Source organism: Eulemur rufifrons, chromosome 8, assembly GCF_041146395.1.
Source record: "Eulemur rufifrons isolate Redbay chromosome 8, OSU_ERuf_1, whole genome shotgun sequence".
Classification (NCBI taxonomy): Eukaryota; Metazoa; Chordata; class Mammalia; order Primates; family Lemuridae; genus Eulemur; species Eulemur rufifrons.
The window spans coordinates 59394268-59455215 of NC_090990.1; the positions used below are offsets into that span (position 1 = coordinate 59394268).

The 60948-nt window shown below is 39.7% G+C and overlaps 1 long non-coding RNA gene across 1 annotated transcript; it reads right to left on the reverse strand.

Moving 5' to 3' along the window:
• Positions 1-16742: 16742 nt before the first annotated feature.
• Positions 16743-39125, reverse strand: LOC138390226 (uncharacterized). The gene is made up of 3 exons (XR_011234536.1): positions 38840-39125; positions 16880-17009; positions 16743-16786 (listed from the first exon to the last, which is right to left on the reverse strand). It is a non-coding gene; the product is annotated as an uncharacterized lncRNA (long non-coding RNA).
• Between the last annotated feature and the right edge of the window lie 21823 nt (positions 39126-60948).

Below are 60948 nucleotides of genomic sequence, written 5' to 3' on the forward strand. Positions count from 1 at the left end.
GCCTAACACCCTCGCTGCATCATTAAACTGTCAGGTCAGAGGACCCAAAGGAAAATGCTCTTGCTCCTGCCTTGTGAAATTCCCCATTGAATGATCAGATCATCCCCATCAGGTAATTCCCATTAAAGAAAAATGTCATAAAACAGAACAGAAGATTTTCCTGGCATGCTCTCCCCACTCCCATGGGAGGGGAGGTACCACTCTCCTTGCTCCCTTAGCACCTGGGTACACCTTTGTCAAGGACCTGCCTGCCACATTTATGGAGCTTAAGTAATTAAAACTTTGTCTAACTCACTTAAGCCTCAAGGCCAGACACTCATTTCATCATCAATTTATCCCTGGTACATAGGGATGTAATGCCTAAGACATGATGAGAGCATAGAAAAGAACCTGATATGTAATAAGTATGCGATAGCTCTTTGGTTAATCAATTCGCTAATTATTGCATGATTAGTTAATCAGATTGTTCATGGGACAGGAGGAGATAACCTTAGGAAATTAAAACCTACTTTTTGGATACATAGATGTGGCATCCAGAGTTCCAAACAGAATTAGAGCATCCAATAATCTCAGTGCTACATTGTGGAAGAAAAACATTAATATTTTTAAAAGCTCATTTTTATGTATCAGGAAATATATGCTGCCTAAAGTAGGGTCTCAATTCTCTGCATTTGCTCTATGCTTCTTCAGAGCTCAGTGAATGGTTCTTTATGATTGATTCAAACCAAGGGGCTTTAAAAATCCAAGGTTCTTTAATGAATCAGGAGAAGACTCTATAGTCTCTCCTCTTCCACCCATTGCTCTTTTCTGAAGGCACATTTATTCACACATATTTATTATTTTACTTTATAACTGAATGTCATTTTTATTTTGAGCATTCTTTTTATTAGGAAGTATAATAGAAACTCAGTATCAATTAAGTCAGTTTCCTCTGGCAATTTATTTTATTTTATTTTTTTATTGTGGTAAGAACATTTAACATGAGATCTAACTTTTCAATATATTTTCAAGTGTCCAATACAATACTGTTGACTACAGGTATAGGCACAATATTGTGCAGCAGATCTCGAGTTCAGTCATTTTTCTTGACTGAAACTTTATGCCCATCTGTTAGTAACTTTCCATTTCCTTCTCCTCTCATCCCCTGGTAACCACTATTTCACTCTGATTCTAGGAATTTGACTATATTAGATATCTCACATAAGTGGCATCATGCAGCATTGGTCTTTCTGTGCCTGGCTTATTAACTTACCATAATGTCTTCAAAGTTCATCCATGGTGTTGCATAGTACAGAATTTCCTTCTTTTTTAAGGCTGAATAGTATTCCATTTTTTATATATATATGACATTTTCTTTATTCATCCATCTGTAGACATTTAGGTTGTTTTCTGATCTTGGCAATTATAAGTGGTGCTACAATGAACATAGAAGAGCTAATATCTCTTTGATATTTTGATTCTAATTCTTTTGGGTAAAACCCAGAAGTGGGATTACTGGATGATATGGTAGTTCTATTTTCAACTATTTGAGGACCCTCCATACTATTTTGCACAGTAGCTACACCATTTTGCATTCCCACCAACAGTGTGAAAGTGTTATAATTTTGTCCATATCCTCACCAACATGTCTTCTGATATTTTTTTCATAATAATCATCCTGATACATGTGAGGTGATATCTCATTGTGGTTTGATTTGCATTTCCCTGATTAGTGATGTTGAAAATTTTTCGTATACCTGTTGTCCGCTTGTATGCTTTCTCTGGAGAAATGTATATTTGAGTCTTTAGCCCATTTTTAAAGAGGGTCTTTTATATCAGTTTTTATTTCATTCGGTTTTGCTTCCTTTTTTTTTTTTTTACTACTGTGTTACAGGAGTTCCTTATGTATTTTAGAGATTAACTCCCCTTATCAGATATATGGTTTGCAAACATTTTCTCCTATTCTTGGGTTACCTTTTTACTTGGCTTATTGTTTCCTTTGCTATGCAGAAGCTTTTTAGTTTGATGTAGTCCTACTTGTTTTATTTTTGTTTTTGTTGCCTGTGCTTTTGGTGTCATATCCATGAAATCATTGCCAAGCCCAATGTCATGAAGGTTTTCTCCTATGTTTTCAGTTAACTGTATATATATGTGCATTTATTTCTGGGCTTTCTATTCTGTTCCATTGGTCTATATGTCTGTCTTTATGCCCATATTATACTGTGTTGATTACTGTAGCTTTGTAATATATTTTGAAATCACAAAATATAATGCCTCCAGTTTTGTTTTTCTTTCTCAAGACTGGTTTGGCTATTTGTGCTTTTTGTGATTCTATAAGAATTTTAGAATTGTTTTTTTCTATTTCTGTAAAAAAAAAATTGGGATTTTGATAAGAATTGCATTGAATCTATAAATTGCTCTGGGTAGTATCTATTTGAGCTGCTATAACTAAATACCATAGACTGGATAGTTTATAAACAACATAAATTTATTTCTCATAGTTCTGTAAGCTGGAAAATCTAAAAACAAGGTGCCAGTAGGGTCTGTGTCTGCAGAGTGCCTGATTCCCCACAGACGGCCATCTTCTCACTGTGACCTCATGTGGCAGAAAGGGTGAGCAATCTCTCTAGGGACTGTATAATAAAGCACTAATCTCATTCACTAGGGCTCCATTCTCATGACCTAATCCCTTCACAAAGGTCGCATCTCCTAACACTATCACCTTGGGGTTAGGATTTCAACATAATTTGGGGGACATATGAACATTCAGGCCAAGGTAGGTAGTATGGAAATTTTAACAATATTAAGTCTTCCAATTCATGAACACAGGATTGTTCGTGTGTCTTAGTTAATTTTTTTTCATCTATGTTTTACAGTTTTCAGTATACAAATCCTTAACTTCCTTATATAAGATTATTGCTAGGTATTTTATTCTTTTGGTGCTATTGTAAATAGGAATATTTTCCTCTTTTTCTTTTCAGATAGTTCATAGCCACTGTGTAGACTCATTTTGTATACTGCAACTTTACAGAATGGGTTATTAGCTCTAACAGGGTTTTTTTGGTGATTTTTTAGGGTTTTCTACATATATAATTGTGTCATGTACAAACAAAGACAGTTTTGCTTATTATTTTCTGATTTGAATGCCTTTTTTTCTCTCTCTCTCTCTTCTTTTTGCTTATCTTCTCTGGCTGGGACTTCCAGTAATATGTTGAATAGAAGTGGTAAGAGTGGGGATCCTTGCCCTATTCCTGATCTTATAGGAAAACCTTTCAGTTTTTAACCATTTAGTATGATGTTAGCTGTGGGCTTTTCATATATGGCCTTTATTATGTTGAGGTAATTTCCTTCTATTCCTAGTTTATGAAGAATTTTTATCACAAAATGATGTTGAATTTTTTCAAATGCTTTTTCTGTGTCTATTGAGATGATCATTTGATTGTATCCTTTATTCTATTAATGTGTTATAATGCATTTAATGATTTTCATATGTTAAGCCACCCTTGCTTCCCATTTTATCCTGGTTTATGATCTTTTAATGTGCTATAAAATTCATTTGCTAGTATTTTATTGGGAATTTTTGCATCTATGCTAATCAGTAATATTGGCCTATAGTTGCGGGGATGTGTTGTCTTTTTCTGGCTTTGGTGTCAGGATAATGCTAGCCTCCTAAAATGAGTTCCCTACTCTCCAATTTTTTGGAAGAGTTTGAAAAGAATTTATGTTGATTCTTTATGATTGGTAGAATTCACCAACAAAGACATCTGGTCCTGGGTGTTTCTTTTTTGGGAGAGTTTTTAAAAATTATTACTCATTCAATCTTCATACTAGTTATAGGGTTTTCAGACTTTCGATTTCTTCCTGATTTAGTCTTGGTAGGTTGTATGTTTCTAAGAATGTATCCATTTCTTCTACTTTATGCCATTTGTTGGCATATAATTAAACTGTTTAGAGTAGTCTCTTACGATCCTTTTTATTTCTGTGGCATCTGTTATAATGTCTCCTCTTTCATTTCTGATTTTATTTGAATCTTCTTTTTTCTAAGTTTTTCCAGCTAAATTTGTTAATTTTGTTTATTTTTCTAAAACACCAACTCTTATTTTATTGACATTTTCTGTTATTGTCATATTTTTTACTTCATTTATTTCTGCTCTAGACTTTGTTATTTCCTTTCTTCTCATAACTTGGGCTCAGCTTGTTCTTCTTTTCTTAGTGCTTCGAGGTGTAAAATTGAGTTGTTTATTTGAGATCTTCTTTTTTAAGGTAGGCATTTATCACTATGAATTTCCCTCTTAATACTATTTTTACTGCATCCCATAAGTTTTGGTATGGTATGTTTTTAGTTTCAGTTGTCTTGAGGTATTTTCTAATTTTGTTTGTGTTCTTCAGCCCCATAATTTTTTTTTTTTGGACTTTTTAATATTTTGTCTCTCTTTGTTGAAATTCTCACTTTGTTCATGCATCATTCTCTTAACCTCAGTGAGCATTCTTATGAGAATTATTTTTTATTCTCTATCAGGTAAATTTTATAACTCTACTTAAGATCATTTTTCTGGAGATTTACCTTTTTCCTTTGTTTAGAACATATTTTCCTGCTTCCTCATATTCTTTAACACTCTGTGTTGGTGTCTGCACATTACACAAAGTGGGCACCACTTCCAGTCTTTACAGACTGGCCTTGTAGAGAAGAATACCCCCACCAATCAACATATTCAGATTCTGGGGGCCTCCACCAACTCTTTTTCTCCCCAGGGAGAAGCAGGCAGCTGTGGTTTTGTCTACTTTCTCTTTGATGAGCCAAAGGGAAGAACTATGCTATCTACCAAGCCCAAGCTGCTGTCTCCATTTTACCCCAAGTGGCTAGAATGTGCTAGAATGTGCCAGACCTATTGTAGCTTCAGGGATAGAGAGAGAGAGATAGATGCTAATTCTTTGGGCAGCCCCAGAGAAGTTGGGAAACTGAGAGCTGGGATTTTTTAACCACTCTGTGCTCAACACGAAGGAGGATCAATGGCATTCACCAGCCCAAGCTACTGCCTCTGTTCTCCCCAGGTGGCCAGATTGTTCTGGACCCATCAGAGATCCGCAACTGGCAAGACACAAGCCAATCCTCTGGTGAGCCTCCTCACAAAAGTTGGAGTGCTGTATGTGTGAACTAACCCCTGCCTCCCTTGGGTGACAGGGTCTTTTATTAATCATATGGTGCTACACTGCAATCAGGGTTTGGGCAAGAGCATGTCCCAAATCTCCCTACTGGCTTCAGTGAGTTGGTTTTACTTTCTCCTGTGGTGCAGGAGGCTTCCAATTATTTTCTGAGTTCTCACAAAGGGAATTTGTCTGTGAATTATTGCTGAATTGGTGTGTTTGTGGGGGGAAGGAGGGTCCAGGTCTTCCTACTTCACCATGTTACTGACATCACTTTCAGAGATATTTATAATGAGCATATGCTGCACACCAGGCTCTGTAGTCATCCTTTTAGATGCACCATAGCACTTAATCATCACAACATTCCAACAAGGTTGATTTTATCATGCAGATTTTTACAAACGAAGAAGTTGAGGTTTAGGAAAGTTGAATAATTTGTCACAAAGCTAGTCAGTGCAGAGCAGGAATTCTAAACCAGGTCTGTCTAACTCTAAGCTATATCTTAAGCATGATGATATTCTGCCTCTACACAGAAGATGAAGGGAAATATGAAAAAGAGAAGAGACAAGCCAGCACTTCCCCACAGGGAAGCAACGCCTTTGGTTAGTGACAACATCATCAGTCAAACTAGGGTCTACTTCCATGTTACCTACAGAAGAATAGTGTGAACCCCTACACTGAGTTGGTCAGTAGTGAGTCATATATATGCCACTTATATATGCCTTGAACTTTGCTATGTGCTGCAGGGAACAAAATCAGTAAGACTTGGGACCTGCTCTGGAGAGTACCTTAATGTGAAGATAAGATAAAGATAGGTTTAGAATCCTTGGGTAATACTGGGAACAGTCATTTGTCCAGTCTGGAATTTAATAAGGCTTCCTGAAGAAGCTCATGCCTAGGAGTGAAATATCAGAAGAAAAGTAAGAAAGGGTTTCTAGACTAAAAAACAGGAAGTGCAAAATCTCAAAGGCTTGAAATCATAAGATAGGTAGAAAAACAGAAAAATACTTGCATATTGCTCAAGCGCTTTAAGTGGAAATTAGGAAGTGGGCAGATAAACATGGTGACCATATGACCAGGTTTTCTTGGGATGGTACAGTTCTATACATTTTTTTCCAGCTTTGTTATTGATACCACCCCTGCTTCACACTCAAAGGTATTCTGGTTTGGGTAATAAATTATTTGGCCACCCTATAATCATCCTATAGATAAGGCTACCCAGCAAAATACAGGCCAAATCACAGTCATTTATATCATGCTAAGAAATTTCCAAAAGTATACAAATGCTTGACTTCTAATGGGTTTATCTGGACATAGCCCCATTGTAAGTTGAGGAGTATACTAAATGTGTATAATTTTCATACCACTGTAAAGTAAAAAAATCGTAAGTCAAATCGTCATAAGTTGGGGACCGTCTGTACTAGATTTACCACTGCTACAGGGGAGGCAATTTTAGGTAATACACAAACTTATTTTACATTAATAGTTATGTATATATTTTAATGTGTATTAGGGAGAAACATATCTAGCACATTCAACTCATGATTTCATGAATATTAATGCCTTGGATAGACTAAAATAGTTATTGCTCTGGTGAGACATCCTACCGAGACCCATGAATTTCAGGTTCAGTGCTCTGGCAGGAATGTTTCAAACCTTGAACAACTGAAACTTTTCTCACAACCCTTTGGAAGGTTGGAAAAAGCACGTGGTATGGATATTCATATGGATTCTGCTATGATGAATATCTATGGGTGTCATATTCTTTTCAGCAGTACACTGAATACCTTCAGTGGTATAAGACTATGACAACAATATGAAAGGACTGTGGAAACGGCTGAAATCTAAGAAGCACATAATGGGAGACAGAAGCTGCTGAGGGACTCTAGGTCAGGGGTTTCCATGGCAATCTGACCACTTTACTTTCCTGGTTAAGCTTTTCACTCTGGTCCCAGGGTGGAGTTAAGGAAGCAATGTTGAAAGAAGAAGAAAATCTAGGAAGGAAATTATTTTAATAATTTAGATAAAAGGTGGTAAAGACTTTAAACTGAAAAAGTGGTGGACTGGCAAGAAGGGGAATTTTTGAGTTGAATTTAAAAGCTAAAAACAGCAGGTCTTGATGATTGAGCAGATGTGGGAGAGAAAAGGAGTAAATAGTCTAGTTTGAATCATAGGTCTCATACTCAAGCAGCTGGATAGATAGTGGTTCCACCAACCAAGGTCAGGAATATAGGCCTTGGACTATATTCCAAGTACAGTGTAGTCTAGGACTATAGGAGCAGTGTGTTTGAAGTGGAACACAATGAATTCACCAGCCCTCCAGACACAGCATGACCACATAGAAATGGGAGGTACATGAATAGTCCAGAAAAGAGCATCAGATTTAGATTCAGAAGAACTTGGTTCAAATTTTAGTTTTGTTAGTTGCTTCTTCTGGGAGAGTGTACATAATATATTAGAAGCGTGTTGTGAGAATTAAATGAGAGGCTATGTGTGAAAGCACTTTGTAAATTGTATAGTGTCAGTTGTTATTTTGAAGTAAATAAGCAGAAGTGATAATGAATTCTAAGAGTTTAGAGATTATAAGGCTCAAAGGCACACTTACAGAGACAGACCACATGGTCTATTTTTAGTGTGCTGTACTTAAACTACCTCCCACAGATGAGAATTTATCTTGTTTCTTAAAACCCCTAGAAATCTTATTAACCCATTTTTGAGTTTTAAAACCCTCACTATTTAATAACACTTAGCCTAATTTTGTTGTGCTTCAACTTCTTTGGTTCTGTATTTTTGGGTCCTTTATATTCTTGAAAACCCTTCATGAGGGCTTTCAACCTTTTTTTCAATAGGCTAAATAATATTTTATCTTTTAAACTATCTATAAGCTATTGCATGTATGTGTTTCTCAGAGTAGACAGATTAAAGTAATAATAATTCTTTACCTCTGTAAATCTTTTTTGGAAAAAAGCAAGATATAAATAACAAAGGCTTATTGCATATTACTTTTTTTCAAACCTAAACGTCAAGATTTGCCACTTATAATTTACATGAGCTTAGATCAGCTACAAGCCATCCAAGCTTTAGTTTCTTAATTGATCAGAAGTGGGGTTCGGTGGTGCCTGCTCTCCACCACAGGTGAGGGTGGGGCTGGGGTGATTGAGAGAACAAAAGAGGGGTTGTGAGGACTAGAAAGAGGAACAGTGGAACTGAACACACTTTGCCAGTTGTAAATATCTACACCATGCAAAAAATGTTTACCATGCGTTCTCTCATTTGACCTTCTCTACAGCCTCATGGGGCACATTTGCATGTAATGTCACCATTTCAGAGATGAGAAAAAGCAGACACGAAAAGGTCAAGTCACATGCTCAAGATGTTATAGCCAATCAGTGATGGTGCCAAATCCCAGATCTACTGACTCTTATTCATGCATTAACTCATCATTAAATGTGTTCTTTTGAGCTCTTACTATGTGTGATGCACTAGATGCTTGGAAAATGAAAAACAGTGGAGGAAAAAATACAGACCCTGCCCATCCCCACTGACTTTCCTGCCTTTCACCAGAGCTCACAGTCTCCTACCGAAGAAATTAAGAAAGGCCCTTAAGATCTAGGTCTAATTTCTACACCATCTCTGCACCACCTAAAGTCTGTTCAAATCTGCTTATCTGTTTGCTTTATATATCAGAAGCCTGAAATAATCTCTATGATAAATAATTTGGAGTATCAAAAAATTTTAATGAATTTGGAAAAAAATCATTCCAACATGTTATAGCCTGAGAAAAACACAAGAGGCCTAACCAATATCCTTGCCAATAAAATACTCCCCATATTGCTTACCAATAGAGCCCTGACTGTGTTTGGAATAGCAAAAATATTCTCAACTTTCCCACCTTTTGCTGCTAGGGTGACCATTTGCTCCCGTTCCTACCAAAGACGTGGAAGTGGAAATCCACCCAGTTAAGATTTTAGGAAAATCATTGCTTTGCTGATAAAAAGGTATGGACTCCACCAGTATATCTCTTCTGCCCTTTACCTTACCTCCATTTTCCCTACACCATCCGCTGTTTTTTCTTGGAATTGGATATAATGCCCAGAGGAGAAAAAACTATTTTGTGAACACAAGGGGGAGTGTCCAGCAGCACGGATGTCAAAGCAGAAAGGGAGGCAAAGCCTGGGTCCTGGGTGAAAACGTGGAGCCACCCTGTAGCACTAGAATCTCTACCTCCAAACTTCAGTGCATTAGAAAAATAAAACTCTATTCTGGTAAACCACTGAGGTCAAATTTCTGTTACATGTAGCCTAACACAATTACCAATATAAATGCAGCCCTTGTTTTACTACCAACGAGGAACACCATCCAGCATTCTCTGACATCTGAGAACATTGACAAATGTCATAGAGCTACCTGGACTTTAGTTTTCTTTCTCTACTACATTAGCAATTTGGAAGTAATAAATGAGAATAATCTGTAACAATGAATGTTCTAAATTGAGATCTTTAAAATCTCTGTTAATATGGCTGCTAGATCACAATTTTAGAAGTAGTGTAGATATCCTTAGGGTAATTTGATGGTGTGTGGTCAGAAGTGTTCCCTGTGTGCCTTTACCCTATGTATGTGATACTCTACTGATGTGCCACATAAAGTGTCTGTACTTACTTATAGGTGTATATGAGATATTTGAGACACAGTGTCTTGAAACAGATGCTTATGTAGTCTGATGATGGTGATGCAAAACAGATTCTCTCCAAGATTAGCCTGTTTACATGGAGTTACAGATTCACACCATCTGGATACAAACACAAGCAAGCTTTAATATCTTGATTCTGCTTGGACTAGTGGAAAATAGAAAGGAGGATCCTTGGCAAAGAAGGGATTAATCTTCAAGTCTCACAGTACTCCAGGTAGTGTGTGATGCAATTGTTCTGTAGCCATAGATCCTCTAAGATCTAGATCACTTCATGGGTGGGTCTCAGCTGGTACGAAAGCATCAGCATGGGCTGGCTGAGTGTCCCACTGCCTCAGGCTGTTGTGGAGAGTTGACCATAGCACTGTCCTCTCTCTAAGAGGGACAACTGAGAGTAGCCCTGATCCTTGTCCAAAGTAGCAGGGCAAACAGAGATGGGGCTTCTCACTTCATCAGTAGTAACTAAGTGTACCCATGTTGCTCTGACACTCAAGAGCAGGAGACCCCAGACTATAGTAACTCATTCTTCAATCTTTTAAAAACATACACCTAAGAGCCAATTACATATTACTTTTCAACAGCAACAACAACAACAACAACAGACCCAAAACTGATATATTAAGTAAGCTCAGTTGCAACAGATGGTTTTATACCCAAGGCTCAAAAACTTTTTTTAACTATTAATATTTTAGGATATGTCTGATGAGGAGAAGGTAAAAAACAAAGGGGGGGGGGAAGAGGATCTCTATGCCTTCTCACCAAGACAGCACCCAATAAAAAATTAACTGCTGAATAAATCTGCAGATTTCTAATAAAATAAGGAGTCCTTACTTCAAATGCAGGGAAAAAAATCTTTTTATTCATCTGCCAAATATTTATCAAATACTGATTCCATTGGGCTTCTTGCTTGTAATTATATCAGTTGATTATATAGTTCATTCTTCATAGTACACGGAGAGTTTTGCACCACACAGATGCAAAGTTTTGTGTGTCGAGTTTTTACCCTGGCCTGAAATTTCCAGCCAGCCCACATGCTCCTGAAGGAGTTCGTCTCTCCCTCTGTGCCTTTTCTTTCCTTTTCTCCTACTCTCCTTTCATTCAATCCACCTGCTGCCAAATAGCTCTCAAATGCAGTGGGACTACAAACTAATTTTACTATTAGCTTAAGCAAAGCAAATAAGATGTAAATCCTCTGCCAAGGAAGTCTCACATTGCATCCCAAAGCCCAGTTTTTATATGCAATTTTAAAATGATCTACTGTGTGGTATGATTCATGACACTGTTCTCCTTCCATTAAATCAGAGTTAATTATGTGACCTTTCCTTTTCACCACCTGAGATTCTAGAATTGAACTCAGTGTCCTAAGAGACCCTGTTACTCTTTGCTGCAGTTAACAGCCACCATCATTGTATTGAAATACACACAAAGTCAGCTCAGATCATCAGCGCCCCACCCACAATCCCACTAGCAGTTTGCTTGGTGCTTATATTTGACCTTGGAGAGTTCCCAGATTCAGACAAATTTCTGGACCACTAAGTTCATGCATCAGTACAAAATTTCATGAAAATCATGGGTGAAAACATGGTGGAGCAGTTCTGAAAATAACATTGTCAGGGCCCAAATTCATCTCCAGAGACACAGCGTCTCATAACCCAAAGGTGCACCAGGGTACTCTTCTAGTCCATTTAAGCTTCGCTGCCTCTCCAAGTCTCTCCCTCTCACCGAGATGTTTCTGTTTGGTTGTCTGAAGTTAATTTTCTTAGGTCTTTGTTTTCACAAACCTTTCATTTTATCTTTTCTTTTTTTCCTCTTCTCCTTCTCTTTCTCTTCTTTCTTCTCTTCCTTATTTCTTTTTTTTCTTCTTTTATTTTTCTAATCTCCAATTTCTTCAAATCCCATGACTTTCTTTCCACCAGATGACTTTTTCTAGCATTCTCAATTTCAGTCCAAAAGTAAATTTAATTTCCTCATTGCTAATGGAGATGGTATGCTCACAATGCTGCCAGAGTGTCTTTCTAATATGTAAATCTGATCATGTTACTCCACTGCACAAAAGTCTTCAACTGCTCTTATTATGCTCTCAAAATAAAATCAAAGTTCTTTAGCAAGGCCTTCATGTGTTCATTCAATCAAACGAATGTGTTTTTACCGAGAGACTGCTATGTGCCAGGCGTGATCCTAACACATAGAGATAAAATAATAAACAAAATATCCTATACTCTCATGGAATTTACATTTTAGTATGAGAGAGAATAAAAAATAAATGAAGAATATAATTTCTGATATAAAATATGAAACAAAATTAAAAAGTTATAAGGGGAGAAAGGGACTAGAAGAGGAGCTCTTTAGCTAGGATGGTTAGGGAAAGCCTCTCTGAGGAAGTGACATTTGACCGGAGCACTGAATGACAAGAATAATAAAAAATTATTAATTACCTGTGAAATTCAGTTATACAATTGAATTTATTCCCTTACAATATGAATTTTCCTTGTAAAAATTATTTTGAATGACAATCTAACTTTGTCTATTTCTACATGCTGCTTCCTTGTAGACTAAATTTTTGTACTCATGTGTGTCCTCTAAATTAGTAGGATCTTACAGTTCGAGAGAACAAACTCACTTCCTTCCAGTTATTCCTACTGCTACTCAAAATATGGGCCTTACTGGACTTGAAACCCCTAAGTATTGTGAGACATTGGGCAACTGGGTTTCCTTTTCAGATAGAAAATAAGAACAACTAATATCTAAGACCCTTTCCAAGTCTAAAATGTCTAAAATGCAATGATTCTATTTTGAATCATACATTTATGGTTTACAGAAAACTAGCACCTAAGTTGACAAAATCTATTAGTCTATGAAATAACGTTTTAATGGCATAAAAGGTAATTAATAATAATTGATGAATTTACTAAGTTTTAAAAATTAATTTATACTAAAAGGCTGAATGCTTTGATGTTAGAGTTTCAACACCTTTTATATTCCAATGGTTATGGTTTTGGAAAATCTAAGGAATGGCCTTATCTGTACAATTGTAAATGAAATAAATAAAAGAAAAGCTGACAATAATAGCTAACACTGAGGTCTTATTAAGAACAATGCTCTAAGCCTCTACATGTCAAAATTAACTTATTCCTCTCAACAATACTGAGGGAGGTCATTATACTTTTTACAGATGAGGAAATTAAGGTATGATTACTTTAATAGTCCAAGCTATTCAATGAGAAAGCTGGGATTTGATCCCAGTAGTCTGATACCAGAGGTTATAATTTTAATTGTCACACTATACTATACTTTTAAGCACTGTACTGAAGACCCTCGCTAGATGAAGGCAAGTTCACACTTAACAACATGGCTATTCAAGAAACAGGAACTGGAAAAGTTCTTACAGTTTTTTATGATAAATGTATCTCTCGGCCAAAAGAAACTATATTCACTTTATAGTATAGGGCAAGTATATAATGTATTTTTGTAAGTCATAATATACAGATGAGAAGTAGAAATGGAATTCACATACCTCTTTAAGACCATAGTGTAGGGAAGGGATCAAGACCACAAGTGAAACTGCAAAGGAAGTACATGATAATACCAACACTTAACTTCAAAGATAGCAGGTAAAAAGGAGAAAAAGTTCATGTTCATGCTCCAGTTAGCTAGATCTATGGTGAATTTCAGGGTTGATGGGCATAACTTAGTAAAGGTGTGATCATTAGACTCATGCCAAATTGTAGGGAAATATGACTGTAGGTACCATATTATACACATGTCCAAAAAGCATTATGAAAAATTAGGGTGGTGGGCATGCATGTATAAGAACTGAATGAAAACTTCATATAGGGTTTTCTTTAATATCCTTAAAAGGAAAGTGAGATCCTCGGAAATAAAGACTATGCTATGGACAACATGTTTCTGGTTCTAGGGACTATATTTTTTTTCTTTAATAGGGAAAAAAGCTTGTATCCACCCTGCTGAAAAGAGGAATTTCATAGGGTCCACTACAGTAACACCAGAAGGCACAGTAGGTGTTGAGATGCAAACTATTAGATGCTCAGTGAATAGACTGTGATGGAGGATTCTCAGATGAGGGATGACCACTATCACTCTGGCTGTTACGGACCAGTGCCCTGGACCTAACAGGTAAAGCTTCACAGGGAGCATCTCACTGCCTAAGCCTTATGAGAGGTTACCTTTTGTCTGTTCTCCCCCCAATGTTTATCAGAGTTCCACATTCCAATATCAGGGATCGGCTGAGCCCGTGTTGTTTCCATGCAGCTATAAAAGTCTATTAATATATCCTGCTCAAGTCAATTTTGTAAATAATCTTTACTATGTGCAAGGCATTTGGAATGGGGCATTGGCAGAAGGATACAAAGATGAATAAGATATAGTCTTTGCTATCAAAACTCTGATTTAAAAAAAAATGTGTAACTAATACAAGGCAAAGTGAAACTCATTCTAATGGCATTCCTAGAAAGAAGCTATAGAAGGACAGAGTGTTGAGATACTTAACATTTAGTATATCACGTGGAATTGGGATGCATTGCTCAGTCGCAAGCAACAGACAACAATCCTGAATATTGTGATCAGAAAATGGCTTTAGTAAAGGGTATTGGTAGCTTACAAAATGTCTAGGAGGGTCAGGCAGGGCGGCTTTGCAGACAAAAGTGGTGTCCAAAATCACATACTGCAGAGCTGGTCTGATGAAGACACTGCTGCCACAAAAGGTGGACACAGAGTCCACAATGTGTACTTCCAACCCATGGGCAGTGGACACAGCCTTCTGTCTCCAGAGACATTTTCTGTTGCCTCTGAACACTGGATTTTGTTGCTGCCAATCTCATCAGAATGGAGTCCATGCAGTTCCTACTTCTCCATGTCACCAGCATCTAGCCACATGTCTGAAGTGACTATCTCTTATTGCCAGTGTTTGGGTCATGTGCCCATGCCCTAGCTTCCCAGGTCTGGGATTCTGAACAATTACGATGTTTTCGGCTTCTCTAGAAGGAGCCAGGTCTTTATAATTTCATGGGGTTTCACAAACATATGAAGGATGTTCAGACGCTGGGAGGCCAAAAATCATTGCAACCGTCCACTAATGAAACAAGCTACACTGGACACCCAGTTTCAAGGGAGGAGATATATAGTCAACCCATTTTGGCTTGCACATCTTCTTTCCTTGCTCAGTAAGGTAATGCCCTTTATCACTCATTACCATCCTGTATTCCCTTTTGTCTTGGAGCATTTTGCAGTCTCCTTGGTGAGATAATCTGAGCTGGGATTCCTAGAATGTATTTAATCATGGCATTTTCATTTGTGCCCAGGATTATAAACAAGGCTATATTGAATGGCCTAATGTTTAATTAAAGTAAAAATAGTAATTCTTTTAAGTTAGATGATGTGGAAGAAAAATAGGTATTATAGCATGTATTTGCAAAGAGACAGTAGGAGATAATTCATAGAGGTGGATAGTTCATCTCACAACCAAGATAAATTTGAGACTATAGAAGTAGACGTGACACAATCAGCTATTTGTTTTCAGACAATGAGCAACATGCAATACAATAAATTTAACCATGCAGAATGATTTTAGGCAATGGAAAAATAGAATAAAGAAAAGAACCTCACCCAAGCATTTAACAGGATAATATGGAACAGGTTTCCCTAAGAGGCTCTGATTCACTGATAGACACTCCCTTGATTTCCTCTGACCATTAGGTGGAAAACTTTTACTATTTAAAAGAATTTTAAATCAAATGATTACCCAGCACAAATGGCTCTATAGAAGATTCAGGGCATTCCCTCTGAATTTCAGGTTCATATATACAAAGGTCTACTAGAAGCTCTACCTGGATATCCTTAAGTACATTCACTCAACAGCCCGCTCACTGAACTCATTATCTTCTTGCCAATTCCTGTTCCCTTTCTAATGTTTCCTACTTGGTGAATGGTGCCCCCACACACCCAGGCAACCAACCAGGTACTAGAAGGTTATCAGAAAGTCTTCCCTCACCTAACCTCATCCGCCTAATTTATCGCAAACTTCTTCAAATTTTAATTCCTAAATTTGTTTTCGTTCTGTCTGTTTCTCTCTGTCCTCACCATTACACTCCTGCTGCAGCCTCAGCCGTCTCTCCCAGGAATCATGGCCACGTGCTCGTGCTGCCTCTCGGCTCTGGACCTGCCGCCTGCAGGGCCATCGCACGCCTGACCTGGAATGCAGAGCTCACATGGCTCCTCCTCGCCCGGGTTTTCGGATTCAGGCAAATCTGGTTCTGAATTCTGACTTCTCCATCGATTAGTAAGATGGTCTTGAGCAAGTTACTCAACCTCTAAGCCTCAGCAACTACATTTTAAAAATGAAACATAATGCTTTATTTTCTTTGTAAATGGAGATGACTCTAAAGATTAAATGAGAAATGTGTTGAAAGTGCCTAGGAGAGTGGCCAGCATAAAGTAAACCTTTTGGTGAAATTTTCCATAATCATTATCAACAGTTAAAATCTTGTTGATGTGGATTTTCGATCAGTGGAGAATTCTAATACAAAGCAGATTTCCTTTTTTAAATAAAGAAACAGGAAGGACAATGGGTAAAGGATGATTTGCATGCCATAAAGAGTGCCATGTAACAAATGACACCCTTGGAATCTCCTAAGGGAGAAGAGGGTTGTTTACTTCTCAGTGGGAACAACATTCCAGTGCAAAAAAAAAAAAAAACCCAAAAAACTCACTGAGATGCATGAGAAGTGACAGGAGCAACAGCTGCAGCACCAGTAAATGTTTTACAGGTATTCATTCATTTATGTATTCATCAAACATTTATTAACCACCTACCATGTGCTCTGTGCTTCTTGCTGGGAATATGGGATTATCAAGAATAGGATTCAAAATATGCTCCTAGAGCAGCTCGCAGTTTAGTGACAAAATCATAATTAATGTGGTTTATATGATAATAGAAGTATACCCTATATCCTTTAAGATCTATGAGATCTCCATGGAGGGGGAAAGGAATTGAAGGGAGTGACCGGGAGGAAAGGAAGGGGGAAGAGTGTCATCTGAGAAAGAGAGCAGCACATTGATGGATTCAGATGTGGGAGAAGTTCTGGTTGACAAGTCCCCGAGCAGTCAAAGGTGAGTCTTTTGATGTGGTTGAAACATGTACATCTGGTTGTGGCAGGTCCTTGTTCGACAGTGGGACACCAACCTGAGGCAGTAACAAGCTTAGTACTGTTGCCTCCGGACCCCAGGTTCATCTGAGGTGCCTCCTGGATCACGAGTCTCTCCAATAGCCAAGCTTAGTTCATTCAAAAGACCAATATCCCTGTAGCCCCTTTACCACCAAACTGCGCGAGAGGGGTCAAGGCAGCTCTGCTTCAGGGCCACTCTGTGCGTCTACTTCCACCTGACCAAACTCTTCACAGGATGCAGTGGTGCAGTGGCTCGTGGCTTGTTGGAGGGATAGCAGAGGCCAGGGAGGGAGGAGTAAAGGGCCACACTGTAACTGGTTGAGTTATAGCTTCATGCCAAATAACAAAAGGATTTTCTAGACTTTCACTGCCTCATGGGAAGGGAGACTGCAAAGGACTCTCACTTATCTCTCATCTCCGTCTCCCTCCCTGTCTCTCTCCCTCTCGCTCTTCTTCCTCTACCTCCCTCTCTCCCCATCCCTATTTCTCGGCCTATTTCCCCGTTCCCTGTCCTGTCTTATCCACACCAGTCCTTCCTATCTCTGTTCAGTCACCCAAACTATCATTTAAGAAAACTAAACTCCTCCCCATAAAATTTCCTCCTGTATATTCCTGCCTCAGTTACTCATGGCATTCTCTTCAGCCCAGCCATGGAGAGCCCCAGAGAAAGGAGGAGGGAATATGGCCCCCCAGTTCCAATCTTGTCTCCTTCTCAATGCGACCTGCAGGTCCCCTGACTTCTTTACTAATACTGAAGTCACTCTACCTGAAATTTAATCCCAGACTCACCTTCACCTGCAAGACCTTCGGAAACCTACTTGACCTCTCTGTGCCTCAGTTTTTTCAACTGTAAAATGGGGAGGATCACAGTATCTACCTAATGTTATTTAATGATTTAATGAATTAGCACATATGAAGTGCTTAAAATAACACCTAAAGTATAGCGAGTGGTAAGTATTATTCTCATGAATTAAGTGCACTTCAAAAAGATACTCATTAATCTTCCTCAGGGAAAAAAAATCAATCCATATCCTCAGAGGAAAGGACACTGCCTGTTGGCATCGTGTTGGATTAATTCCTCAGGTTAACTATCCCACACCACCCTCGTCTTGTACTGAGAAACCCTGGGCCGTTCCTGCCCACCTGAGCCAGGCTGAGTCTGAGACACGTCAACACCTGGGTGTTGTCCTTGCTGCCCAGGAGAAAAGCACCAGCTCTGATGCTGCCACTCACAATAAATCCCTTGTTCCCTCGCAGCTGACTCACAACACCTCACGATCACGAGGGCCCACGGATCATCCTAGGAAGTTCAGATTTTAATCCTGAGGCAGTGGGGATCCAGTAAGATTCTTGAAGGAGAAAAATTATGATCAAGTGTGCATTTTAGAAAAAGAGTTCTATCAGCAATTTATGTAGCTCTGTTGGATTGGAGGTAAGAGAGGTTGGAGGCAGGGAAAACCATTTAGTACGCTGCTGAAACAGTCCAGGCAAGGGATGGCGAGGTCTGGCCTCAAGCTTGGCCAAAGAAATGGATGTCTTCTGAAGTAGACATTCCAGAACTTAGATTCACAAGGCAAAGGAGGAAGTTTTCATTTTAGATAAATGGGTAGATTAATTGCCATTAATTGAGACCAGTAAAAAAAAATCTAGAGGGTGCATAATGAGCTCTCCTTTGCCCTTAGATAGTTTGAGGAATCTCTGCACAGACGTGTACAACAGGCTGTTGGAAATATGGATCTGCCTCGTGGTAGGAAGGTCCAGGAGACAAAGACCTAAGAGACATCACCATGTAAGAGAGGGCCAAGGTCATGAAAATGGATGAGGGACCAAGAAGGACCAAGTGCAAAATCCTAACGTCCAACCAAGGTAGATGAGGAAGGTCAAGTGCAGGCAAAAGAAGGTGCAGTCAGGGAGGCAACAGGAAGGAGGTCCCAAGGGTGGTGTTGCAGATGCTAAGAAAGGAGAGACATATGAATTTATTCACTCAACCCAATACTTATCAAACATCTACTATGTGCCAGGCACTACTATAGCTGCTGCAAATATGCCTGCACACAAAGAGGAAGAGTCCCTGCCCTCATGGAATTATATCCTGGGGGAGAGAGATAAGGAGCAGGTAGATAGTGATATATCCTCTGAAACAATCTAAAGCAGGTACGGGGATTGAAAGTGACGGGCAGAGCGGGTGTCACTTTTGATAGCAGCATTCAGAGAGGCTTTTCTAAGAAATGACACTCACACAGAGATCCAGATGAAGGGGAGGAGAGAGCCCTGCAAACGTCTGGAGAATCATGCTCTAGGGGCAAATGCACCAACACATGCAAAGGCCACGAGACAGCACTGCGGTCTGCAGAACAGTAGGTACGCCACTGTAGCTGTGGCGGTAAGCGAGGGGGTGTAATAGGAAATGAGGCAAGAGAGCTGGCTTCGGGCCAGCTCATGCAGGGTCTCGCTGAGAGGTCAAGTGTGATGACTGAGAAGATGCTATTGGATTTAACAATTAACAGGGCATTGATGACCATCGCAAGAGCAATTCAGTCAAGTGTTGTGGAAAGAAGCCAAATAGACTACAGGAGTTGGGGAGTGAGGGGAGAGAGAGAGAGAGAGGGAGAGAGAGAGAGATGGCTGGTGCACACTCTCCTTCCAGATACGTGCCAGTGAAAGAAAGGAGAAGGGGCAGGAACCTGATGGGACGGCAGCCTTGACAGGACAGGCAAAGTCCTGTGTTTAGAGAGGACCGGATATGTGTACGAGCTTGAGTAGGACAGGGAAAGAGAAAAAGGAGAGGAAGCAGACCGGAATCAGGGAAGCGGTTGGGAGAGTGGCAGCCACACCCAAGACATGTGCAAAAATGGAAAGTCCGGGAGAGAATCTGAGAGCCTCTGCTCTAGTAGGGTCGGGGCAGAACCCTGGTGTAGGGGGAGGCAGATCAGGCCAGAGAAGACTCCAGAAGGTGTATAGGACTAGATAAGAGAAGGAGAAGAGTCATCCAGGACTCTGATGCCCACACACTAGTGTGAATCTCTAGTGCAAAGAAATTGGTGGTTAACAGAAAAATAAATCCACACTGTACAATCTGTATGCACTTAACAGGGCATAGTCACAGCTAATTAAATTCATACACAATTTGTCCACACCCAGCTATTTTTTGTGCCTGTCTGAAGTTCTGGTGAAGCACCTCTTTCAAAAATGGTTGACTGTTAAATACTTAAAATTAAAAGTATTTCAACTTCACTTATCAGGACATTCCAGATTCGTGCTAAGAGCGTTGTTTCTGGCACCAGACTGCCTGGGTTTGGACATCTCCTCTGACATCTGCCAGCTCTGTGACCTTGGACAAGTTATTTAACCTCTCTATGTCTCATTTTTTTCAACTGTTATATGGAAATAAGACTAATATCTACCCTGATAGGGTTATTATGAATATTTATAAATCACTTAGAACAGGGTCTGGCAATATGAGCACTGTATCAATATTTTTTTAAAAATAAACTTTTGAGCAATAATAATGCTAACTATTGGACATAAATTAGCCTAATCCTCATTTTAAAACTCTAAGATAAGTTTCAGTGTTCCCACAACAATAAAACCCCATTTCATTCTAGAAATGAAATAGACTCTTAATAGTTAAGCAACTGTTATAGTCTGAATGTCTGTGTGTCCCCGAAATTCAATTTGTTGAAACCTAATCCCCAATGTGATAGGTGATTAGGTCGTGATGGTGGAACCCTAATGAGTGGAATTAGTACCTTTGTAAAAGAGACTCCAGAGAGCTCCTTATACCATGAGAGGACAAGAAGGCACCGTCTGTGAAGAATGGGCCCTCGCCAGACACTGAATCTGATGGCACATTGATCTTCCCAGCCTCCAAAACTGTGAGAAATAAATGTCTGTTGTTTTCAAGCCACCCAGGTTATAGTATTTTGTTATAGCAGCCTGATCAAACTAAGAAAGTGACTTTTCTGAGACTGCACAGCAAGGAAGAATAGGAGCTGGGATTTGAACTCGTGTTTACCAGATCCCCAAGCATGTGCTCCTTTCACTAAATCACTGCAAAGTTTTCCTTTGCAGAGGCTACAGCTATGTAGTAATTTCAGGGTATAGAAGGTCATTTATGTACATAATGCTATTCCCTTTTAGTGGGTTATGTGGTATGTTTTCATACACATGCTGGCAATAGAATCCAAATCATATCATATCACTTTCTCTCTCTCTCTCTCTCTCACACACACACACACAAACACACACATCCCAAGCTCAACACTGAATTACAGCCCAGGTTTTCAGGTTAAGTTTAAAGTATGTTAGTATTGGTTTGGTTGTTTTAAACCTTTAATGGCATTTGATACATTAACTTCCTGCCACCCTGAAGTATTTTCAAAATGTCATTTGAAATGATTGATTGGTACTCACCTTTTAGAAGGTTGCTCAAGCCCTACCACAAAACATAGATGACTGATTAAATAAAAATGAGCTATTTCCCTTATCTACCTTCGGAATCCCCCATAAACAGCGCAGCACATTTCCTCTCTGGATCCCTCGCTGGCGCTCAGCCTGCAGCTGCAATCTAGGGCTTCCTAAATGCCAGTCCCGATTGCTCTGTGATTATGTTATCACAGATCTGCGGCAAAATGAGAAAAAATAGAATGAAAACATCCACACACACACTCACCCCCAAACACATCTAAGTTTGCTGAGGTTTCTTTTTTAGAAAGAACCGTTTTATTGGAGATGCAAGATCATACGATATTTGAGATCACAACATCGTAAACCCCAGAGCCTGACTTGTGGATTCAACTCCCAGCCTCATCACCTATCGGCAGAGGACCTTTAAACTCAGTGCTTCAATTTTTCCTCCTATAAAATTAAGGTAGTAGTTTCAACCTTCTAATGTTTTTGTGAGGACTAAGTTTATGCATATAAAGCACTCAGAACATGCCTAGCACATTAGCACTCAAAACACATAAACTGCTGGTATCATCATGACATTGTGTTCTTTTTATATTTTTGGTCTTAGAAATGTCTTTTACTTTTATAAACAATATCACTAGTGCATGGTTGTTACAGAGGTTGATTTTGTTTCTTCGTGTGTTTAGTTGGTTGGGTTTTTTAATCTTTTTACTTGGCAAAATTTAAAAGTTTAAATGATGTCACTAGCACACGGTGGTTGTTGGTTCTTGTTCATTTTATTGATTGTTGTTGTTTTAATATCCTTACTTAACAAAAGAAAAGGTTTGCAAACCTATGTCAGTCCCTAAATTAATTTTTAATATTTACTAGCCCATGAATTTCTTAAATTTTTGAGTACTGCTCTTCGATCTTAGGAATTCTTTCAATAAAATAGCTGCACCACTAGCTCATGTGCAGCTATGAATTGTAGGACATTTCATTTTCATTCAAGCCAGTGGGATAAAGGAATACAATACAGACAGGCTAGTGTAACTCCTGGGACACTTTTGCCAGCCCATCTAATTAAAGGCTGCAGCAGTTATTCATGCAAGGCAGAAAGAATATCATCAGCCTAAGTAATGAAACTAGTTTTATAATTTGAGCATTTGGGGATGTAAGAAGGCAGTCTGTCCATTTGCTTTCTACAATATATCATGTAGTTAGCCTAAGATATTTCTTTCAAATGTGAAATAACAGCAACCCAGTCAGAATTTACCCCACCCCCAAATATATAGAAAATCTTAAATTGAGCCTTAAGTTTCTTAAGATCTCAAACTTCTGCACGTATGTTCTCAGGCTGCTGTAACTGCTATTGCGGTAAGCCTGCTAGCCTGTTGAGCAGCATTTCGCAAAGTTCCTCAAAACAGCATTCCCTTGCATACTGTATTAGTTCCCCCAGGTTGCCATAACAAAGTACCATAAACTGAGTGGCTTAAACCACAGGTATTTATTATGTCACAGTTCTGGATGCTAGAAGTGTGAGATCGAGGTGTCATCAGCTCTATGCTTCCTTTGAAGGGTCTGTTCCAGGCCTCCCCGCTAGCTTTTGGTAGTTCCTTGGCCTGTGGCAGAATAATCCAATCTTCACGTGGCCTTTTCCTTCTGTTTGTGTCTGTCTCTGTGTTCAAATGTTTCCCTTCTATAAGGATACTTGTCATTTGGCTGCGGGGTCCAGCCTACCCCAGTATGACCTCATTTTAACTAACTACATCTGCAACAACCCTGCTTCCAAGGAAGGCCACATTCTGAGGTCCTGGGGCTTAGGGATTTAATGTATCATTTCTGAGAGATACAATTCAACCCATCACCAAAACTCTTTCAAAAAAAGTGTTCTGAGGTCAAAAGGGGGAGAGGGGAATTTGCAAATTCTACTGTCTATCTACATCCAAAAGGCACATCAGCGTCTTAAAAATATTGAGTCACTTACAATAAAGACGTTTTGTACAAAAAGAAAACTTCATAAAACCTAGCGTTTCTCAAATTTAGGTGACTTGGGAATCCATGTTCGTAAGTGACATACATTTACATCCTGCTAGTGTTCCATGGAATACCCCTCAGAAAATGCAACTGGATTTCAAGCAGCCCAGTCTGAGTGCAGCCCAAGTCTAAACCATGGTCATCATCTGTAAGAACAGTGAAAATAAATTCCAGGCAAGCCAGCAAGCCTATGACAGGCCATAACCCTCCTGCCTCTTCTCGTCTCTTGGGGAGGAGAGTGGGAGTGTTACAAAGTCCTGGACGTAGAAGCTCTTCACAGCAATTATGACAGACTCAGAATCAAGTGGCAAGAAGGGACGCCATCATTAAGCGACGAGGGGAAAACCAGGAGGATGACATTCTGCCAAAGCTCTTTAAATGAGGTCATGCACTCGAATGCACAGACTATTGCTGATAACTGGCAGTGCAGGAAGAATTGGTAGGAAACAACAGAGTGTGGGGGTGGCTGCTTTGCTGTTTTATGAGTGGGAAGGAAAATGGGACATGGGCAGGGAGGGTCGCCGAGCTCAGGAGCTGCCCCTGCTGCTGCTGCTGAAGCCACAGCTGGCTGCCTTGGGCAAGTGCATCAGCGGCTCTCAGGGCCCCCAGGCACACGCGGGCCAGAGCTCCGCGCCACCTGGGCAGCCGCGGCGCTGTGGGTTGCTGCCCTGTTAATCCTACTCATCACGTCCCCCTGCTTGACGGAGCGGGAGAGGAGTCCCTGTGCAGCGGCTGATGTGCTTTCCTTTTCAAACAGATGCTGCTTTATTGGACGCCTGACTTGGCGATTAACTTTGGCTTATTTTTTGCCGTATGCCTTTCCCAAAGCTGCTTTAGTTCCGGGTGCAAGCTGAGCGCCTGTGATTTCATTAATCCGGTAGTTTCTGCTCCCAGCAGCTTGGTTCACCAGTGGGTCTGCAATTGGCATTTTGCTCTCGCCTCCTTTGGCCTGGCTAGAACAATTGCTGGCCTATTTGTCTCGACAGGCTCATTACCGATTTGGCCCATGGACTCATACCAGACGCCGCAGAGTCACAGTCTTCATTCCGACCTGATGGAAAAATATGCTAAATATGGCAACACCTGTGGAGTCCTCTTTCTGCCTGATGCGGAAAGAGGAGAAATGAACAATAGTACTGCAGAGCAGGACAGCCAACCAGGGGCATTTAATTGGAAAGCAAACCAGCCTCAGGTATGTGAAGATGTGGGAAGTGATACCTGGATTTTGATGAGAAACAAATACTGAATAAATCATTTGAAAATAGATAGGGGAAGAATACAAACTCTGAGTTTTTTTGTTAAAGAAAATCTGCTCAACTGAGCTCTTCCAGGTACACATAAAAGGGGATATGATCTCGTAATAGAAGGCAATTTGGCATCCTCTGGTTAAAAATGAGGCTTTGAAAGCAAATTTCCAGGGCATTCAATCCCATCCTCTAAATCCCAAACATCCTCATGAAACAACTGCTTATCAGGTTAAAAGATTAGCTGAGCAGGAAGATCAGAGATTGAGATGCCAAGGCAATGTGCCATGCAACTCAAGCAAGCAGTGTCTGTAAGATAAGCCTGAACTCCCATTTGCCATTACCTGAAGCCATAGAAGAAGATTCATTTTCTTCTCCATTCCCATACTCCAAAGGACTCGTGCACATATACACACATGCACACACGCACACATGTACATGCACATACAGAAACACAGCTGGAGTTTCTGCTTCCTCATTCAGAAAAAGAGGAAAAACATCTGCTCTTGAGACTTGCTTTGACAAGGGCATATGTGCCTACCTGCCTCCCCTCCCCATTTCACTTTAAGGGAAGATATGGAACAGATTGGGGAAAACTGCGGGAAAATATTACTTGGTTCTCCTGGTGAGAAATTGAAACCCACCAAGACTGTTGTTTAAAATTCAATTGTTCTTCAGTCAGCAACATATTGTAAATTCTGCCTTGGAAACCAAACCAAAAGACTACAGAAAGCTTTGGTGATCAGGAAAGAAAATGAAAACCAGGAGAGTGGTTAGTGATTCCCCCTAAGTGGTCTAGGGTGTTCTTTAAAACTGCATCATTATGACAGGCTCCCTGCAGGGCTTTTCTAAGCAATTCCTTCTAAATGCCCTCAGAGTCAAAACATGCTGTAAGTTCAAGGAAGAATGAATTTCTGAGATGGAATACGCAACCTCTTTGGGATCTATGAACCAGAGGGTGGTGCAGGAGGGCATTTGATGCTAGGCGTTAGAATTGCTACAAGAGATAAAATATGGTGAGAATCCAACCTGGTTTTGGCAAGGTATGTAATATTTTGCAAAGTCTTCACAAGCAAATGGAAAAAAATGAAAGCATTTCATTTCTAACTGCATCTTGTTCATTCCCACCCCAATGACACCTGATTTCTGATGTTGCTTCCACTAATAAATCATTTTAACAATGGTGTAGTATCCTTGAGATGATGAATTTTTGTTCAAATACACTTTATTTTGTTATTGAAACCAAATATGAGCCAGGTGTGACATAGGCCCCTCTGATGCCTTTAGGAAGGCAGTATCCTCTAACCCAGTGGTTTTCAATCTTGTGTGAACATTGATATCACCTGGGAAGTTTTTAAAATTACTGATGCCAGGATCCTCCCTCCCCAGAGATTCTGGTTTATAATTGGTCTGGGTTATAGCATGGGCATTGTGATTTTTCAGTTTGCAGCTAAGAACCAACGTAAGACTAACCTGTATCATTTGAGGAACATTTCAGACATGTTCCTTTAGTTCCAGCCCTTCCATAGATCTCTCTACTAATAAGTCCAAGTTGTAGCACAGCGAATGGGCCTGATACCCATTACAAGATGAACTGGGGCAACCCCTTCTGCCTGCAGTCTGACCTCTCAGTCTCCCTAAACTCACCAGACTGTATATCAGACAGATTGATAACACAGGAGTTCAGGCAATTTCAGAAAAGAGTTAAAAATCTAGAAAAGAACAGGTTCTCCTAAAATGGACTTTCCTGAGCCTCAAAAGGAAGGTATTCCTCGTGGGTGTTTCCACCACAATTTCCCAGGGCTCCTGGCCATCATGTATCAAGCTCCTCCCCCAAGGGCTTTTTGAAGTCTCTCTGTGGAAATCTCTATTCCCTGTAGGAAAACTCCTCCCCTTCCCACTCCCAAATCCTCCCCGTTCCTATCCCATATGCCATATTCCCAATCAGATTCCTGCAGTCTTGAGAAGCAACCGTATATATGTAAGACAGGCAGGCAGGGATGCTCATAGCCTTCCAAGCCTCTCTACTTGCCAGGGGAGAAATGAGGTCCCGCCTCACGGCAAGGGTGGTCTTGGATCCTCCAACTGTGCTTTCTTTCCTATAACTAGAGCTGTAGTCCTAACAGTGATTTCAACTAGAGCATCTCAATTAGACAATTTATCCCAAGAGTGGATTATTGTCCCTCCCAACTCCCTATACACGCAGTATGGTCTTAGCTAGAGGTCTCAAACATAAACGCCTTCAGAGGTCAGGGAGATAAGAAATGAGTTAATGGTCTCAGTCTGAGAGAGTAGAAAACGTCAGGAATAGAACTCACATAATGCTATTCGATACTAAAGCCATAAGATATAAAAACTGTTGTGGCACCCAAACAAAATAAATTTGAGAATCTAATTCAGCATTAATTGCTCTGATCTAAATCCATATTGAGAAAAAAATATTTCTTTATTCAACCTTCAAAGGATATATCCTAGATCTGGAGGAATAGGAGTCACTATTGAGCTCATAAAGGTGTTTTGTTCATTCCTGCCTCTGGAGGAGGAGGGCCCAGCTAAATCACTGAAGGGCAACATTAGCATTAGTGGATGAACTCTGCCCCCTGCTCAACTGGGCCATGTGTGTTCCCACTTCTGCACTTTCCATCAAGCTACTTCCTTTACCTGCACCACCATTCCCACTCCCTTCACCTGGCTAATGCCCATTTATACCTCTAGTCTCAGCTTGAGTGTTACTTCTTCTGGGGAAGGCTTCTCTACCACACCTCCTAGGCTAGCCTGGCCCTCCCTTATGTATTCCCTTATATGTATTCCCCTTGCATTTACTTGCTCATTAGAACCCTTCACAATTCTAGATATCTATTCTGTGCCTGCTGACCAGATTGGAAACCATTTAAAAGTCAGATAATATCATTTGTTGGTGAAGTTGCACAGCAACATGAACTATTTAACACTGCTGGTGGTAGTGAAAGTTTGCACAAGTAGTAACACAGAAATTCAATTTCTAAATAAAAATGTCAGAGAAATTATTTCAAATGTATACAATGAGATATTGATGAGAATGTGCATAATAGCATTGTTTGTAATGTCCATCATAGGAAAATGGAAAATTAAATTGTATTAACTAATTTCATAAACATATTCATAAAATGGACTACTACGCAACAATTAAAATGAAGGCATTAAATCTACATGTACCAATGGATGAATCTCACAAACATAATTCTAAGAGAAAAACTCAAGCCATAGAAAACTGCTTGCAATCGTGGTATAATTTACACAAAGTTTAAAAATATGTAAGCAAAATTATAACTTGTTAGGAACACACACATATATAATGAGTTATATGAGTTTTCTAGGGCTGCTGTAACAAGGTACCATAGAGTTGGTAGCTTAAACAACATAAATGTATTGTCTCACTGTTCTGGAGTCTAGAAATCTGAGATCAAGGTACCGGCAGGAAATAAAGGATCTGTTCCAGGCCTCTCTCCTAGCTCAGGGTGGTTTGTTGGCAATCTTTGGAGTTGATTGGTTTTCAGATGCATCGACCGATGTCTGCCTTCATATCCACGTGGCGTTCTCCCTGTGCGCATGTCTATGTCAGAATTTTCCCGATTTATAATGACACAGTTATGTTGGATTAGGGCCCCCCTAATGACCTCTTCTTAACATGATCATTTGCAAACACCCTATTTCCAAACAAGATCACATTCACAGGTACTGGAGTTAGGACTTAAACATTTTGGGGAGGACACCATTTGATTCAGAACATAAATACATATATAAAGAAATGCATGGTAAGGATAAATGCCAAATTGAGGAAAGTGGTTGTTTCAGGGGAGAAGGAGTATATGTTCTGGAAAGGGTTAATAGAGGCTTCAACTGCCATGGGAATATTTTATTTCTTAAGCTGATTGTGAATACACAAGTGTTCCCTCTATTATTCTTTATGGTTCTTTCTAATTCTAAAATACTTTGGGGTAATTATAAAATTTATATTTTATGATAATTAATTTTTTTTCCTGTAGGTCTTCACATTACATGATAAAACATACAAAGGCAGGGCCACTGTAATGCAGGCCTAGCACAATGCTCGGCATATAGTAGGCATTTTAATAAATCCTTGAATTAATTGATGAGGTGGACATTATTCTCACTACCTGGAGATGAGGAAACTGAGAGAAACAGGTTATGATTGCATGATTGAATGGTGATCAGCAGAGTCAGTACTTGAACTCAAGCATTCTAACTTTCCAGATATCACCATCCCTCTCTCTTGGTGTGTGGGAGGACAACTGAGGACTACAGAAATCCAAAGAGCTATTGTTTCTTTACTTTTGCTATTGCATACTCAACAGTTTACTGGGCAGAGGCACTCGGGTGTTAATAGGTCTCAACATCTTTAATAACAAACCGGCTATTCAAGGAATTTAGAGACCAGATGTTAATATATGGAGATCCATAGTCACTGGCATCTCTGTGCCTGCCACCATATGACTCTGGCCTAGATGTAGGTGGGCAGCCTTGAAGAATTACAGTAATCACATCTACCTTATGACAAAAAGCATATAAATAATGAGCTGGAAGAATCTAGAAGGAAAAAAGGGTATGCTACAGCACATCACTGAGGATGAGGGTACCTAGTAAGTCTGCCCAATTCCCGATTATCTCCCCTTCTCTCGGAATTCTCTTTTAGCCCACAGAAGTGGATCTTCCCATCAGGTTTATATTATGAGTCCCCACTCCCTCATGGCAGTTGATTAGACCAGGGATGAACAAGAGACCAAAGCTTACCAATCACATGCAGATGAGGAGCTGGGACTGAGAAGTATTAGTCTCTGCAGCAAATAGAACTGTAACATCTGAATTCTGGAGCTGTGGGGTGGCCACATTTCACTTGTTGAAAGAAGGTCTGGGCGGGGGAGGGGGGGAGAGTGCCAATGAATCATGAGAAGATAAGGGATAAAAAAGGAAGTGACCCCAAGGCTTTCCAGGTGTGTTCATTCAATATCCTTCCTAAGATCCACCTGTATGCCTGTCCTTGGGTTCTGAGAAAGATCCCTGTATTCTTAAAACAAATGTTCATTTTACTTAAGTGAAGTCAAGTTAGTGCCTGTTGCATGTAACCGGTTACCTGACTAATATAGATTGGCAGATGGTGAGATAAAGCACAAAAGAGAAAGGAACTGAATTTCTCAGCCTCCCAGGTGGCAGGAATGATGCACTCAGTCTCATTCTTTCAGCCTCTCCCACCTGCTACCTTTCCATCCACTCAGCAAATTCACATTTTTTTCAATCCAGAATGGGAAACAAATGAAAAAAACAAAACCTTCTAAATTATTAGCACAAGCCAAATGGAGCTGGACAGCCTCCAGCTACCCACTCAGCCACCCTCAAGCAGCTGTCTCTGAGAGCTAAATGGGAACAACCATGACAATAAGAATTCCGCTTTGGGAGCTCACAGGAGCCTGTCCTGGAGCCAGGGAGGTGGGACACTCAGGCATTCGGGCAAGTGGAAAAGTTTTGGCACTGAGAAGTTTTGAGCAACGAAGGTGAGAACTGGCAAAAAGAGATGCTGGAGTGGGCAGAACCACCAAATATCTTCTTTAACCTCTTCATAGGTTATATTAGTCACTATTGAATGAGTCAGTGATAGTTTGCAGCCAAGAAAGAAAAAAAGCCAAACTCATTTATCGGTATGTCTCCATGTCTACCAGCTGCCCCACACTGGCAACAGGCATGTATTAGATGAACTGCATCATCTTTAAGGAATTATATGGGACTATGCTGCATCCAGACCATGAACACCTATAATCATATCTTGTTCAACTTTGTATTACCAGTAACTAGCCTGATGCTTGGGTTAGGGTTGGCACTTAACATATGCTTGGTGAATGTGTTAAATTGAATTGAATGTGCTGCCAAGATGACCAGAATTGGTACTGCAGCTTGGTAATAGCCTCTTGATTATTGCAACCAGAAATAAATGTTTAAGACTAATACTTGGAGCCAATGTTTCTGCTCCAAAGAGAAAAAATCAGAAAGCTACTTTTCTACCATTAAGTTCAGAATGATGTCTCCTACATTGTAGCATAACTAGGAAGATAAAACGTAGAAAGAGCATCCAGACTATAAACAGAGCTTCAGTTCCAAGCAAAGTAATAGAATGAAGCATTCCCTACATAACATGGGTGGGTTTCTCCACTCTGCAACCCACTCATGTTTCCTTCCACACTCCCCACATGCCTATCAGCATCAGAGATTTTCGTCATTTGATTAAGAGGGCTTTTGAGTGTCCCAGAAGTGAAAAATGGAAGAATGCCCAGTTGGGATGGTTCAGATGGGGCTTAGCAAAGCCACACTTCTGGTGGACAACCCACCAATGACAGGTGGGCTGGAAAGCCATCACTGGAAAGGTCCATCAGGCATCAGGGACAACAAAAATGGCTAATGTGGCTTCCTAATTCAGATAATGGACAGTGCTTCCCAGAATGTTGGTGGATCTGTAGGATCTTTACACCGGATCTTCCCAATCTGTAGGACTAATCTGGCTTCCACAAGGCCCCACTGCACTGGGAATCAGTGAGATTTTGTTGCTGACTCTATTCCTCCACCTGTGACTCCTTTAGGTGGGTCCCTTCTCTAAGCCCAAATCCCATTTCATTTTCAATTCCCCCCCCAGGTTTCCTTGACCCCCACTGCAAGGCCCTAGGAGCAGAATAATCTGGATCATTTTACTTCCCTTTCTAGTATATTTTGGAATAATCTTTAGGTCCACAGGTGTACACAGGTGTGTTTTAGGGCTGTCCTTGTGTTTCTCAAAGCCTTTTCTCTCAACTAATCTGTTCTAACTCAAAAGTTTTGCCTTTTAAAACTTTTTTCTGCTGTGGACTCCAGTAGCCTATTTTGGAAGTCAGAAAATCTCAATTTGACTCTTTTTCCTCTTTGCATTTCTTCTACAACAATTCTCATTTTTCTCAAGGCAGTGTGAATGCCTCCAACAGTCTAAGGAACATGTCACTCACATTCAAGGAGATGCTGAGACAAAAGTGCCCATTTCTTGATATTATCCTCATGTACTATCTTAACAGGAATCAGAAGATCAGCAGATCAGCATTTTGCAAAATGTTTTGGAGGAATAAACATTAGCAATAGTATTTCTAAAGATGGTACATAAAGAAATTCAGAGCAGGGCTGTAAACAGGAAATTTAAAACCCTTGTAGTCTCTTCTAAAGTTTCATAGCCAAGACCTGAAGTCCTTGAATCTTAGCTCCCAGCTGGGTTTCTGATGGATAGGGACCCTAGGGAGACCTCACAAAATGCAAACTCTTAGTCACTAGCTGGGCTTTTGCTCCAATTTTTGCTCTCTTAGGTCTTCTGCCCTGGTCAACTGAGTTGGTATGTGTGGGAACAGCAAGAATACTTTAATATTTCAGGCTAAAGTCAAGGCTAGAGACTGAGGATCCTACTACCTCCCACCTCCACTTTGGGACCCCGTTGACTCCTTAGTTTTCCAAATGATGAGTCCAATAACCCAGATGACCTCCAACCATTGCTAAATGATATGGAAAGAATAAGAATGAAAGAGAGGAAATGAGAAGAGAGAAAATGAGAGAGAGATGTTCCATCAATGCCTATTTTGTTAAGAGTTTTTATCATAAAAGGGTGCTGAATTTTGTGAAATGCTTTTTCTGCATCTGTTGAGATGATCATATGGTCTTTGTTTTTGATTCTGTTTACGTGGTGAATCACATTTATGGATTTACATATGTTGAACCATCCTTGCATCCCTGGGATGAAGCCCACTTGGTCATGGTGGATTATTTTGTTGATGTGCTGCTGAATTCAGTTTGCTAGAATTGTGTTGAGAATTTTTATGTTCTATATTTATAAGGAATATTTATAATTCAAAATTATAAAAGCCATATATGACAAACCCACAGCCAACATCATACTGAATGGGGAAAAGTTGAAAGCATTCCTACTTAGAAGTGGAACAAGACAAGGGTGCCAACTGTCACCACTTCTATTCAACATAGTGCTGGAAGTCCTAGCCAGAGCAATCAGGCAACAGAAAGAAATTAAGGGTATCCAAATGGGGAAAGAGGAGGTCAAACTGTCACTCTTTGCTGATGATAGGATCTTATATCTAGAAAACCCCAAAGATTCTGCCAAGAGACTCTTGGAATAGATAAATAAATTCAGCAAAGCCTCAGGTTACAAAATCAATGTACGCATTCCTACACATTCAGCAGCATTCCTATAACCACCAACAGTCAAGCTGAGAATCAAATCAAAGACTCAATACCTTCCACAATAGCTACAAAGAAAATAAAATACTTAGGAATATATTTAACCAAGGAGGTAAAAGATCTCTACAAAGGGAACAATGAAACACTGAGGAAAGAAATCACAGATGACTCAAATAAATGGAAAAACATATCATGTTCATGGATTGGCAGAATCAACATTGTTAAAATGTCCTTACTACCCAAAGTGATTTACAGATTCAATGCAATCTCCATCAAAGTACCTACATCATATTTCACAGATCTAGAAAAATTAATTCTATGCTTCATTTGGAACCAGAAAGATCCTGAATAGCCAAAGCAACCTTAAGCAAAAGGAACAAATTGAGAGGCATCAATTTACCAGTCTTCAAGCTATACTACAAGACTGTAGTAACCAAAACAGCATGCTACTGGTATAAAAATAGAGACACAGATAAATGGAACAGAGCAGAGAACCCAAATATAAAACCATCCATATACAGCCATCTGAACTTTGACAAAGTAGACAGAAATATACACTGGAAAAAAGAATCCATATTCAATAAAGGGTGCTGAGGAAATTGGATAGCCACATGTAGAAGACTGAAATGGGATCCATCTCTCTCACCATTCACAAAAATTAATTCAAGATTGATAACAACCTTAAATCCAAGACATGAAACTATAAGAATTCTAGAAGAAAATGTTGGAAAACTCTTCTAAATATTGACCTAGGCAAAAAATTTATGACAAAGACCCCAAGAGCAGTCACAGCAACAACAAAAAAAATAAGTAAATGAGACTTGATTAAATTGAAAGCTTCTCCACAGCAAAGGAAACAATCAACAGAGAAAATAGACAACCTATAGAATGGGGGAAAATATTCACATGCTATACATCTCATAAAGGGCTAATAACCAGAATCTACAAAGAACTCAAGCAAATCAGCAAGAAAAAAATCTAACAAGCCCACTGAAAAGTGAGCAAAAGACATGAAAAGAAGCTTTTCAAAAGAAGATAGACTAGTGGCCAATAAACATATGAAAAAAATGCTCAGAGTCAGTAATCATCAGAGAAATGCAAATCAAAACCACAATGAGATACTACCTAACCCCAGTGATAATGGCTTCTATCAAAAAGTCCCTAAACAATAGATCCTGGAGTGGATGTGAAGAGAAAGGAACACTTATACATTGCTGGTAGGACTGCAAACTACCTATTAAAAATAGTATAGAGATTCCTCAAAGAACTAAAAGCAGACCTACCATTTGATCCCACTACTGGATATTTACCCAAAGGAAAAAAAAAGTCATTTTATCAAAAAGACACTTGCACTAGGATGTTTATAGCACCACAATTCACAATTGCAGAGTGTGAACCCAAGTGTCCATCAATTCATGAGTGGATTAATAAAATGTGGTATATGTATAACATGGAGTACTTCCCAGCCATAAAAAATGGTGATCTAGTATCTTTTTTAACAACCTGGATGGAACTGGAGACCATTCTCCTAAGTGACATATCATAAGAATGGAAAAACAAACATCACGTGTACTCACCATTAAATTGGAACTAACCAATCAGCACTGATGTGCACAGATGGAGGTAAAACTCCACGGAAATCATGCAGGTGAGTGGGGGAGAAAGGGATGGGTGAAATCATACTTAACAGGTGCAATGTACACTATCTGGGTGATGGGCACACTTGGACTCAAGCAGTACAAAAACAATCCATGTAACCAAAACATATGTACCCTTGTTATATTCTGAAATTAAAAAAAAAAAAAAAAAGAGAGAGAGAAGGAAAGTATAACCTTTAACCTTTTTCTCTCCTCCAACTCAGCCACATTTCTATCAGAGAAATCCCATTGTGTGTAATAATGAATATACTGACATCTGCTTATTTATGTACAAAAGACATACTGTTGGGTTCTGATATTGATGTCCCAACTCTTTCCTCTGAGTAGCTGATGGAAACCTGTCACCACTTATAGTCCTGGCAGTCAAGGAGATCTGTACTCCCCTAGCCAAATGGCTAGCCAAATGGCAAGCCCAATTAGACCAAGTCAACTCTCCTTCCAGACTGAAACTGCTAAGTGATTTTACACAAATAATCAGTTGGAACAAATTCACTCCAGCTATGATGCCCATAAGCCTGTCCTCTGGTTTCTGCACCTGGATTCCTAGAACGTTCCTCATTTCTGCCTTATCTGAATCAGTTTTCTCAGCTTTTCCTTCCATTCTGTGAGTATCCTGCATCCTCCCCAACCCCCCCCCCAAAAGTAAAACAAAACAAAATGTTTTTGATTAAGTTAGCCAAGTTGGTTTTGCCTTCTTTAAACCAAAAAATTCAACCAGTGCATCTAAGGAGACTCTTCCCTATTTGTATGTGCTCATCATCTCACCACCATCAAACAACCCAGGGCTAGCTACATAACTTGTGGGGCTCAGTGCAAAATGAAAATGTGGGGCCCTTTTTACAAAACAATGCTAAAGTGTCATTAAAAGTACTAAAATATAAAGCTTTTTACTTCCTCTGTGGTCCCTCTCAGCACTTGTCATGGAATTTTTTCTTTTTATGTAATGTTCTAAGGAAAGAAAAATTATAATTTCTAATTATCGTAAATTTTATCATTTATCTTTATTGTACAATGCCTGTTTTAAATGCAAATATCAGGGCATTTAACTGATATGCAGAACTACCAAAATTACAAAATTCTTATTTCATAGTTCATACTATGAAATATATCTATTTTGTTCTCATCAGTATAGTGGAAACACTACACGAAACTAACTCGACTGCTTTTATTTCACTTCTTGGTACATGCACATTCCACCTTTCACTTACTAATAAGTAAGGAAGAGCTGAAAGGAATTAAAGGAACCTCCCCTTTTATGTCATTCTCAGCATGAGTTCCAGGGAAGTAACATAAATAAGAAAGAATATGGTAAGGTTCCTTGGTCATTCAAATATCTTGGAACATCATTGCCTTCTGTCTGCATTCAGAGCAAGTTCTGGTTAGAATGGAAAGTAGAACCTCCTAGGGCTATCAGTGCCCCTGTTTACGCAGTTGTAAATGCACTACAGTTACCTTATTCTGGCTTTGAGTCTCACTGACTTTCCACATATTATGGATCTATCAGAATTCTATCCTCAAGGGGCATCAGGAAGGCTACACGTGGATATGATGACAAGGAATAGCAGCAAACACACATATTGCCTTTATCTCCTCTGTTCATACATCTACTCTATTATTCTGTTGGACTTTACCTGAAAATCATAAGTTTAAATATAAAATTATTAAGAATTTCAGGATGCTGACAACAGCCTATTAAATCACTTCTGGGCACGAGACCCTGTGCAACTGCACAGGTTAGATGCTATGATGCTGGCCCTGACACCACAATTTTTATCTGGAGCAAGAATAGTCAAACTGTCTATCCTCTCATAAGGTTCTGCCCTGAAGCCTGACCTGTGGACACCTCATTGCAAGGAGGTGTCCTTGCATGGTGGTTCACTCCAGTGTCCTTCTTGTGGTACTCACTGAAAACAAGAGGAGATGGAGTTTCAAATAAGAATTTTATGCTTTTCCTATTTAGGTGAGTTTCAGAGAAGCTTTTATTACCCCATTTAGGAAGAAGCAGGAGAAAAATCCCTGACTATTCTACTGGTTTCTATAACTGCAAATAAAGAGAGAGTCTAGATAGCAACAGAGGATCCAATCATGACTCTCTACTAGAAAAGATGTGAACATTGTAGGAAACATCCCTGAGAGACTAGAGAGTGACCCCTTTTATTCCCAAAGCCTCAGCTCTGCCCTCCTATGGCAATTCAGATGCTATAGCATTTAAATCGCAGAAATGTGATTTTGAATTGTAAGAAAGCTTTGAGGCCACCAGATCTAAGTCTCTCACTTACAGACAAGGTCAGGTGACTTCCTGGTGGTCTCAATGCCAGTAAGGAGCAGCACCAGGCAGTAGCCTGAATTCTTAACTTCTACCCCATCATTAGAACAGCATTCTTTCTCCTGTAAGATTTTGTTCATACAATGTTCTTGAAATGAAGAACAGATTAGTGATTGCCAGGGGTTAGAGATAAAGTGGGAGTGGCTATAAAAAGGAAGGACGAGACCCTGTGGCGAATCTGTGTCTTGACTGTACTGATATCAATATCCTGTACTATGTCTTACCACTGCATATGAGTCTACAATCATCTATAATTATCTCAAAATTAAAAATTTAATTTAAGAAAATTAACAAAGGACGCCTTTAAAGTTTGACATCATTCACTTAAGATAATTAATGAAAGAAGCCAAATGTTAAATTGATACTGATTGAGATATTGAAATGAACCCTATTCTCTTACATGAGTGATCTGAGGTTGCACCTGGATTTTTATTTTGCATACAATTCCTTATTTTTCATATCATTATTATTAGGTCTTACCCTTTCAAGTTACTTCTTTTTGTAGACTATGGGCCCGCGTGCCCTTCCAAGAGAGCAAGAAGTCATAGCTCCAGAATACACACAATGAAGGCGACATTGATGCCACTGGTGACCATGTGTTTACATTGTTTAGAATCCAGAGAGATTGTGACCATCAGGCAGCACATCTAGAAGACATTGTTTCGTCTCTTCAGGACATCTCAGTGGGGGAGAATAGAAATTTTTAAAAAAGGATGCCCATTGAATACAAAAACCAACAAAGATTATTAAGGCCATCTGGGACTGTTAAAACCCATCCTGGTAGAGCAGAGAAATGTTAGAGTGTTCCAAATTTTCCAGCCCCATCTTAAATTAAATGGATCATTAAATGATGGTGCCACTTCCCTGAGTAAACATGATCGCAGCCATCTGTACAAACCACCAACAGAGAAGAATTATTCATATACAAATGCATAATGATCAGATATGCCCTCCATAATAGGTATCTTAGAATGTAACTTTAAGGAAAGAGAGAAAGAATGGAGACATTAAAATTCACAACAAGAATAATGAATTGGCTTCAAAGGAAGTTCTAAACAGGGAAACTCTTTGTTCTACAGAACTCCCAGTGGGTCACCTTTGATTCCATTTGGAGGTAAAGCTAAAGTATATTCGCCAGAACCAGAATATATTCAAGGGTGGATGTGAATTGCCCTTTCACAGACATGATTACTTTGTAAACAGTCACGAAACAGAGGTTACATATATTATTATTAGGAATGTGGACACATAAATAAAAAACATCAGTACACCACTTTGGGCATTTATTCTGATTTTTATTTTAGTATTTGGACAAAATGAAGATAGTTTGGCAAATTTGGGCTTATTCACTTAAGGAAAAACCTTTTTTCCTTCCAAGAAGTAAAATTTTTGTTTCACTTATTTATCCATTCATTCCTTTTTTCCCCAAATACTCTGCATGAGCACCACACTAAGTACTGAGGATACAGCTGTGAAGTAGAACAATAGCAGCAGAAGTTGATCTATTTTACATAGGCATCAGACACTATTCTAACAAATAGTAAGTCTTTTCTAATAGCCCTGTGAAGTAGGTATTACAAGCATCCTTGGTATGTCACTCAGGAGACTGAACTTTCCCAGGGTTACAAAGCTAACGGGTAGTGAAGCTGGGATTTGAACACAGTAATCCTAGCTCCAGAGTCAAATTCTTAACTATACACTTACGCAGAGATTGATTGATATAGCTCTAACCTCATGGAGCTTTTCAGTTTATCAAGGGAGACAGACATTAAACAAATAATGTTAACGAATATTAAGAACTGGAAGTTCAAGGTGTGGTGAGAATAAACCAAGGGGAAATGATCCTCTCTCGCTCTCTTTCCCCTCCGCCTGTTTGATACAAACACCTCCTCGCCTTCATGGTTTTTCTCATTGATTAAATCAAGCAAGGAGCAGATACTTGCCTTGTCCTGGATCCTGGCTATCCTCAGCATAATGCATCTGAAAACCTGCAAATTCTTCATAAGGAAAATTATCTCTGGTCCACAATAAACAGCAGAGCTGTAAACCGTGCCTGGCAACCGTGCGTCAATTTCCTAGCTGCTTCTTATGGGCATTTTAAAAAAAAAAATTCTTGCTGTTAGTATTTTATATTTCTTGCTCCTGATATTTCCACTGAAAACGATTTTATTAATGCGAGGATTCAAAAGGACAACGTGAAAGGAAAATTAAATAACTTTTTCATATTACAAAAAACCTTCACGTGGGAACTGATGGTTAGAGCTCAATTTTCTTTGCTCATTGCGGGGCCCCACAAGCCTAATTAACACTGGCTCGCAATCAAGGCTATTAGTCTGGTGGCTACTTCCTCCACGGACCTGCCACCACAGCACTTCTGACCCTACTTCTTGTTTTCAGGTTCATACAATAGATCTTTTCTAAAATGTCTCTTTTTTCCTTACGAGAATGAAACTACTGGTATTAGCTATCTCCCCCACTGCTTTTCTTTGTGGATCCCCTTTTTTTTTTATTCCTAGGGCTCTCTCTGGAATGAAAGTACTTTTTCTATTTTGCAAAGGCCTCCTTTCACACTGGAAAAATTGGAGTTTCGTACTAAGCAAAGTGGGGGCCCTTGGACAGAAAAATGATTAGAAAGCACTTTGTTCAGAATTCTAATCCCCTGTCCCACTGTGAGCTCAGGATTACTCCCCAGAACACGTTCAAGGGGCCCTGCAGGGACATGGAAGGACACAGGCCTCAGAGTGAGCCAGATTTAATTTAAATTCCAAATCCATCACTTGCTAGTATGTGACCTTGGGCGAGTTAGATGAACCCTCTAAGTTTCAGTTTCCTCACCTATAAAACAGAGACATTAATGTCCACTTTGCAAAGCTGTTTTGAAGATTCATTCGGTGTATACAGAACAGAATATACAGTAAACTGTGCCATTTTGTTCTTTTTGGGGGGGGCAGGGAGAAGGTCATGGTCAGGGTGTAGAGCATGGGACAGAGAGTTAAAGGAAGACAGAAAAGTACCCTATAAAGAGCTAGAGCCCGGGGTTCTAAGAATTAGTGACTGCAAGGAAAGCAAGACCACAGCACAGGCACCCAGTGTGGACTACAGAGTAGAGGTCCATGATGAAACTCAAGCCTGGGGGCTGGAGTCAGACAGACCTGGGTTCCCAATCTCTGCCACTTCCTGGTTGTATGATTGATCTTTCCTTCTTCTTTCAGGTGGGAGAATTGATACCTGTTTCAAAAGGTCATCATGAAGGTTAAATTGGATAATATTTTCAATGTGCTTAAACCAGTTTGTGGCACATAGTAAGCTCTCAATAATTGATAATTGTTTTTGCTACTATTGGTAGCAATCAGATTAAGTAAATTTCTAAATCTTTCCAGGCCTTCATTTACTCACTTTTAAAATGGGTGTAGTAGAAGCTACTTCATATGACTATTGTTAGAATTGAGACACCCCATTTAAAAACAGATGATAACATACTTGGCAACTAATGTATAATTAATAATTATTTCCTCTCTTGTCCACACTGATCATTACAATAGCTGGAGACTCCTCTCTTGACTTTATGGAAATGCATCTTCATGAATGAATATTCTGTTACTTGTACCTACTTCTCATAGCTTCTTAGTATTTCTCTCCACCTCTTAGGAATCTTGATTTTTGTCTGCCATTCTCAGAATGGGTCCTCAGTGTGACATGTTGTTGGTGACCGGGAAGATGTGTCTGAAGTTTCCCAAGAAGGTCCTCTTACCATGGATCCTGCATTTCTACTATTAGCAATTTATTTCACCATGTTCTCTATAAAACAGAAATTCATTTTAACATTTCAGTTGGCATGAGTTTTATCAGAAAACTTTCCTTCTTGACAGGAACACTCAGGATCCTATAAGGGACTGGATGCTGGAGCAAAGGAAGGGTGAAGACATAGAAAAAGCTTTACAATGAAAGGCAGGCAGAGGGGACAGTTCTCAAAGTACAACACCTGGTATTTTCACAGCATTTTAAGGAATGGAGCAAGGCCTTCAAGAATCAGTTTCTGTTCTCTCTCTCTCTCCCTCTCTCCTCTGTTTCCTTTTCTTCCCTCTATCCCTCTCTCCCTTCCTTCCTTCCTTTTCTGATTTATATTTATTTTTGGACATTTAAATAAGACACCTACTTTCTCTTTTTCTACCAGAGTATTGGTATTCACATTTATTTTTGTCTGTTTAAATAACTGTGCCTGCTTTCTCTTTTTCTATCAGAGTGTTTTAAACTGTTTCCCATTTCCCCTTAGTTTCAGAGACCGTTTTTATTGCATTTGCAATCCATATGCTGACACAGCACCACTGCCCTCCCTCTTCCTCCCCATTTATATCAAACACTATGCAGAAAATTCATCCTACTCAGTGTCAAATGCCAGATCCACTTTGTATATGCATTATTTTTGTTCAAGGTAGGTTTTATTCCCACTCTTTCCCATAACCTCTCTTTCTCTCCACACACACACACACACACACACACACACACACGTTCCCCACCATTACCTGACCAATAAATCAAGAAACTGTCTATTCTTTATACCCTTTAGAGATGTGTGGAAATATTAGATGGTGAAAGCTGGATCAGTTCAGAGTGAAATAGTGCCCAAAAGCTGGGAAGCATGGAAGCTTATCTGATCAGATTTCTTTTTTTCTTTTTTTCCTGAAACTTATCCCAGCTTTTGAGTTTGTAAAGTGAATGAATAATTTGGTGAGAAACAGATTTCTCAGAAGATTTGCATAGTCTCCAGCTTCTCTTGAGGCTGAATTTTCAACGAAGAACACTCTTGCCTTCTGGCAGCTGGAGATATTCGGGTCCGAGGAAACAGAATGGACTCATAACTGAAGGACGCACAGCTGAAGGAAGCACATGCACTTTTAGAAATATTAAGTGAGCCTGTGGTTACCTCCTTTTGAGTTTAGTTTAAGCCTAATACAGAGATCCGTCTTTACTCTGGGGTTAACTTTAATTGGATTGAGGATGTAACATGTAATTTGTGACCAAAATTTTGGAGAACACACCTGAAAAAAATGTCCCCACACCCTGATCCCAAACAAATAATTACTGGGAGACATCACTAGTGAAGTGCTTTGTGATATATTAATTGTGTTACTGTATCTCACTGTAGTTGCTAGACTATAGTGTCTTTGAAGGAAGGTTGTGTGTGCGTTACTAATATTCCTGATTCCTGAACCCCTAGCACAGTGCACATGGTATGTTTTCAGTAAATTCTTTTTGAGGTGAACTGAACTGCGTGGATATTTACTAGGCAAATCTTAATGAGTGGAGCTCAAGATGAATAGATTAAAGGTTCAAGCCACAACAGCAAGCCTGTTATCACATTCCACTACTGAGTCCCAGCCAGATTCAACACAAATCCAGACTCAAATTACAGGCAGAGACAGTAGCCATAGAAAACCTGCCTTTCTCCCAGGCTATATTTTTTCTTCTTTTCCTTTTGTAACAGTCCTATGCATGTTACATGTATTTCATTTGTGGCTTCACTGAATTGTGCATGGAATGCAGTATCACCAGACTGTGAGTTGCGACGATGAATTCGTGTGCAACCAAAAAGAGCCTGGGAAGCAGGGAAGCAGTCATGTTGCACTGGCACAGTTCTGTCCTGACAGGAGGCCATTAACATTGAGCTCCATCACTTCTAGGAAGATTTGCCTTTCTAAGGCTGCAGCATGGTTATTCACTGGAGCATCATTGTTCATAGAAACCTGGTATGGGAATCAGAAATCCTGAATCCTGATTTCTACTTCTGCCTCTTCCCACACTTGGCTTTGGGACTTTGAACAGGTCACTGAACCACTCCAGACCTATCCAACAACACCTTGAACTTTTGTTTTTGTATGTGTTATCCCATTTTTCCCCTTAATACAGATCTTTAGGTTAAATGTTGCTATCCTTGTTCTCCAGATTCTTTCAGAAACATTTTTTAAGCACCACCCATGTGCTTTGCACTGTTCCAGGTGCTAGGGATGATCGAATTTAAGGCTCAGAGAAGTTTTGTAGCAGGGCTATTACCTAGAAATTTCTTCTAATGATGATGATCTAGGTAATTTTAATCAACCCTGTCTATGAAGACAGCAAAATGGAGAGATAAAATATAAAAAACATATTTTTAAAAGCACCTAAGAGTTAATAACATCCCAAGAATGATTCAGCCACAATCTAGAAGAAGCTGAAGATTCAAAGAAATAAGTTCAACACTCAGAGCTGATTTTGCCCTCAACATGGTTACCGATTCGGAATAAACAACTGCAAAACCAAGTTATGGTTCTAGTGACCTTGAAAGATGCAGAGGAAAAAATTAAATCCTAGAACCTGCTCCGTCTGAGAAATCTGACAACCTCTCCACATTAAGGTTGGGCCTCCAAAGAGCTACAGACTCAAGAGTAAACCCGAAATAAAAGCAAACCTTGCTGGACTTGCAGCCCATGTTCATAGTAACTAGGAGGTCCAGAGCACCTCAAGGCTTAAACTCTGATTAACAATGTCCGAGATTAGGATTGCTCCAAGCCTCTGGCAGAGGCCAACAAAAATCCTCTTTAGAGAAAAATTATCATAGGCCTCCAGTTATTTATATAAATATCTTTAAAAATATGATGTTTAGTACAGAAATACAACCATACAACAAGGAAACATGATACTAAAAGAAAGACAAGCAGAAAAAACAGACAACAGAAACAGACTCACCATCTTAATGTGGGACCCACTGAGTCAAGGATTTAAGTGGAGGCAATCTATAGAAGAGCAGCAAAGTGATACATGGAAGGAAAGATAGCCAATAAAGACTGTGTTGTTCACAGAGTTACTGCTGTGGGAGATTGGAACTCAATCCGTCTGGGAACTCTGGGATCCAGTAAAGACACAAGCTTCAGTGTTATTCACCTTAGGGGCAAGATAGCAGAGGCAGAGCTGTTCCCAGGGTATGTCAGTTGTCCCGCACTTCAAGCCTGAAAATTTAGGCCTCCAGAAAAAGCTCTCAGACAAAAATATGCAGATGCTGGCACTTAAAAGATAGGCCAGCATGCATTAAAATGGTAAGGTGTGAGGGAGTAGGGGTGGGACAACAAGAGTGTCTTCTATATTCACAAAAGCTTAATCTGATTAAATTACCAGGCATAGGCAATAAAATAGCACATTTTGCTTACCATATTTAAATAAATAAAAATGCATGCTGTAAAATATCTATAAGAAGAAACTATATTAAGTTACACATCAGAGTTGAAGAAGAACCAAATAGAACTTCTCAAGCTTAAATTACAATAACTGAAATTAAGAACTAAATTGCAATATTGAAGCCATGTTAGACCCAGCTATAAAGAGAATTGGTGAACTAGAAGATAAGCCAAGAGATATTGTAAGGGATGCAGCACAAAGAAAGCAAAATACAGAGTATAGAAAAGGAAAGATAAAATACAGAGAACATACTATAAGGATGTTTAATACATATTTAAATAAGATTCCCAGAAGGAGAGGAGAAAGAGAATGGGATGACAGCAGTATAAAGAAATAACAGATGATTTTTCAGAAATGGGAAATTAGACTCAAAGCTTAAAGCTCCAAATTATATGCTCTTTCCTCATGTTTGGAGTGACTTGGATCTCTTTATCATAACCTTCTTTATTGTTTAACATTTACCTTTCATTTCCTTCATTTACTCTTTTCAGCTCTATTTGCCCCAGAAAAGTCTGTAATATCTCTGGTCCTCAGAAGAATAGTGATGATGCAGCTCCCCAATCCCTTATAAAAAAGAAATGGGGTAGAGGACTTAGTAAGTGACTCAAAAAGAGCTCATTGCAGTACCCAGAGATCGGAGCTACAATGAAGTGTTTTTTAAAATAATACCATGAGGAGCATAGAGCAGGAAGCAACTAACTCTGCCACTGTGAGCTTGGAAAGCCTTCTCTGAGGAGACAACACTTCAACTGGGTCATAAAGAATCTTGAGGGATGAGTGGGAGTTTTGCAGACTAATAAGGTGGAATGGATGTTCTAGGCAGAAGGAAGAAAATGTGTGCAGTCATCGAGACATTATCACTCATAGAATGTTTAAGGAAAGAGAAGCAATGCATAAGGTTGGCGGATAGATTATGTGATGCGGAGGAAGGAAGGTCTGCTGAAACATGAAGATGACACTTAAATAGAATGGATACCCCTTAAAGAATTTGGTTTTTATGCAATAATTTATTTCTCTCCAGTTTGAGAAATATTGGCCCTTGAGGCAGAGTAAGTGAGGGCACACTCTTGGGATGCAAAAGTTCTCTCAGAAAAGCTTTTTTCCTCAGTTTGATGAGAATCTAAATAAAACAAAACAAAAGCAAACAAACAAAAACCCTAAAATGAATACACATATGTTCTGGATCATTTAATTACTACCATATTTGGTCCACGGTTACATTATAGTCACCTTGGAGCCAATGTGGGAGTTGAATACTCAGTAGATTCCATTTTGTAAATGAATGATCACGCTAGCTATAAAACTGTCAAGAGCAGTAGGGCCCGTGGTATATTAGAGATTATATGCCTCATTTTTAAAAAGTATTTTCAAATCTGATTTTAAAAGAAACACTTCTGTGCAGTCCAAACAAAATACTGCACCATCAGTTTGCAACCCTGACCTAAAGTGACAGTTTTCAACTTTTGATGTGCTAGTAAGTATATTTGATTGTATAGGGTTAGATCAACACATCCCAGTGGCAAAACGACAATAGTCCGACACTGAATTCATTGTATTCATGTTGAATTATTTTACCAGTTATAATAACAAAACCTTTCTTTCTCATTGATGATTAAAATAAAACACGTTTTCCTAAAATACGACTTTGTTAAGGTAGAGAATACATTGAGACTCTCATGTGAAATCATGCACAGAGAAGAATGTCCCCCCCGGAAGTGTTTCTCCTTATAATAAATGAACAGAGACAGATATATTAAGCAAAAGCTTTGTTTATGCCAATTAAAGGCCAAATAACATCACAGGGCACTGTATAAAGGAGGCTTTTGCTCTCATTTAAATAGACTTTCTTCCAAATTTCAGACAAAATGGAAACAATGATTGAAAACTTCACTTATGGTCAAGCCATTTCAAAATGATCTGAATGAGTCACTTCCAGTATTTACTGACGTCATTCCACTGGCTCTGTGTTGGGGAAATGAATATTTTTTCCAACAACTACAAAAAACAAAAAATAACTTCAAATATTATTTTCCTGTTCACAAATCCAGTAATAATTGGATTAGGCAATCCTTTAGTGCAGATTTAAATATGGCATAATGATAACCTTATCTTCAAGTGAACACGATAGCCTCACAGGGATCAAGGGACAGCTGTCAAATTGGCATTTGGTGGTTACTCCACAGGCAGCAGTAGGAGAAGTAGGTGGCCTCAAAATCCTAAAACAGTAAACAAAACCGACGTGACTTAATGCCATTAGGAACAACATTCTTAAGTAAACAGCATTCATTGCCCTCTTCAGTATTTTTAAATTTAAGTTACAGAAACAGATTAAAGATACAACATAGAAATATAGGAAGATTTAGCTTTATCTTTCTACTATTAATCTTTCAAGTCAAAATAATTAGAATTTTGATTTTATCATTTTGTTTATATTTAATTATCCATTTATTTTTAGATTTAGGCTTATATATATTATCTATGAGGAAAAGAAGTTGTTATACCTAGTCGTATGTGTCTGTAGATTTTGTTAATATTCTAATCAATAATTTAAGCCAACACTGGGAGTCTGAAAGAATCTTGTTTTCCTCTAAAAGAAAAACACCATTATAGGCCCTATGATGGTACTGAAAGATGTAAAAAAAGGAGTAGGTGATTGGATTTTTATTTTAAATTTGCCCTCAGACAGTGTGTGAGGGTTAGGATGGAGAGAGGCAAGATCTGAGGCGGGAGTTCAGTTAGGAAGCTATTGCAGGAACCCAGGTGAGAGGTAATGAGGATTTTAAGAAAAAATACTGCTTTAGGATAGAGAAGAAAGGCTTGAATTGCAGCATGCCAAGTAGATCCCTTGTGGCTCACCTCCTGCCATGTACCATGATTTGAGATATATTCTACAAGGGCACGGCAAGGGGTAAGGAACAGGCTTTACTGGGCAAGAGGCTAATTTACAAGCTGAATCAAGAAGTCAAGAAAAGGTGAGGGTCTCCAGATCTTAGCATTGTTTCACAGAGGGTTATACTGGGGCCTAAGCTCTGCCAGATATGCATTTGGGGTCTATGTTCCAGAGGAAAGATGCCCCTCTCCCTTCAGCTGTGGGTCTCTCTCCATATAGGATAAGCTTGAGAAAACAGCCATGCCATTGGAGGAATACACAGGGTGTCTGGTACAAGACTGTCTGAATCTGAAGTGCCAGAAGTTTTAGGGATTGACCAGGAAGGCTAGCCCTTCAGAATCTAGAAAAATTGGGCCTGTGAGATGTTGTAATTGACCCTGTGCAAGGGAGGAAACTTCTTGACTCATGGGAAGTGGAGCTCGGGTGCAGCCCTTCTGGGAAAAGAAGAATCTCTGGTTCCAGCTAGTGCATTGTTCAAACAATGGGGGGGCGGGGGAGGGGGGTTCCAGCACCACTTTTGGGCAATTCTGTTCATTACACCACAATTTAAAAGTTATTTTATAGATGGAATTAAGCAGACTTAGTGATTAATTGGATTCAGGGCAGTGTGTGAGTCAGGGAAAGAAGAGTCAAGAATTCCTCTGAGGGTTATACCTCAGCTAATTGAGAGAATGATGATTTTTCATTAACTGAGATAAGGGAGATAGGAGAATAGGCTTTCTGGGGAGAGGAGAGATGATGCATTCATGTTTGGATCTACTGAGTTTGAGGCCTCTATGAGACATTCATTTGAGAGAAATGTAGGTTAGGGAATATTGATCTGAAAGTCACATACATTGGTTATATTTAAAGCTTGGGAGGTGAATGACAATGACATTGTTCTACATGGATTGGGAATAGAAGAAAAGGGAAAGGAATTTTAACAGTTAAAAGGCAGTTCAGCACCATAAATCAACTGTTGAGTGGGATGGGGCTGGGGATGGCAAGAAAAAAAAGGTTTAGATTTTAGAAAAAACATGACTTTAGAAGCCAAAGAGCTGTCAACAAAGTAAACCATTCAGACAATGTGTGAATTTTTAGGAAAGTAGTGAAAGAATATTTTGCCTCTGAGAAATGGCTGAGTTGGGAAAGGAAATGACTTCTTTTCAAGAAATTTGCTGATGAAGAAAGAAAGAGGGAAGATGGGTGAGAAATCAAAGGGGAATCAGAGGAGAGGATAATATTATTTGTTTTACTATAAAATCATATTAAAGAAATACCTTATGATAAGACATGTGAGACCAGGTGCCGTGGCTCATTCCTGTAATCCTAGCACTCTGGGAGGCCGAAGCGGGGGGATCACTTGAGGTCAGGAGTTCAAGACCCACATAAGCGAGAGCAAGCTCCCATCTCTACCAAAAATAGAAAAATTAGCCAGCCAGGCTTGGGTGGCCTGCACCTGTAGTCCCAGCTACTTAGAAGGCTGAAGCAGGAGGATTACATGAGCATGTGGGTTTGAGGTTGCTGTGAGCTATGATGATGCCACCGCACTCTACCCATGGCAACAGGGTGAGACTCTGTCTCAAAAAAAAAAAAAAAGATATGTGGGATAAAGTTAGGTCTTATTTGTCCACCTCAAGTTGGACAAATACCCTTCTCTGGCTCTTTCTTCCATCATTTTTAGCTCCTCTCAATCAGCCTTCCCTAATTCCGAAGACCATAACAGTCTATCAAAAATAAAAATTTAGGCACATCACTCAAACACTCGTGCCTTCCATGATCTAGTCCTTGCTCAGATTCCAATATCACTTAGCACACATTCATTACATCCCTCCGTGTGCAGTCCAGTGCGGGAGTCAGAGAAGGAAATGCAGTCACAATACAGCATGAGAAGCCTGACAAAGCAGATCGAGAGACTCCCCCAGCGAGGTGATGGCTGAGCTGAGTCCTAAGGAACCGTCAGGAGTTGCCTGCAGCTCCCATAATGCCCCCACCTTGTGCTGGCCTTTCTGTTTCAGATTTCCATATCTTTCTATGTGATATTCCTTCCAACTGAAATGCCCACCCTCTACCCCATCAGCTTGGAGAAGTCCTATTTATCTTCACAATTTCACACACATGTCACCTTTTCCTTGAAACCTTCTCAAACCTAGGCTCCTAGGCTGTGTCAGGTACCCTGACTTTGTGGTCCCAAACGATGTTACAGCTACTTCTGCAGAGACACTTGTCTCCACATATATCTATGTGTGTGTGCTCTTCAAAGGCAAGATATCTTTTATTTCTAACCCCTCTCTTCTAGTATACTGCCTGGCATCTAATAAATGTTCCATAAATGTTTGTTAAATGGCGAGTGAATACAAGTTGTTTGACAAGTGACTTATCTATTCTAGAAAATTTTTTGAATTGGGGCAAAGGGATGCTGTGGCCCTTGACAAACTTATTTATCTCTCTGATTTTCTCCAGCTCTATGTTTGGGTATTGATTTTTATTTATTTATTTTTTTGAGATAGGGTCTGGCTCTGTTGCCCAGGCTGCAGTGTAGTGGCATGACCATAGCTCACAGCTCACTGCATACTCAAACTCCTGGGCTCAAGCAATCCTCCTGCCTCAGCTACCCGAGTAGCTGGGACTATAGATGTGCACTACCTCACCTGGCTAATTTTTTTAAATTTTTTGTAGAAATGGGGTCTTTCTTTGTTGCCTAGGCTGATCTGGAACTCATGGCCTCAAAAGATCCTCCCACCTTGGCTTCCCAATGTACTGGGATGATACGTGTAAGCCACTGTGCCCAGCCTCAGTTTGGCTATTGATTACTGAGATCCTTCACCACAATAAAATCCTGTTAATATTTCACTCTGTCTACGAATACGTATAAGATTTTATTGCTCAAACATGCCTGCTATTGGCAGAGTCTGGTAAATTAATTCATTTGACATTCAACCAGTATTTATCAAACATTTACTCTGTACGAGGATCTGTATCCCATGTAAGTATCAATCATGCAGATAAAGGCCTTGCCCTCAGAGAGCTCATGATCTAAGAGAGAAACAGTAAAGAAGTAAGCTTTTATGTAAATACAATTTGGCATAAAAGCCATGGGGAAAAAATAACCTGATGCAGCAAGAGACATTAACAGGGGAGGCTTAATTTAGATTATGGGGAGGCCTATATGGTAAAGCGATTAAAGCCAAGACCTAATGGGGTGGAGAAGGTGAGGATAGTGTGAGATCATTTCAGCTAAGGGGAGGCATTTGAGAAGGCCTTTTGCCAGGAAAGTTGACATGTCCTGAGAGCCTGATGAAGGAGGGGCAAGTCTCTTGAAATGGGGTTGAAGAGGCAGGCAGAGGGTACTGTGACTTTGGGGCCAGGCTACAGATTGTGAAATGATTTCTATGAGTAATGGTAACTCATCGAAGGGCTTTGAATAAGAAAACTGCATGATCATTTTCATTTTGAAAGCTCATTTGTCTATGGTGTAGAAAATGGATTTGAAGGGGCAAAAGGGAATGTGAGGACCCAGTTACAAGACCTACTGGTTAGGAATTTGGGTTTGGTTGCTTGTAATAGAAACTCTCAGAGCAGAATGGTTTATAGAAAGCTAGGACCTTGCTCCCCTCTCATGTAAGCAGAAGCCAGAAGAGACAGCCCAGGGCTGTGGAGAGGCATGGGTATGTCCGGGCTGAGGCTTCTTGGATTGCCTGGGCCTTTCTCTCATGGGATGGTCACAAGATAAAGCATGCACCAGCACATCCACATTTTAGGCAGGAAGAAGAAGAAAGCTTAGGACAAAGATGACACATGTCAGCATCTCTCTGTCCTTCAACTCCTCCTGCTTTTAAAAGACTTTCCTCTCCCAGAATCCCACCTGACCACTACTATTTACATTTCACTATCCAGAACTATGTCACATGGCCTCCCTATCTGCAAGAGAACCTGGGAAATGTTGGTTTTTTTAGTAAAAACTGGGTCCGTTACCAGCCCAAACAAAATCAGGCTTAGCAAGGAAGAAGAGAAAAGTGAATATTTGACAGGAAATAAGCTGGCTGTGCCCTGTTCACCCACTTTCATCACTTGAAGGAAGGGTAAGCATGATTTGCTTGCATGAGGAATGGTTGTACTATGATAGGCGGAAGCAGGCTGTTATTTCTCAGTATAACCATGGGAAGAGAAATGTGCTTGAATGTAAAAGCGCCAAGAGGAGGCCCAGCAGATACTTTGAATTGGCTCCCTCAAAACCCATCAAGCCCTCTTCTAACTTGCTTTCCTGAATGAGTTTCCATTGCAGCTGGGATGCTGACATATTATCTGGTGTGTACACCTGTCATACAAAGTCACCCAAATTTTGGATGCAGAAATGAGCAATGTGTAGTGGCATAGCCATACTCACAGGAATATCAGCTTTTCTGGCAAGCAATTGACAGAGATGTCTGGTCCTCCTGGTGCTGCCAGAGTTCTGAAGCCTCAACCGTAAGCTTAATAGGTACCAAATAGTGCAGGGGTGTGGTTGGGCATTTTTCCTGAGTGTCTTGCCCTTAACTATGTTGTTCATGGCTAAGAAATATACAAAGCTAGTCCTCTAGCTCTATTGTAGGTTATTTGAGTCAACCAATTTTCTTTAATAAATAGCATCCTGCTACAAATAGCTGGATTGGATTCAGTTATCTACAACTAAGGACCATGACCAGTATAGGAAGTACTAACCTATGGAACAGCGTATAAGCAGTTTCTTGTATTGTTGTAAATATAAAATGTTTATACAATATGATGAATACATGTCATTTTATTAAAAACTCACTATGTGCCAACTACCTAGTTAACTCTCCTCTTGAATGTCTCAAAGATTCTCCAAACTTCAACATATCCAGACAAGGAACACCTGGTCTTCCTCATTCAGCATTGTTTTTATGGCTTTGGATTATGTAATCCAGACAATTAGGGGGCTTTGTAGACATTCCCCTCAGTGTACACATTTATTCTATAACCAAGTTCTATTTTGCCTCTTAAATACTCTATCTCTGGATTTTATTCACTTTTCTACATTCTCCATCATCATCATCCTAATCCAAGCTACCATGATCTCTCCCCCAAACTATTAATTTAGTCTCTTAACTGATTTCCAATTGCACTTTCTCGGGATCCCTTCTAATCTAGTGGTAACAATGGTGCCACAATTTTTGAAATGAAATATGATCATATTCCCAACTGGTTAAAATCCTCCAATGGCTTCACATTGTTCTTGGGATAAAGATAAACTCATTAACTCACCCAAATTCCCTGAACAGCCTGGCCCTTGCCCTCCTTTCCAAATACCTGTCACCCTGTCCCTTGCTTTCTCTCTGCCCACTTATGAGCCATACTCCTAGCCTTGCAGATGCCATTTCCTCTCCTGAAATGCTCTTCCTTCCCCTCTTCCCTGGGGGACTCTTGCACCTCCATCAGAACTCAGTTTAACTTCCTACTTGCCTAGGATCAGAAAACCATCCTTTATAGCATTTATCACAGTGGCAATTTTTAATTTATTTGTTATTATGTGGTCAAAGCTCATCTAAATGAACTAGACCATAAATTCTATGTAAAAAGCAATAATGTCTGATTTGGTTCACTCTATACCATCTATTGTTTTAATTCATATTTCTTTGATTGCCGAGGTTGAACAATCACTTCACCATTTGAATAGTGAATAGACGAATGAACAAGCCAGGTAGTTGTCCTGTTCATTTTCATATGAAACCAGCAAAGTAGACATTATTTCCGATTTCCAGATGGGTCCCACGAGCACTATGTGACAAGGGTAGGTCTTAAGTCCAGGTCTGTCTGAATCCAAAACCTGAATTCCTCCCACTCCACAAGGTTGACTTTCTCTCTTAAATGACTCAGTGTATGTGAGAGCCCTTCATAAAAAATATTACTGTTGGGTATTTTTATCATTATTTTCAGGCTGGGAGAATGAATAAAAGGCAGCATTCTTACCACCATCAATACAAAACACCAAATAATGAAGGGAAACAGCTAGCACAGCCCTGCTTGCACAGCACCACGCTGTCAGCAGCCTTGCGCTTGGTTGGCTAGCAGTCTCGGAATTTAGTATTTTATTAGGTGTCTTGTGATAGCAACCACTCAAAACACAATTCATCTTGATTATTAATGTCCTCAGTATTTCTATAATAAATATAGTGTCCTGATCTGAACCAGATAAAACTAAGACTTTATTCAACTCTCCCATCCCAGAAACCTGTAAGTCATCAAGGACGTAATGTTAGAGACAAAGAACAAAGGGACGGGAAGATGAGTCCAGACAGAACCAACTCATCATTTTCTTATTTCTGAGGAATGTGCCCTCCCTGTATTTCTGACCAACTCCAGCCAATTACTTTGATTTGTAGCTAGGAGTTGGTAGCCTCCAGGTAAAAACATGGTCTGCTTCTTCTACTTAGCAGAGTAGCAGGAGGGAAAGTGCATAGTTCTTAGGGACTGAAGAGGACCCCAGTCGGGGGCCCAGACAAAAACACACAGGATTTGGGAAACATCGTCAAGGGCAGAAAGAGCAGGGTCTCTGAAGATTATAAATGTCACGGCTTACTGATGACCAGCTACTTCATGAAGAAAGGAAGGAAACAAAATCAGGACAAGTTTTCCAAGATTCCCAACATGACCAAAATAACTTGTGAGTGGTGACAGATAGTAAGAAGAATGCTCTGGTATATTACTTTTTTTAGAATAAGTTTATTATTTTGCTATTGAGGATTTGAAAGAAAGGATATTATAAAAAGTAGAAAGACATCAATTAAAAATCAGCCAATGACAGTGCCATCAGAAATAACCTCTGTTAATTTTTGGTCAGATATATTTACTTCCAGAATTTTATATGAATTTCTTCACACAGCTATTAACAGCCCAAATATATAATTTTCTGTTCTTTTTTATAAGATACAGTGTTTTCATTTTACCATGTCATTAAAATTTTTTCATAAACAATTTTAATAGCCAGCATAGTATTTCATCATATATATAGACATATTCTACTTAACCCAAGCCCTAATTTAAAATGTTTTCTTTTTTTCTTTTTATTAAATAGTACCATAATAAGCTTTTTTGTTGCTAAATCTTTGTCTAAGTGTGTCATTATTTCCTTAGGCCAGATTCTGGAAGGGGATTTTTGCATCAAAGGGTATGAAGAATAAGATTTTCAATACAAATTTCCAAATTGCTTTGCTCTGCCAGCATGAATTCATTTCATTATACATTCATTAGCTTTAAATATTAGCAATTTTAAAAATTCTTGATATTCCAATGAGTCATAATAATCTTATTTAAATTACTTTTTGTTGATTATGAATAAGGATTGATTAAAATAATATATTTGTTGTTTATATTTCTTCTTTTGTACAACATGTTTTTATAGGCTTGCCTCATTTTTCTATTGGGCAATTTCATTTTCTCAAAGATTTATGTGAGCCCCTTATATATTTAGAATGTATATAGCTTTATGAGACTAAGGTCTGTGAGTAGCTCTGTGTCCTGAAATCAATTGAGTTTGGCAATTCAATTGGTTCTAATTCATCTAAGTTACTGCTAACATTTTAGAAGATGACCAAAGAGATCGTGGAGATTAAGAAGACTTATCAGGAAGCTTAAAATTTTTATCTACAACAAATGATCTCTATGTAACTAGGGCTCCAATAAATCAGTCTTTTTTTTTTTTTTTTTTTTTTTTTCAGTAGAAGAGAGTCCCCAAAATTCTCATGGTCTGAAGGGAATTACAGTATTTGCCATCAAGGTAAAAATTCCATTTGACTTCCTACCTAGGTGATGACCAATTTTGTGTGTTCAAAATGCAAACTGACCAGCAGGTAAGCAGATTAAAATGAAAAGGCTGAGAAATGTCTTCTATGTTGCTTTATGTTGCTAAGATAATGGGTTCCTAGACAAGATAAAATAAATTATGCAGAAGTTGAACAATAAAAAATATTCTAAAGGTGCAAAAAGAAATAAAAAGCAAATATTAAGTATGGCCTAGAAGGTAGGAATTGGCATGCTTTGCATTTCTATCCTTATGCTTTTTTGTATGTTTTTTTAGTAGGAATGTATACTACATGCATACTGTCAAATAAAACAATAAAACTATCAAAAATGGCCTGGATTATTGGTAAACTCAACAAATGTAACAAAATTAAAATGAAGAAAAAATGGTACCACCAGAGCTATAACAAATACATGTGATTATTTGTAGAGGGAAAATTTTGAAGCAGCATCCTTACTAAGACCAAAGAAGGGGGACATGTATTAAGTGATAAGATAAATTCTCTTGCAGTTACCAGAAGGAATCATCTCAGAGTGTATGATTTGTAGTAAGACAAACCTAGACCTAGACCACCACTTGTTAGCTGAACAATCTTAGAAAAGCCCCTTAATCTCTGGTCCTCATCGTCCTCATCTGTAAAATAGGTGCCAATAATACTCACTTGTAGGATAACTGTGAAAATTAGTGACAGGATATGCAACACATTTAGCATAGGTTGGCATAAAGCAGGTACTGAGTAAAAAGATAAGTATCCTTATTTTTATTATTATCATTATGACATGAAGATGACACAGTTTGTCCTGACATGGTGAAGCAGCAGAATATTCACTGCCTTCCTGGGGGAAAATCCAAGATGGGTACCTAACAACAAGCCCAGAGCCTAGGAATCTTCTTGCAAATATTATTTAAAGCCACTGCTTTCTGAGGGCTCACTGTGTGCCAGCCATCAGCCAAAGTGCTTTAATTTAGCATCTCTTTTTAATCCTCAAATAATCATTGGAGGTATTTTTTTATCCTCACTTTACAGATAAAGACCCTAATGCTTAGAAAGTCTAAATAACTTGCCCAAGAATTGGTAAGTTGATAAGTTGAGGGATTCGGCCAAGGTACGTTTGACTGCATAGCTGTGCTCAGAACCACTAAGGTGTTCCACACACGATAGCTGAGTGAACGTATCAACACTGAATGTGATGATAACATTCCCAAAGCCAGTGATGCAATCAAGAGAAGCCTGGATTTTTCTCCTTGGTGAGTTTGAAGTTCTAGCTAGGAAACAGAAAGACTTGGGGGCCCACAGGCATTTTAATTCCTTCTTCCAATAAACATTTCTGTCTGTACAAGAGAAAGGAGCACATCAGGTCAAATACTTCCATACAGGGTGTTAGAGGAGAAGGATTTAGCTGTTGGATACAACTTCCGGCAAGAGATGAAATGCATATCACAAAAGCTAGGAAGAGTATGTTTGAAAAAAGACTCGGCAACTGATCAAGAGTGTTTAAACTAAGATGCAGACAAGAGAAAAGTAAATAAATAAAACCACCACACCACATTCAACGGAGGACAGCAGATATGACTAAGAAAGTTGCCATCATGAGGGTACCGCTAACCAAGGAAAGACTGTGAGAAATGGGTCAGTCACAAGCCCACAGCCCCAGGCATGTTCATATGGCCAGGAGAGGTAGGGAGGCGTTCCAGGAAAAACGAACAGTGTATGGAATGAAGGCAGGGGAGGGCATGGCACAGTAAGGAACTGGAACTGATTCAATGTGGCTAGAAAGCAGGATGTGCACAGGGAATTATGAGAGGGAACCTGGAGAGACAAGAAAGATTCAAACTAGAAATATCTAGTATTCCATGCCAACAAGTTTGAGTTTTATCCTGAAAAAGAAGAGGAGCCACTGTCAGATTTTAAGAACAGCAATGACATAATTAATTTCATGTGTGTTTAATAGAGGCTGGATGGAGAAAAGCCATGAAAGTTGGCCATAGTAGTGGTTAGGATACATAGGAAGTAATTAGGGCAAGAAAGCGTGGTGACCTAAATGCAAGACCATGCAGGGGAACTAAGGGAATAAGGATGGTTCATGAGATGTTTGGAAAATAGAAACCATAGACCTGAGTTGTGTGGGATGCAGGAGGGTGAAGCATTGCGAATGACTCAACAAACTCAGAACATCAGCACTTGCTTCTTTTCTCTCTCTATGTCTCAGTTAAAATGTCATGTCATCAGAGAAGGAGTCCCTGGCCACGTTATTAAGAATAAATCCCTTTCCCAGTTTCTGTCTATTATATCACCCTGTTACTATTTTTCATAACAGCAATCTCATTGGGAATTATTTTACCTATTTGTTTACTAGACACACTTGTTGTCTGTCTCTCTCACTAAGTCTTGAATTCAAGAGGAGAAAGACCTGGTCTATCTTATCCAATCCTACAGGGCCAGAGCTATACTAGGTAATTGTGTTTCCGACCTGGGCAACCAAGAGATGGCAGTGGCAATGAAAGAGTTAGAAAATGCAGAAGTAACAGATTTCTGTGAGGTTGGAGGAGGAAGATGAGGAATTCTTCTTTGGAAGTAAACAGTTTTAAGTGTTTGTAGAAATTACAAATGGGGATATATAGTGGCTCATGGTCAACACATATGAAACTCAGGGTACAGATGTGGGCTGGAAATGGGAATTTAAGAGCCAAGTGTATTTAACAGCAGTATTGAAACCATTCATATGCCGAGGTGCTATGCTCACAGGCACTGATCCAAGGGGATATCTGGGGCTGACATCCAAGCCTGGGTATGGCTTGCCAAGCCTTGTGCCCTAGAGCAGACCAGAGGTCCCTGAAGGAAAGAATATTTCACTCTTCACCAAAAGATTCTATTTGCTGCACAAGCCATGTGCCCAAGAAACTGTAACATCCACCAAAGCAAGGGGGAGCAGCTTTTACTAATTTGCATAAAAGCACAGCATAGGCAAGCCACATGCATAAGATGAATGAAGACTACCCAAAGAAGAAGGTGGAACGGACAAAAAAGGACTTACCACAATTCTCATTTAGCTGGGCTACATTTTGACGCATGGATGACTTCAGCTGAGAATTGGAGAGCGGCTGGGTGTGGCTCCGGGGTGTGAGTGATTAAGTTCAAATCCCAGCTCCTTTGTTTCCTACCTGTCACCCTAGAAAAGCACTTTACCTCTCCAGGCTTCAGTTTTCTCATTTTAAAAAGGGAAAATAATAGTACTTATTCCATAGAGTTCTAAAAATGATTAGATAAAATAATGTCAATAACTCATGTAGCAGAGTGCTTGGCACAGACCAAGCCCTGGGAAATAACACTTGTCATGATAACTGTGGTGGACCATGATATACCACCACACAGATAAGGATAAAGGATCTTGTTGCCCTGGTGGAGAGTGCTTCCAAAGGAAAGCTCTTAGCTGTCAGCTGCTACAGCGATATCCATGGCCCCAGAGAGCCACTTCACCCTAGGTCACACCCTCTTCCAATGTCTGAGGTCCCTGGAGATATGGATGTAAAAGCCCAGCCCTTTACCTCAACTCAGGACAACTCAGAAGGCTTATCCCAACCCGAGAACTCCCCTGAGAGTCTTCTCAGCCTCCACTAAGACTGTATTACAGGTCAGCTTCTCCTTCTGCCCCATTGGGCTTCCTTCCAAAGATGAAAACAGCCCCAATAAAGATCATGCACACTAATTTCCACTTCAGAATCCACTTCCCAGGGAACCAAACTGGAAACAGTAGGTGCTGGGAGTGCTTGGAGGAAGAGATCCCGCCATTGGATTTTGGAGCTTAAGCACCCATCACCTACTGGCAACGAGAATCCAATCACTGGTGGCAGGTGGAGCACAGATGGTCTCTGACACATGGTGTAACTGTTAAAACTTTTACCAGTGGCAAACTGAGAAGGTACACCAATGGAAGGTAATACACTAGCTGGTTGATGTATCAGGCTTTGAGAGATATGGGAGAAATAGTACCTATAAGTAGCATGGAATTGGGTGGCTATTGCTAAGCCAAATTGACTTCTGGAAAAGGATAATAAAAAGTTGGGAGTGTTTAATCATCAATTATTAATAAAAGCTTAGTGTGAAAGCTAGAGGACTTCTTAGAAGCATGTAAAGGTGCCCTGATCTCCTGCAGGGGGAGGGCAAAGAAAGCTGAGAACCAAGCCTAGGACTTGGAAAATACCATAGATCCAAGGAAGGGTAAATTCCTGACCAAGGAAGTTCTGCTATGGCAAGCTCAGGGCCCTGATTGATAAAGAATTTGATGGTCACACATGGAATAGGGACATCTGGATTGATGCACTTGCAAATATTGAATCCTTGATTCCCTAAATCCCTGAGCTTGCAGAATTAGCTCATCCTTTAAGAACTAGCATTCCTCCCTTGCTTGAGGATGATGCAGAGGCTTCCCTCCAAGGCAAAATGTGTTCCTCTCCAACAATGTCCCCACTTTTCCTCCTGATTACCAGGCAAATAATGAGGGTAAAATGACAACACAACCCAGCTGGAGACATGCTGGTCTTGATGAAGAGGAAAGGGTGTATACCCCAAAGGAGCTTCGAGACCTAAAAAGCAAGTAGGGAATGGGATGATACACAGGCAACCAGACTCCGGGGATGCTTGATCCAGGAGATTAAACATAGCATCTGATAGCAAAGAGCTTATCAATTTGGGAGCACTCTCTTGAGATATAATTTAACATCCTGGCAGGAATTTCGGAAGATCACACAAGCATGCTGTTAAGGTAACACCTAGAAGTATGGTAAAAATAATGGTCCACACAGAGTGAACCAGAATAACTTTGACAGACAGTAAAAGAAAGGAATAAAACACTCAAAGGCATAGGCCATAGTAAAGTGGATGTAACATGTAAGGTCAAAAAACCAACAAGAGGACTTTGTTCCATGGGAGATCCCAAGTGCTGCACCATTTACCAAAGTAAATGTACCAGTGAGGTGGGTAAGAAGCTTAGTGGTAGCTCTCCTCTGCAGGCCAGAGCCAACAGCTGGAGATTCCATTACAGGATTGGGCTCATGAGCAACAAGGGGTTGACAGGACCCTGCAACATCACAGGCCAGATGCCAGAAGCCAAATGGATTCAATGACAAAGTCAGCAGGGTTGCCAGGGGACCTGGCCTACAGAGGATGTGGGGATGGCTCATTGTATACAGCATCCCTGAGGGGAAAATATTAAAAGATGGGTAGGAAAAAATGGTGCTAGTCAATATACCTAATCAAAAGAAATCAATGATAGATGAAGGGATACCTTGCAAAGATGAAAATGAAGGAAGAGGGAAGTCACCCCAATAAAAGGTTACAATTTCTCACCTAGTTTCCAGGCCTGAGCTGGGTTTCAGACCCAGAGCCCACTGACTGTAAGAGATTCTAGGCCATGGGAAAGAGGGCCCTAGAATGCCACGCAAGCGTACATAATATTGAATTCCTCCTGGGAACTCTTTTTACTGAACATTTCTGATACCACATATGTGAGGTTTTTAATTCACACCAACCAATTCAGCACTACCAGTTGGGTGTCCTGCAATTCAATTCAGTCCTGACACTAGCTACCTGGAGTTAGCATCAAGTCCCATAGGTTAAGGGCTCAGTCCCAAAATACTGTCCCCACTTCAGGTGCTAATTGCAAGCCCCAGGCCTCCCATTCTTCTGATCAGTTGACTATAAATTGGGGGTTTCCATGATCCCCTCCTCAAGTTTGATAATTTGCTATAACTGCTCACAGAACTCAGGAAAATAGTTTACCTACGATTACTTTTTTATTATAAAGGGTATAACTGAATAACTTCCAAATGGAAGTGGTGCACAGGGCAAGATTGCAGGGGTGGGCAAGAGCCACTATGCCCTCTCTGGTCATATTACCCTTCCAGCACCTCAATATATTCACCAACTCAGAAGCTCTCCAAACCCTGTCATTCAGTAGGAGCCACGATTGATTAAATCATCAGCCAGTGGTTATTGAACTCAATCTCTAACCCCTTTCCCTGCCCTGGAGGTTGGGGCTAGGGCTGAAAATTCCAACCCTATAATCATGCCGTTGGTCCCTCTAGCAACCAGCCCCTGACCTGAAACTATCTAGGGCCCACCAAGAGCCTATTCAGTAGCATAAACTCAGATATGGTTCAAAAGAACTTATTAT